This window comes from Numida meleagris, chromosome 25 (assembly GCF_002078875.1).
Source record: "Numida meleagris isolate 19003 breed g44 Domestic line chromosome 25, NumMel1.0, whole genome shotgun sequence".
Classification (NCBI taxonomy): Eukaryota; Metazoa; Chordata; class Aves; order Galliformes; family Numididae; genus Numida; species Numida meleagris.
Window position 1 is genome coordinate 4,864,024 of NC_034433.1, and position 67,635 is coordinate 4,931,658.

Consider the following 67,635-nt stretch of genomic DNA (forward strand, 5'->3'; position numbering starts at 1 on the left):
CAGGGGTCCCGTGTTCCCGTGGCTGCGCGCTTTGCATCCCCTGCATGGCTCCGTGCATGGGCTGGGGACCAGGCCTGTGAAATGCTTCTCCCAGAGGATGCTCCGTGCGTTTCCTGGAACAAGATCGTCCTAGCATGTCGAGGGGGGGGCACTGCTGAGCCCCATAACCAGGCCTGCTCACAGGGCCCAGGCTGTTTCTGCACCCCTCCCACCAGGCCATTCCCAGCATCTTCCTGGTGCCCAGGAATTCTCCTTTGGAGAAAAGCTGGGAGAAGTTGAGTGATGAGTATGTCATGGGGGCACTCAGGATGAGTGTCAGAGACCTTTAAGCAAAGGGGATGAGGGTAAAATGAGAAACAGTTGAGGCAAAGGTCTTTTTTTATGAGGGAAGCCTGCAGGAAGGCTGAATCTTTGCCTGCTATGTGCTTGTTAATAAAGATAAGATTCCTGTGCCATGTCAGAAGGGTTGCTAAATCCACAGCCTGGGTGCTAGCTGCGTCTTTTAACCCTTTGTGGCCTCCTACAAGAGTAAAAAGCCAGGGTGGAGATGAGTCTTTGAGCAGCTGCTGAGTTACACACTGCTGGTGGTGACCTGTAGCTCTCAGCCCTACAAAGCCTTCATTTTGGGCAGCCTTGCGTTGTCCTTGAGTATGTGGGTGTCGTATCCTCCTGTACGCCCCTTTTGGCATGGTATTCCTGTAACAAAAAGGGGAATGGGGCAAACCAAAGGGACGTTGGGACAGGATGCAGGAGGGATGAAGGCTGCGGTGCCTTTGGTACTGGAGGGGCTGAGCTCTGCCCGTAGCAGACAGGCAGCGAGCTGCCGTGGGCATTCACGTGCTTTGCAGGAGTGGGAGTTTTGGGGATGGGTTGCAGTGCGCACAGTGCGTGGAGATGCAGCTGCCGGTCCCGGATACGTGCAAAAGGGCCGCGGTGCAAAAGAGGAAAGTGCTGCAAGGACCTATCTTGAGAAGGAAACCGAAAATGAAAGTTCCTCTTAGGTGATGGCCCAGTTGCAGCTTGCCACACTGGCTTCCTAAGGGTTTGGCAGACAGCGAGAGCGAGGAATCACATGAGTCAGCTGCTCGCAGGCACTGGATGCCGGTGCTCACCAGACCTCCTGCAGGTTGAGCCGTCAGAGTCGCACCAGAAATTCCATGTTGGGGAATTCCATGCGTTGGCGCTGAGCTCTGGGCTGGGGGCAGTGGGCTGAGGTAAAACGGAGCCGGCTGCATCAACAGGCCGTGCTGCAGGAGCGCTGGAGCAGTTGGTCTCTGTGGCTGGATGTGTCCACAACCAGCACCGCGCTCCGTGCAGCCTCAGGCTGCGGCTGTGTGAGGCACAGAAGGAATTCATCCCGCTTTGGTTATTCACAGACTAACAGAGAACTGCTCCCAGGCTGCTCCTTGGAGCCTTCAGATGAAAGGTGAGCTGTGATTTTAGCCTCGCTGGGCACTGCATCTCCCGGAGCTGCCACAGTGTACCCGAGCAGGGAGCAGCAGGGGAGCGGTGGCCCCAGGACCCAGTGCTGCTCCCACCCCGCAGACCCCACTGCTGATCCTCAGCGTGCTCTCAGCTTTTCCTTGGATGGGGATGTTTGAGGCTGGGGAGGAAAAGGGAAATCCTGTCCCTGTAGCACGTAGGAAAAAACAGCCCCTCCATCTGTGTGTCACTGGGGCTCAGAGGCCCTGAACGCAGCGATGTGTGAGGGCTTGCTGAGCCAGTTTGCATTTCCAGGCCCCCATCCCCACCCTGGGTGCACTTCACACTCCGGTTTATGATCTCAATTCATTTTTTTTTTTTCTTCTGCGTAATCTTCAGCTGTGAGCTTGGGCTGGGTGTTGCACTTCTGACCTTGCCATAGGTGGTTGTTTTCCTGTAACCGGCACTTTCTTCTTCAATTAATTTTTGCTGGGGATGTGTTTTAAACCGAGCGTCGATGGGGCTTCGCGAGTTTCAAGCTGGTGCAAAGCAGAAAGCCCACCAGCTTGGCCCCGTCTGGGGTCAGGCCTCAGAACATGTACTGGCATGCTGAACAAAAGGCGAGCAGCCGCAGGGATCCAGCCCTGACTTAGGCAGGTGGCCTCACTTCCTTCCCTGCAGAAAGCAGGGCTGACGTCAGAGCGATGAGCGGGCGGCAGAGCAGCAGACGAGCGGTTTGCAGGGCCCTCAGCGCAGGTATGGATTTGGGATGTCTGGGGGCAGCTGGAGCCACGCACTCAATTTAATTTTCACATTCAGTGAGGAGCTCGGGAGACATAATGAAATGGGAGGTTAGAGCCTCTGGGGATAGGAAAAAAGAGGCCTCGCTTCTCGTAGGAGTTGTGGAAAGCCAGGCAGAGGTGTCTGCAAGGGGTGATTGCTGCGGCCGTGGGTCGGTTTGCTGGGAGCTGCTGGGGTGGCTGCACCAGGGCAGAGCTGCGCTCTGTGCGCCCTGCAGAGCTGCTGCCCTGCTCCAGGTGCCGTCCTGCAGCCCTCTGTGCTGGCCTGTGCCTTCATCCCAGCGCGATGCCGGGTCCTGCTGTGCCTGGCTCACGTCCTCTCTCTGCTGCCGCAGGTCCCGCCGAGTCCCCCAGCATCTCTGCGATGGAAGGGAACAACGGGGACCCACCCAGGGCCCACGGACGCCGGGGCAGCAATGGGCACAGGCTGTCACAAGAGATGGATTCAGGTAAAAAGGGTGACATGATATTCAGGGGGAGGGAGCTCTTTGAAACTCCTTTTGGCACGTGTTTCTTTGTAGAAGGCGGTGTTCCGTACCTCCGGGGATTTTTGTAGGGCTGGGGTAATCAATCAGCTTATAAAGCTCTGCGGAATGGAACACTGAGCTCACACGCTGGTAGGAGGTGCTGGGTGTCACGGACAAATGCAGTGGGCAGCCCAGGGGGATCACAGCGTGCGGAGCAAACAGCATGGGGAGCTGCTGGGAGCCAGGCTGTGCTGGGAGCTTGGTGCAGCCACACAGGATGGGCACAGTGCCCTGTGCTTGGGGCTCGCTGCCCCACAGGTGCCAGCTGTCATTAAACTTTCCCTTCCGTGAACACAAGTGAGGGAAAGGTGTCTGAGGGTTGGAACACGCAGGGGACGTGCGGTGCTGAGCAGCACCTCGAGCAGCTGCTTTCAGTCGTGTTGTGTTGGCTGCAGGGTGAGGGCGGTGTGCGCTGTGCCGTGAGCAGTGCTGGCAGTGGGCGGTGTAAGGCTGCTGCCCGCTAATGGGTGAAACTGGGAGCGGGGCCGAAAGGAACCGGGCACAAACCTCAGCTCCTGTTTCGTCCCCAGTGATAAAATGCCGCTGCACAGAGCGCTTTTAGACGTGGGTGACTTCTTAACCTGTTCTGCAGGTGGACCTGTAAATAAGCGTGAGTCACCGCAGCTCTGTCAATACCAGAGATTAGAAGCCCTCCCTGACTGTTTATGTACCCGAGCTCAGACCCGGCTCAGGGCTGCTTTATTGCCCCATGGGGCTGTTTGTACCCTGGCATGGCCCTCTCCATCGTTAGTTCTGGATCCCACATGAGCACAGTGCCGCAGAGAAAGCCGTCCTTCCCTTACCAAAGTCTACGAGGCATAAAAACAAATAAATGAGCAGAGCTGTTTACATATGCTGATTTCCTGTTTGAGGCCAATGAGATGCTGTTGTGAAAATCGGTGAGAGGATCGGGCCCTGAACTCTAACCACACTGCTCCGAGCTGCGCTTCCTGTACAGCCCACCGCCCCAAACGTGGCTGCCAGGACCTGCAGCAGGATCCTGCGCTCGGGCAGGAACCACATGGGCTGCTGTGCAGCAGGAACGTGCAGCTCCCACCAGCGCTGTGGGTTTTGGGGATCCTGGGTGCAAGAAGGCTTTTGTCACCTGAGTGATGCCTTAGGGCTCGCCTGCTTGCTTTGTTCTGTTTGCCTGTGGATGCACAGGGTTTATCTGCTCGAGGTGTGTGAGCGTTGAACCAAGCCCTTACTGTGCTGGGTGTTGCTGGCAGCAGGATGAGGTGCTGCTGTTTCCAGGCTGGGTGGCAGTCAGCACTTCTGGGGCTGTGGGTGCTGCAGGTGAAGGCAGGGTCTCCCTGCTCCCAGCAAGATGTGATGGAGAGGAGGAACTCAGCTCATGAGCAGCCCAGTCAAGGGAAGGGAACAGTGCAGAAGCCCTCAGTGCTGAGCTGAGCTGGGGAAGTGGGGTCCTGCTTCCGAGAAGCACTCGTTAACCTCACCCTGCTTCGTTTCCCAGCTGTATGCTGGGGCTGGCAGTGCTTCCTCATTGAGTGCAGCTCTGGGAATGCTTTGGATACCGGCGCTGAGGCTCAGACCGGTGGGACAGCCCATGGGCATGGCTACCACGCTGCTGGCAGCCATGCAATGCAGCGTGCCTCCCTGCAGGGAGGAGGAACGAGCCCATGTGCTCTCACTTAGCTCTGCATGGGCCGCCTCAGCCGGAATGGCACAGCACTTTGTTCAGAGAGGTGGATGTGTTGCCGTGTCTGCTTTTAGTGCTGGGGGATGGAGAGAGATGTGGTGCACGTCTCTGCGGGGCTGGCAGGGCTGTGCTTGGAAAGCCCATCCATCCAACGCCTGCAGCGCTCCGCTGGTGGCTGTTCTCTTCCTTGCGTTAACGTGGGCTGTCTCATTTGCCCGTGTCTGACGCTCACGTACATAGCTGGAGAGCTGCAGGGCTTGGTCCTTCGCTGTTTATCTTCGCTGTGGACTTGGCACTGCGTGTGAAGTAAGTCACCAGCTGGTAAATCGTTGCTCAGGGCTGTTAGTCACGCGTCTGTGAGTAATCCGTGTCTTCATCTCCAAAACCACCTGCAAACGGAGCGGGGGAAGAAAGGACCTGGCAGCTTCAGTTGGGGCTCTTGGATTCCGTAGAACGGCTGAAACCATCTGAACGTGCCTACCTGCAGTGCCTGTCTCCAGCACAAATAGATGAAGAGCTGTGCTCTCCCCTTGGAGGCAGCTGATGTTTCTGGGGGTTGGTCCCAGTCGCCGTGCAAACAGCTGCGCCTCTTGCTGCAGTCATTGCCTGTATCCCATGTAAGGTGTCCTTGCACCACTAGGAATAGTGCCTCAGGTAGTTAGAGCAGGGATTTTTGGGTACGTCTATTTCCTCTTTTGTTCCTGCAGGCTGTTTGCTCTGCCTCTCATGAAACTGTGACTCAGTCGGTTTCATTTTCTGCTCACTGCTCTGTGCTGTGCTCCTCCGTAAGGTGGGATTCGTTTATCGCCAAACAAACCCGCTCTGAAAACACAGCCACCAGCGCTCGTCATTTCCCTCCACCTTTATTTACACAGCCCGAACTTGTGCAACCCGAGGCTCTGCACAGCAGTCCTCTCCTGTCCCTGCACCCATCCAGGCTGAGGTCCATCCCCAGGGAGCTGTGCATGGGGCAGGGCGATGTCGCTCTGCAGTGACTGGCGTGGCATGGGCTGGATGCAGGGCTTGATGGGGCGGTGCTGCCAGGACACTGTGTCCCAGCGCTGGGATGTGGCTCAGGCAGCGGCATCGCTGCTCTGGAAGTGCAAGCGGACAGAGAATTGGGTGTGCAGCAGGGCAGGTGGCTGTACCGGGGTTCTAGGGCAGGGTTCCTGCTGGGTTTGCTGCTGGGCAGAGGTGCTGGTGCTGATCTGCTGCATGGTCCTGGAGAAAGAAGCTGGGAAAAGGGTGTTCATGCGACCTGAGAGCCGATTCCCCCAAACCCTGGGCTGCTGGCTGCAGGGGATGCGGTGCTGTGAGCCGCATTGCTTCTCAATCCAGAACACATCCCCTGGGCCAACCAAACCCAGGCTCCAATCGGAGCCATGCCGTGACACTGGGTACTTGCCCCAGGAGCTCTCGTTTGGACTTGGACACCCCTGGGGCTCCCAGCTCCTTCCCACCCCCATGGGGAGGGGGTGCTGCCCAGAGGGTGTGCCCCCCCACCATGCTGGCATCACCAGCTTAACTTTCTGTCACTGTGTCACTGCTGATGCCATGCAGGGGTACGGTGGTTGGTGGCATTTAGAAAGAAGCAGCCCCATGCTGTTTGCTGAGGGATGCTGCACAGAGCTCTGGCTCCCAGTTGGGGTTGGGTCTGGGTTTCCTGCACCGTGCTGAGCAGTTCCGCACCGCAGGGTGCTGACACATGGACAGAGCTCCAAGTGCAGCACGGAACGTTGGCTCTGTGTGGGGGCAGTCCTGTTGTCTTGCAAAAAACAGCATTCAGAATATGGGCACGTGCCCTCAAGAGTGGCTTCAAAATCAAAAAATTTTTGAGAATGAACATATGTTGGAATGCTTTTGTTTTACCCTCTGCTGTCCAAACATTTACAGCCGTGAACCCAAACCGTTCCCTGCAACTGCTGGGGGTAGAAGTAGAATTGAATCATGGAATGGTTGCAGTTGGGAGGGACCATTAAAGGCCATCTGGTCCCAATCCCTGCAGCAAACAGGGACACCCACAGCTCCATTGGGTGCTCAGAACCCCATACAGCCCTGACCATGGGTGTCTCTAGGGATGGGGCACCACCACATCTCATAGACTCATAGGATTGTAAAACATAGAGTTGTTTGAGTTGGAAGTACCAAGTGCACGTGGCTGCTCTTGTCACCTGTCCCGGGGCTTCTGAAGTGCCACTGGTGCGGGCTGAAGGGGAGGGCCTCCAAGGGTGCACACAAAGAGAGAGATTTAGGCATACCAGCACAAATTTAGGCTGGAAAAGCCTACGTGGTCTCTTTCCAACGTGGGGGAGGCAGCAGTCGAGCTGCCCCTTGACTTCTTTCCCCGGTGCCTCTCTCAGAGGACCAGGTGGTCCAGGAGACCGAGGAGGTGTTCCGGAGCTACGCCTTCTACCGCTACCAACAGGAGAGAGAGGAGAGAGGGGAGGAGGTGCCCATGGACCCGGAGATCGTGGAGATCCAGCAGGAGCTGGGCAGGTAAAATCTGCATCCCTGGCCCCGACCCGAGCCTGACTGCTCAGCGGTCCATGCCTGTGACACCTTGTCTTTCCTGCGGGCAGCACCAGCAGCATGGTGGGCAGGCGCCTGGCCATCATCGGGGACGACATCAACAAGCGGTACGACGCGGAGTTCCGCCATATGCTGAAGTCCTTGCAGCCCACGAAGGAGAATGCCTACGACTACTTCAAAACCATAGCCTCCAGGTAAGGCACTGGGCAGCACGTCTCCGGGAGGGAAGGTTGCACTGATGCCATGCAGCCCATTAAAACCTTAAACCCAGCCTGGAGCAGCTGCCCCCCACAACACGTAGGCTCCATCTGTTCCAACTTCATCCACGTCCCCGCCCTGAGCTGTGACTGAGCTCACCGTTACGGTTCCTGTGTTCTCTGCCTGTCTGCTCTTGTTCCTGTTGCGCTTTCTTCACACACCGTCCCCTTGTACGAGCTGTCTGGGGGCAGAAACTTTGGATTGGGAAGTGCGGCCAAGTGGATGTCCCAGCAACAGCGTGAAGACTGGAGGCAAACACCCGGACGACGTTTTGCCCCAATTGCACGAGGCACAGCCTCGGGCTGTGTCCTGGGCTGGTTTGCTCTGCAGCCCCTCTGCTCTGTCGAGGTGCCCGTGGAAGCTCCAGCTGCGCTTTGAGGGGCTCAGCCCTCGCCTCTCTCCCCACATTTTACCCATAGGACCACCAGGCTCACCTTGGGTCCTGCCAAAGACCCCTGGAGGGATCCCTGGGTCTGGCACAGCCCCGTCCCCGTGCCCCCTCCGCTCGGTGTGTGTTGTCTAACTGCCTCTCTTCTGTCCTTTTCCTGCTCCCCTCTCCCTGGGAAGCCATGCCGCGCTGTTTTCACCGCTTTGCCACCCTGAGGCGGTTAACGCACCGCAAACAGGTAAATTAACCTCTGTCCCTTGGTGCTCCCTGTGTCCTCGTGCTCCGTCCCAGGCTCCGACCTCCCTTTCCCTCTGCAAATGGTGCAGATGTGCAGGGACAGCCGTGACGACATCAGGTTACAGCACAGGGCTGGAGCCTCCTCTTACTTTTCTTCTTTTTTCCCTTTTATTTTTCCTTTCTTTTCCTTCTTGCTGACCTTTCTGGAAACCAGGAGCTAGGCCTCCCAAAGCAGGGTAGTGACATCAGTGCTAAAACTGCACACAGCGCTGCAGTTTGTGCACAGCAGCTGACTCTGGGAGCAGGGGCAAAAGGCACCGAGTGTATTTTGATCAGTTGGTCTTGGAGGGATTTGTCTATGCAGGAAAAGGGAAAGTCATGCTCTAACACACCTCTGCCCTAGATCTATTTAAACGTTCATGCCTCTGGGTACGGCTGCACAAGCAAGGGATGCTGTGAGCACATGGATTGCAATCTTGATCCCAGCTGCACGTGTAGCAGCGTTGTAGTGCACTGCAGCCTGCGGCCTGATGGCTTAAACTGGCACTGGCTGCAGCTCGCCGTGTGTAATGCCCTGGCTTGTGCAATCCTGGACAGCTCCACAGCTCTGCCCTGCGCTGGGATGCAGCCCTGCGGGAAGGGCAGGACAGGCATGCAGGGGGCAGGACCCCCACAGCCATCCCCAGGTTTCCACTCGAGCAGTTCGGAGACCTGGCCGAGCCAAGCAGCGCTGGCCCAGACCGTGGTGGCTGTGCTCCTAAAGCACGTGGCGTGATCGGTGCCCGCGCATTGCGTAGCCACAAAACCACCGCTTTCCCTGTGCTGTTGGGATGCTCCTCGAGCAGCACAGCACTCCCAGCTCTGTTCTGCAGCCCGCGCTGCTTGAGAGTCCTGGGCAGTGCAGGGATGGAGCGGCAGGGAGGCAGCCAGCCAAGCAGGGCGTCCTCTCCCAAGGAGCGATTGTAACCCAACCGTCGGCTTCGTTCCAGCTTGTTCGAGAGTGGCATTAACTGGGGCCGGGTGATCGCGCTGCTGGGCTTCGGTTACTGCATGGCCATCCACGTCTACCAGCACGGCATCACGGGCTTCCTGCGCCGCATCGCCCGCTACGTCACCGAGTTCATGATGTACAACCGCATCGCGCGGTGGATCGCCCAGCAGGGAGGATGGGTGAGCCGGGGCACGGCGCCTGGGGGGATGGGAGAAGGGGAGGTTGGGGGGACCCAGCAGGAGATGGGAGCAGAGCAGGAGTGTGGTCCCGGCAGGGCGCAGGCACTTCTAATGCGCTCTGCTCCCTCTGTTTCCCATCAGGTGGCTGCACTCGATCTGGACAATGTTTACATGAAGTACATGCTGGCGGTGGTGGCCCTGGTGATGGTGGGGCATTTAGTGGTACGACGCTTCTTCAGGCCCTGACCGCCGTGGGGTGGAGGCGGGGGTCCCGCCGAGCTCTCTCTCAAACCTCTGCTCCGCGGTGACACCTCCGAGGAGAGGGGGATTCAAGGGACCTCTGAGAGAGAGAGCAGCGTGGACCCGTGAGCCTCCCACTGCAGGACACGGGGCCTGTGCCGCCCAGGAGATGCCACCGGGAGCTGCAGAGAGAGGCAACGGGGAGGGAGGGGTTGGCTCTGCTGTCTGTCTTGTGCCTCGCTCGGCTGCTGAGGGCAGAGCAGCACTGGGACCTCGTGGCACGCAGCAGTGAGGCAGGAGAACAGGCTGCTCTGCAGGAACCAAGGCATTGCCGTGAGAACGCACCTACGCGTGCGTGTGTCGTGTCCGCTCTGTGCTGTTCTTCAGACGCTCCTAGGGTGGGTGCAGAGCTCCCCATGGCTGATGGCTCCAGCCCACACCTGCATTTGAAGAGGGATTCCAGCCTCGGTTGTGTTGTCTGTAAGTCGCTGGAGGGGGGAGCCAGCATTAGGAAGTGTGAGGTTTGCTTTCGTCTTCCCCCTGCTCCTGAGCCAGAGTACTTGAGCCTTCTCTTTCTTTATAACAAGCATCCCATACCTTTTTTAAGAACCATGCTGACTACCTGACAGACGATGGGAACACGCCTGGCACCAGCAAGCTGCCCGTGCCCAGCCCACACTGCAGCTCTCCGGGGCTGGTGCAGGTCCTGGGGTGCAGCTGTGTCTCATTGCCCACTCCCCAGGCCCTCAGTGAGCCCCAAAAGCTGTGTGCCAGCAGGCCTAGGGAGCACCGGTGCGTTTCCAAACACTAAAAACCTGTGGAACACTCATGGTGGGTGCAGGCAGCTCGCCCTCCTCCCATTCTGCTGGCTGCTTCTGTCCAGCATGCTTGCACGCTGCCCCACCGGGACCAGTGGGTCTCCCTTTCTGCCAGTGGGAGGCACTGGGGTTGCACCACCACGTCCCTGTTCTCACTGTAGGAGCTGGGCTGGAGGTGCAGAGAGCCCAGGGCACGTCTGAGCTGGGCATGGCACGCAGCCCTGTCGGCGCATGGCTTCTTTGGCAAGTGGCCCGACCTCGTTCCGTTCATGGCTGATGCTTGAAGATGAGCTTTAGGGGGGGAGGGCAGCCAGCACCGCTCACCCATCTCAGATCTTTCTGACTTTTTGCAAAACAGGGAGAGCGTCCCAGCACGGGCTGCCTGGCTTAGCTCTGTTGCTTTTACTCCAGGCGACTCTGTAAGGTTTGAAACTGTGATGGCCTTCTCTGAGCCAAACCCACCCTGTTCCAGCGTCACACGCTCCCAGAGCGGCTCAGCAGCTGGGGGCAGCCGGGGCCCTCGGGGCAGGGGATGAGCAGCGGGGCTGTGCTGGGGCTCCTCCTGCTGCAGCAGCACCGCGGCCCTGAGCAGCCTTCGTGGGAGCCAAGGGGTGAAGAGTGGGCAGCTCACCTCTCCCCCCTAACAGAGGCGTTTCCTAATGGACGCCTGTCTGTCCTCTTTGTAAAACCTCCCAGTGTCACCTCCTTGCATCGATTCCTGCCCTTGTCTTCAGGTTTGTCCTCAGTGTCTTGAGACTGCTCTGCTGCAGCACAGAGGACACCCGGCAGCCTTTCTCCTTGCAGGACCGGCCATAATTTTATACCACTGATGTTCCTCAGGTTCCTGTGTTTTAATGAAACTTTTTGGCCTCTCTGTATCAGGGTCTTCCCGCGCTCATCACTCCGACCCTATGTCTGCAGTATCCCTGCCCCTGGCGGAGTGCCCTGAACTGCACTCACTGAAAGGACATTAAAATATTTGCTCTCATGTTCCTCCTTATCCATCTGTCTTGGTGGCTTTCCTTGTAATCCTGAAGTGCTGAGTGTCCGCGGTGCGCTGTGCCCAGGCTTTGCAGCCATGCTGATGCTCCGTACTCCATTTGTCCCCTTGCGAGCGCACTTCCTTGCATTTAACCACGCAGCTTCATCTGCCATCGTGCCACCGCTCCACTGCCTGGAGCAGAGCTTTTGATTCTCCAACTGGTGGGAGCCTGGACAGCCCGCAGGTCCCCATCCCTGCCTTCTTTTCTGGGTGAGAATACCACCAGATGGAGCTTCTCTGCCACGGTGAATTACTAATTGCTGTTTTCCTTTTCTCTTAATCAACCCCGTTCTCGACGTGCCCTGGTCTTTGCTTTGGCTCCAGCAGGACTTTTTGCAGAAGACCTCGGGAAGAAAACAGTACGTCATCTGCTCATGACATTATTCACTACTTTACCAACACACTCTGAGAACTCTAAGGGGGTACTGTGCTCGTGCAAACAGCCCTAACTTATTCTCATCTTCCTGAGGTGCTTCGCCTTATGAACCAAATTCAGATGTAAGGCCAGGGGATGTTAAATAAAGGAGACTTTTCAGCTTTGTGGTAGATGATCGAGCCTTGACGCGGTCTGTGATACCAGAGCTGAGAAGGGAATTTTTAACCTCGGTGCTGAACAAAGGGAAGTTTCCATTCGCAGCCATTGTTTTTTCTCAGGGGATTTCAAGGGCGGACTGCCTCAGGATGTCAGCACGTTGCCTCTCCTCGCCTTCCTCAGCCCGGCACCCAGCACAGGAAGGTGTGGATTGGGAGCGCGGGTGGGTGCTGCTCTGTAGTGCTGTGTCCTATCGCTGGATGGCAACAGCGCGGCAGCAGCGCTGGGTGCTGAGCTGGGAGCTCTGCTTCCCGCACCCAGCGCTGCTTTGCAGCTCCCAGTGCAGGCGCCGCTGGGCTCCCGCTGCAGCTGGGGCCGGGGCTGCTCGCTGCCTGGGGCTGGCGCTGGCCCCAAAGCAGATGGAGGTGAGAGGATGCTCTGCAGGGCTGCTGGGCGGCCCTTCGCACCGTGCTGAAGGCTTTTGCTCAGCACCAGGGGCCCTCTTTACCAAAAACTGCAGCGCTGCTACAGAAGTAAGAGTGCTAGGAAAAAACAAGCAGGTTCTCAGGATAAGCCCAGGGGCTCCCCAAAGGGCTGGTCAGCAGGAATAGTGTTCTTAAGCAGCATAAGCTTTGTTTAACCAGGAAGCCGGCCACAGGTGGCACCTCGTGTCGCGGATAGCGGGCGCTCCTCTTGTCACCCTCCCGGCCACTGTGGTGCTGTGGGGGTACGGCTGCCCCTGCTTTGCCTTCCTCCCCTGGTGGGAGCCCCTCGGCTGGGAAATGAAAGCAGGAGGTGAGAAGGCTCCGCTGTGGCCTTTCACAAGGAGAGGGTTGTTCACGCGAGCGCAGCGGTTGGAAGGGAAGTCTTGAAGTGAAGGTGACTGAATCACTTTGGGGTTTGGTGGGCAGGGATGCCACTTCCCAGCAGCCCAGGCTGGGCCTGCATGTCAGGAAGGAGCAGCTCTCTGATGCCCAGCACTCAGCAGTGCCGGTGCCTGGTTTGCTTGCCCTGCACTGTGCAGGGGGGGAACTCGAGTGCTTCATCCCCTCTGCAGCCAGCCCCCGATCTGTGGGGTGGGAAGGCCACAGTCACTGCAGGAGAAGCTGCGCCCCAGGGCTTGCAGAGGGGGAGGCTGGGTCCCTGCATAGGGAGGATTTCAGGAAGGAAAAGAGGTTGTTCTGGTGAGGGGTTTGTTGTGTCTAGAAGAGGTGCCAGGGGAGCACAGCCCAGACAGAAAATGCTGGGTTCAAGCAGAAGCGTGTGTTCGGGGGTGGGATTTCATTCAGGTTATAATGGGTCTATAACAAGGGGGTGAGAGGCTGGAGAAAGAGCATCTCGCTGACCGAGTACCTGAAGGCATGGCAGGCTGCCCGCTGTGCTGGCTTTCCCTGTTGGATGGAGGAGGCTGCTTTCAGCTTTGCTGGTCAGCACCCCCTGCCCTGCAGACACCCTCACACTGAGCCACAACCCCCTCCCAGCGCGGGGTGCAGCGCTGCCCTTGGTGCTCGGGGCCGGTTCAGCCTCCTGCAGAGCATGCCAGATACTTGAAGTGCACGGTGCTCCCCGCAGTTTGCTCCCCAGCTCCTTTCCCCACCCCTGCAGGAAGCCCTGCTCTCTCCCAGCACAGCAGAGCATGCGATGGAGCAACAAAGCATGCCTTGCACTGGAGGCATCACGTCTGGCAGCAGGAGGGGAGGAAGGAGCAGGCTGGGTCTGCGGGAAGGTGGGGAAGGGGCTGCCTGCAGACAGAGGGTTTGACATGGTGGGTTGCTTTTACCACAAAATCCTTTCCTTCACAAATATTCTGTTTTAAAGCGATGTAATATATATATATATATTTGAAAATAAAATGGTACATGCAGTGCAAACTTCTTCAGACTGCCTTGGAGGTTTTCTTCCGGGAGGTGCCCTCCTTTGCAGGGTGCTCAAGATAACTGTGTGCGTTACAGGTTCCCTTGCAGATTTGTGTGAGCTGCTCAGCCTCTGGCTCAGCTTCCCCCCTGGTTTAGGGAGACCAAAGCTGCCTACTCGCAGCTTTTCCAGCATGAGGGAAGAGGAATCTGTTGCTGAACCCCACTTTGCCATCCCTGAGAGCTGGTGCTGCAGGGATGCAGAGTGCAGCAAGCTGTTGTCTGATCAGCAGCGCTTGTCCTGCCCCGAAATTCAAGACCTCAGGTGTCCACACCTCAGGAAACAAGGCAGGCTGGAAATCACGAAAGAAAGATCTGTCTGGGAGGTGCTACCCCTGCCCTGCACTGGGAGCACTGGCAGACAGCACTGCCTGCTGCTGGTGTGTGGAGAAACCACGCTGCTCGTGGAGATGGGATGTACTGCTGCTGTAGGTCTGCATGGGCACGGTTCTGCCGGGTCAGCAGGCAGAGCAGCACGGCTGTTGTCTTCCAGACAGCTTAGCAGTGAATCCAAGCAGCTCACCAGCTCCCATCCGCTGCTCTGCCCCATTGCACATGGCTGCAAATGAGTCTGTCCATCAGGCAGAGCAGTGACAGTTCCATGCCATTACCCATGGCACACCTGGCTTTGCAATCTGTGCCTCTGACTGGCAGCAAGTTACGCTGAGGGATGGGGACGGGGACAGGAGACCTGCCAAGAGGACTTGGGGCCAGAAGGGGCTGCAGGGCCTGAGCCCTGGCCATGCTCATTTCTGCAGAATTAATCCTGGGGAACGCATATGTGAGCATAGGGAAGAGATAAGGGCTCTGGTTATACGTTGCTGCAGAAAGAGTGGGGGCTCAGGCTTACCACACAGCCAGCCAGCAGCAGGTGAAGCATCGTGGTGTGAATAAATATTTGCCCTCCAGTTCCTGCTCTCTGTAAATAGCTGCATCACACGGTTGCTGGTTGGTGCTTTGCAGTGGGATTCAAGCAGAGCTGGGGTGTCCCCGGCCATGCAGCGGGACCTGGCTGTCCTGCAGGCAGTTTAAACTTTAACAAAGGATAAATGACCCCAATTAAAGAGCAAACTGCTCCTGTAATCCACTTTGTGTCCTGCCTCAAAACCAGATCAAGCTCCTAATTAAATTACCAGAAAAAAAATAATAAGGCCACAATATTATTGAGGTATTTGCCTTTGGCCATTCAAATAGAATTGACCTAAGCCAGAATCCAAGCGCTGGTGGCAATCTAAACCCAGATCTGGCATTTGAGGCAATCCTTACCTCTAAAATCAGGTCAGGCTCCGGGCGGCCCTGAGCTGTGTCACTGCACCGTCAGGGACGTGCTCCCTCCCTAGGGCTTGTCTGCACCCACTCGCCTCCTGCGCTGGTTCATCACCCATCTCCGGCACTGCACGCCGAGAGAAGGAAGCAGGCTTGGAGCTCCCAGCTGGAATGAGAACACACGACGCACTGAAACGCTGTGATTGACGAGAACTGGCACCGGCACCTCTGACAGCAGCGGTGCCGTTGTGACAGCGCCGCATGGAGAGCTCGCAGCAAACTGCTAAGCCAATATCTATTTTTTCATGCTCTCAATTGGCAGCTAGAGAGCTGGGTTCTTCTCCAGCTCACTCCTTGTTCCCAAATCCTCTCAACTTTCTCTGTGGGCTACCTGAAGCGAGGACAGCCCTAGAGCATGGCACCATGACAGCTGGGTGGAGGTGGGATCGCTGCAGCAGATGGGGCAGTTCTGACATGTATGAGCTCTGCTCTGCTGGCACTCACACAGGCTCAGAACTGGAGTTCTGGCAGAGTGAATTCACATCTGCACACAATATAGCGCTGAGACGTTCCCTTATCATCATGGGGATAATGCAGTAACTCAGTGCTCTGGGGCAGATATCTGCTGCAAAAGGAGAAACCTCTTCTGTTAAAGTTAAAACAACTAGTTCAGCACAAAGTGAGCAGCAATATCAGATTTTTGCTTATTCCAGTCATTGAAGGAGAGCAAACCACAGCACCGTGCTCATACAGGTCACTTTCCTAATTCAGAGCTCCCTCTACCCTACAGCACTTCCACATTTGCTCAAACCGTATCTCTGCACCAGCTTGGCTGCTCAGGTTGTCAGAGGAAGGACCCTGGCATGTAGTGTGTGCTGACTGCACTCATCTGGGGGGATTTACACCTGAGGAGTCGGTGGGCTCGCTTACCGCTGAAGGGGGACTGAAGTCAGAAAGCTGAGAGTGGACAGAGCCTGCTGGCTCAGATAACACTGATGATAACACCGCCTCTGAGCGGTGCAGCAATACACAAGTAGCACAAGTCACTGCTAAACCCCTCTTCCTTGCAATCTTCTTGCAAGAATTATACACCTGGGGAGGAACAGCCTCACGCATCAGTACAGGTATGGGGCTGAGCTGCTGGAAGGGAGCTCTGCGGGGAGGGAGCTGGGGGTCCCGGTGGCCAGCAGGGTGACCATGAGCCATCAGAGTGCCCTGGTGGTACCCTGGGGCGCACGGCACAGAGCGTGGCCAGCTGGGCGAGGGAATGCTCCTCCCCTCTGCTCTGCCCTGGGGAGGGCACAGCTGTAGCACTGCGCCCAGCGCTGGGCTCCCCAGCTTCAGGCAGACAGGGAACTGCTGGAGAGAGGCTGCAGAGACTATTGGGTCCTGATCTCCAGAGGTTCCTTCCTGCTCCTACAATTCTGTGGTTATGTGAAACACACCAAGTGTCACCCCCAGCCAAAGCACTGTGCTCCATCCCATCCGCAGCTGGCACCTCTGCTGCTGGCCGGGATAACCATGGCTGATGCTGCAGGCTAGAAGTGGCCATCACACCAAGGGGAACCCCAGAAGGAAATGCCCCAGCTGCTCAGGAAGCCACTGAAAAGCCACCAGAGAACGGACTCGGGAGAGGTTCTGCCTTTCTCCCACTCTCTCTGCTGTCCCTGCTGGGAGGTGCTGGGATGTGGAGCACCGCTCGCCTGCCCGAACGCTGCAGCACTCTGGTGAGCGTTCTGCACGAGCAATACCCGCTCTGCTCATACATCTCTGCATCTGAGAGAAACAAAAAGGGACAGGGCTGTAGTGACTCCCCACAGAACACAAATGATGGCCCAAAATGACAACGGTTCCAAGACAAGAGCAGTTTAACTCAGGAAAAGGATGCGCGCTTCAGAACAAATAAACGAAAAAAAAAAAATCCTATCTTCCAAATGTTTTGGTTTCTCTTTCTTTACCAAGCCTTCTCTTTCTTTACTTGCTGCAGAATCTGTATCGTTCTTTTCCCTTTGTTATGAGCTCCCTCGGGTCTCTGTGTTCTTTCACCTTTTCACTTTCTATTTCCGTGAAAGATTGAAGAAATAAAGACAGAGCAGTTGTTCTCCCAACGAAAGTCTTCTCAAAGCATTGTTTGGATGCATTTTGATGGGCTCATGATTCTCAGCCAAACCGTTTTGATCAAGAAGAAGCAGTCGCTGAAGTTTTCTGGCTGGAAATGGCACTTCTGTTGAAACAAGAGCTCCTTGGATGCAAACAGCTTGGCCAATTGGATCTTGGCCTTAAGTGAAAAAAAATAAAGCCAATAAACGCAGATTTAGAGGCAGCGCTTCTTCCCGGGTCATGTGGAAGCCTTGAATTAATAAATCAGGATGGAAAATGGCTTCAACTGAAAATCCCAGGCAGCTGTTGCCCTTCCTCCTCATGCATAATCCCTGGCAATAAAAACTCTGTGTGCTGATTTTTGCCCCCGAACAGCTCAACAAACATTGCCCCTGGGTTGGTGTTTCTGGAGCCCTGGGTGAGCCGGGCTGGCACCGCTCGGTGGGCACTGCCCTCCCCAGCAGGAGCTCAGTGCTGCGTTCCCAGCCCTCGGGAAGGTGAGCGCTGCTTTCCTCTGAAGGTCCCACGAGGAAACCTCCTCCCCACGCTTCTCAGGGCCGGGCAGCAATGTGGGGCACGGCAGCACATGGAAGTGAACCTGATTTAAGCGAGAGCATTGCTCCGAACTGCAATAGCTTTTCTCAGTTAACTCTGTGTGTAGGACAGACCTCGGCATGCACGTCAGACCGCAGTCCTGGGGCGTTACAAAACCCTCTGGCTGGACTTTAAACCTGATACCTGCGAGGGCTGAGATCATGACTTTGTGAGACAGAAGGAAGCAGCTGAGTTGTGGGAACTGCTAACCCAGTGCCACACAGCGCCTCGCAGTGACTTTGTGCCATTTCTGCAGAGGGGCTGGGGGCAGAGCTGTGGGTCTCAGTGCTCCACCAAGCAGGAATGGCAGCTCGTGGGAGCTGAAGGCAGAATGCTGTACGTCACATCGGCGCTGGGCTCGGTCTGCACGTGATTAATTAAAAAGGCTCAGCTAGAGAGCGATAATTTGTTAAGCTGCATAGCTTAATTGCTTGCAGTCCTCTGCCTGTACCCACGTTAAGCTCCTCATAAAACAAACGGGGGGGGCTGAGCTGTGTTTTCTCTTTTGACTGCCAGGTGCCACTTCTGCACGCAGATAAGGCAGAGCTGTTCCCCTGGGGGTTATCACCCAGGAGCAGCCCCATCCACCAGTTCACCACCGCCGCTGGTGACAGGCGAGCAGTGCTGAGCCCCCCACCAAGGAGAACTTACCCTGAAACTCGCTCCGGCCTGGCTCACAGAGAGCCCTTGGGGTTTTACACTGCTGCTCTCAGCACAGAGCAGCTCCCAGGATGGGCAGGCGCGAGGAGCAGTCAGTGCCCATGGGCACACATTGCATTATAGCACGCTGAAAACCGTGCTTTAATCCAAAGAAAGATCCGTTTTAACATTCCCTCCAGCGGAGGGCAAGGGGAATTCCCGCTGTCGGGCTCTGCTGGGAGAGCGACCCGCACCCGGCATCAGATGGCTGCAGGTGCTGAGCGGGCGGCCAAGGAGCGACCGAGCAGCTGAAAGCTCCTGAATCAGCTCGTATCATCTCAGATTGCTATTTTAACAGAACTGAAAAGCTTTTTTTTTTCTTTTTCCAGTAGAAAGAAAAGTAGTGGATCACCATTATTATCATTGCTATTTTTAACAAAATACTGTTTAAATGTACAAACCGACACAGAACCACAGAGTGGCTTGGGTTGGAAGGGACCTCGAGGATCATCGTGCTCCGAGCCCCATGTTTTACTCCGCGATGCCAAGGCTGGCAGGTCTGAGCTTTTCAGAGCACAGCAATTGTCACACGTGTCCCTCCCCGGCCGCCACGTCCCCGCAGCAGCGCTCCGTCTCAGCGCAGCAGACACAGCAGCCCGGCTTTATTGCCGGCGTAAATCAGAGGAGCTCTGCCGACTTGGTGGAGCGTTGCAGATTTATGCCAGGAGCTGACCCGGCATCTCTATTTTCAAAACTGGGGCAGATTGAAATATGCTGTTTTTTGATAATATATTCAGGTTAACGGGGCTTTTATATTTGAGCAATTAATCTTGCATAGAATGGAAACCTCTTGGGACAACGTGTGAAGGTTGCTAAGAAGAGGAAAACAAACATGGTTGTGTAACTCAGCTCTCCTATGTCTCTCCTCTCATGAAAACATATTGCAGTGATACAACGGTGATCTAAAATCCAATAATAATATTACTTTAATATACAGAAGCATAGCGAGATGTAATCTAGCAATGATTTTACTAAGAGGTAATTTTACAGTAATACAGGATGAGGTAATGTGACTCAAAGCAGAAATATCGGGACATCAATCTGTGTAACAAAGGAGAAACACTGCTGTGCCGAAGGAAGTTTGCCCAGTTCATGGCCAGGCTTGCCCCTCCTGCAGCGCTGTCCACACTTGTGACAGGGTCTGTGTGCGCCCAGGCTGCGTCTGAAACCATCAGCTTAATCATTAGATGCTGTCTAGAAGTGGGTATCCCCATCCTGTGCTGGAAGCAGGCGCCTGCCCAGGCCATGACATCTCTGCCATGAGCCAGTCTGCCGTGATCCACCACGGAAAATCTGCACAGTATTATCCCACATTCCCATTACCCCCTTCTTTGCTCTGAACTCAGGCAGGACTGATAGGACTTGCTATTTTTCCCCTCTTTGCATTTGCTCTTCCGCTGCCATGACCTATCAGCCCCAACCTCACAGACTTACCAAGATCTTTGTGATCTGACACCCAACTTTTAATTAATGCTTTCAGTGTTTTAGACTCCAAAACAGCTGGGGGATTCCACTGCCATGTGCCAAGCAGACAGGCAATGGAGTTCTGTGCTCCAGGCCAGGGAGGAGATGCTCCCAGCTACCAACTGCTGCAGTGTTTGCTGGGACCGTGCTGCCCATGGCCCCACGCTGGCACTGGGAGCACTGGGAGCACTGGGGCTGCTCGGTGCCGTGCTGTGCCTTGCAGCATGGCACAAGCTCCCACTTGCAAGTCGCAACAGCCTTGAAAGGATGTGCAGCGGACTGCTGCTTGATGAACGCATGTTGCATTCGTTATTTCAAAGTGGTAATTACACTGTACAAACACACTGCCTCAATAGCACCGTGTTGATTTATGCTGGCTGAAAATCTATCCCCTTACCATGTGGGTTGTTTTTTCTTTTTCCTTTTCTCCTCCCCTCCCCCCAAAAAAATTTTCTTCGGAGCCCAATAAAACAGAAGCTCTCACTGGTTCTGTTACAGCAGTAATACTGCATTCTGCCAGGAACAAGCAATCCTGCCCCCGGCCATGGAATTCAGGTAATGACCCATAACCGAAGTAAATTAGTGTTTAATTCCCCATCCCTCGCAGACAGCTTACTAATGGAAATTGATTTCTAGCTTTTTTCGTTTTAATTTAACATGCTCGTCTCATGTCTTTATTTCAGATCCAAGTGCTTCCCGGTGACTTTCAGCCCAAGGGTGACCAGCGAGCTGTGCAGCAGTGCCCAGCAATGCCCAGGGCAGAGGTTCCCCACAGGCACAGCAGCTCCTCCTGCTCATGCCCAGCCCATGCTCTGAGGCTGATCCCTGGGTGGAATACATTGCTGTAGCTCGTATCCCCGCAACACCCCCAAGCTTCTTGCTACCACGGACCTGATCCTCATCCCCATCTCTCACGCAACTCATTTGCATGACACGCTTTATGCTTTTGCATGGGCAGCGTGCTCCTGTGCCTAACCCTGCTTTGTCCCACACGTCACCCCGAGCATGCCCTCACCCCGAGCATCACTGCGGTGCCAGCCCCAGGGCCAGGCTGTGCACGCAGGGCCCCAGCTGCCTGACCTGGGCTCTGTAATCTGACCCAGCCAGCAGCGTGCACACACCCCTTTTCTCAGCTATTTGGGCAAAACTCAACGGACGTTTCCCTCCTTGTACAGGAGCACCAGCACTGCAGGCAGAAGCTGGCCTCGGATGTCTGACCCTTTGCACAGGAAGGACGGTAAGGTTCTATGGCTCAAACCCTACTGAAGCAAAGTGAGATATCCTAACAAGGCTGTGTTGCCTGTGACCCTTCTGCAGCGCATCAGGGCAGCCTGGCAGCTACAAAGGGGTTGGGAAGCAGTAAAAACCCACTTTTCCCAACATACTTTCTGCAGTACTGTGGAGGAAGTGAAGCTCAGCCAGTGCTGGTTTACACTTTAAAAGCAGGAGTAACAGCTTGCTTCTGCCTGGTTGATCTTCTCATTCCAGGGACATGTTAATTGCGCTATAAATTGTCTGGTGAAGGAATTGTTTGTGAGAGATGGCGTCGGGGGCATTTGTTCCTTACTGACGTACAAACTGGTACTGGTGTGTGCTTCTAAAGAGGAACGCTTTGTAGCGTGATGATGATAATAATAACAATTAGCACAGGCAATAGCAAAGCGTTAATTGTGAATTAGAATGCCGCACAGATGAGCGTGCAGATCGGTCCTCCCCTTGTGCTCCCTGCTTCTCCAACCTGTGCTCTGAGTGCGAGGGAAGTTTCTGGCTGAGGGAGGCTCCTCTGCCTCCTTCTCTCTCCTTGCATTGCTAAAAGCAAACTCTCCCAAGCGCATCTGCTCAGGTGCATTATGTGCTAACGCTGACAGCACTGAACTGCTGCGCTCCTGGAGAACCCCGTTATCCTCGACGAATGCTAATTCAGCTTTAATTCCTTAATGGAGCAAAAGGGAAGACAAACACAGAGGCAGATGGAGGAAGGGCACAAGACTGTCAGGTTCACAGCCCTCCAGAGGATAACGGCAGGGGAATGAAATACTGGATGCCATCCTTCCCAGAGCTGTTCTGTGCTGGAAGCATAAAGTCATTGTTAAATTTCTGTTCCTCTTTCACAACACGGTTATGGTGAGACTGCGAGCAAATTAAGAAACTACCCCTGTGCCTCAGCTTACCTGTTAGCAGAGGCAAGAATTCTGCTTCTGTCTGCTAGGACTGTAGGGAGGATTAAACAAGGTTCATTGAGAATTTAATTTACTGTAAGGACATTGTCTTGTTATAGACCTCAATTAAAATACAAATCCACGGCGAAAAATGAGATGAAGTCAGAATGGGCTGGGTTTTCTGGGCATGAGCTGTCTGGGTTTTCATATTCAGAATAGCATGCAGAGGAGAGATAACAGCTCTACCAAGATGTGTAGGCTCCGTGAGCACGCACAGAAGTTCGTGTGCTGTCTGACTTCAGCATTCAGAGGAGGAATGATAAAAGTAACTGAAGCCTTGTCTGCTAAGAATATAACCACCTTAGGTGAACTATGCTACGCAGAGACTGTAAGGGCCCAGAAAATAATGGGGGGAGCCACTTTACTTAGTAGATCAAGGGGAAAATGTAACCATGGCAGAAATAATTACCCCTACATCACAGACTGGGCAGAGGGAAGTCAGTAGCAAAGCTGAATACAAATTAAACACTTAGCCACTGAAGTGGAGTATAGGCAATTAGAGAAAAAGCTTGGAAGATCAAAGTAAGAAAAACAGTCCTTTCAAACTGATGATCAATTACTGTTTTTAAGCTGCAGCAGGCAAAAGACTACTTCACATCACCAAGGAAGGATGTGGGCTTACACCGTTGGTTTTACTGTCCTGCCTCACGTCGGGGGTTTCCTTGGCTGGTTCATCAATCGGAAAGAGACACCTGTTTGGTACGAGAAGCTGAAAAAACCCTCGTGGTGTCCACCCCGCAAAATGTTTCCTGTCGCTTGGACCGTCCTGTACACTGGCATGGGGTAAGTTCTGCACACCCCTCCCCATCTCATGCTGTTTCTGGTGCAATCATTTCAAACTCTTCGGTTTGTTTCTGAGGTATCCCTTTGCCCTGAGTCAGCAGGACATGTCAGGTATGCTGATTCTCTGCTATGAAACTGAGCCTCCTTCTGAGCTGCAGGTTGTGCTTGTGGCCGCACACAGCCCACCCTTAGCACTGTGAATGGATTCTAAAAACAGCCACTGCCCTGGGGAAATCATGTGAGCCATGCAGCTGTGGGAGAGATGAGGGGACTGAGAGCAGTGAGGGGCACGGATGCAGCAGCTGTGCAAATACAACAGTCGTGCAAACCTGTGCTGCAAGACAATCTTCCATGCAAGGAGTTTGTCTATATTATGGATTTACTCACTGTGGGACAGCAGAACACTAACGAGTTTCCCTCTTCACAGCTATGCCTCCTACCTGATATGGAACGACCTGGGTGGCTGCAGCAGCAAAGCTATCATCCCACTTGGCCTCTACGGGGCTCAGCTGGCCTTGAACTGGGCTTGGCCTCCCCTCTTCTTTGGTGCACGTAATCTGAAGATGGTAATGTATCTGGCCATCCATCCTTCTGCTGGAGTCCCTGCTGTGTGTCTTGGGCTTGTTTGGAGGGTTTCTACCTAGCATTATGCAACTGTAAAGAGAGCAAGACGAGTTTTTGCTCTGATATAATTAATGCTGCACCTGGTTCTAGACAATGGTATCAGTCCCTTCCACTTGTCACCCTGCTCCTGTCATTCTGATAGCCAGTCCTACCAGAGCGGGGCGGAAGATTCAAAAGTCAATAGCCCAGCTGTTGCATCTCCCCGTTAAGGACTCAGGGTTAGAGATAAGTCCTTCTGAGAGACACACCCTGCCCAAGCAAGCAGCAAAGCAGCATCCCTGGGGGGGCACAGTAGCTGCGCTTATCAAGCAGTACAACACAACACGATGCAATGTGCATAGCAGAGCCTGTTAGGAGGGTATGCATGAAGGTATGACAGTGTGGCAGAGCTGGACATGTGCTATATTCAAGGAGCATGTATCTGAAGATCAGAGGCACAGAGTGGGATGCGTGTTTCCACCTGAACTTTGTCACCCTGTTGGTGAAATGTACATGAAAGTTTAAGTGACAGCAGCCATTGGTACTGATGAGCACGTTTCTGATCTGTCTACATAGGCATTATCAGTAGAAGGGCCTTTAAAACTTGAAAACAAACAAACAAAACAAAGACATTGCTCTTCACGCCTGGTTTGATGCATCCAGGTCCCACTCCTTTGAGTCCAGAGCCAAGGTCCCAGTGCTCAGGATCAGCCTGGCGGACTCCTCAGTATGAAATCTCCCCAGTTCCTATTCCTTCTCACCACCTTCAGCAGGAGGGTTGTTAGTTTTGCTGTATGATATATCTTGCCAAGAGCAAGAACAAAAGTAATTTTCTTCTCTCTGTTCTCCAGGCGCTGATTGACATCCTGTGCTTAGACAGCCTGGCCATAGGCACCGTGTGCTCCTGGTACCCCATCAACAAGGTGGCAGCGCTGCTGATGGTGCCCTACCTGGGCTGGCTGGCCATGGCCACCTGTCTCACCATTCACATCTGGAAGGACAACCCTGAGCAAAAAACAGGAAAGAATGAATAAGAGCAGGACAGAAATGAAGGCATTTTGTGAAACCAAACTATGCTGATGCGAATCAAGATCTAATAATTTGGGGGATTTACTTTTGAGTAGGCAGAACGCACCTCCTCCTCCGACCTTCATCATGGTTGTATAAAAGAGGTTTCCACCAGACACCTGTTTGTTTCTATAGAGCAATCAGGCATCTTTGGGAACTTTCTTTCCAACACTGCTGAGGTTTTGGGGCAGCTGCATGGTGCTATCAGATCAGACTGCACTAGCCAAATTAGGATCTCATGAAACCAGCAAAATTCAGATTAGCAGCCCTGGGCCTCCTCCTAACCTGCTACCATTCCTTTAGAACAGAAATTGTTCACATGTGGTAAATCCCATCTCTTCTGGACCAAATAAAAATGCCCTTCACTGACGCACACCCATTTTTAAGAACTTGTATTTTTGCTATTCTTGCTGTTGCTTCATTTCATGTATCACCTGGTTTGTGCTTTATACCATTAACTTTTTGTATGTCAGTTCTTGAGCAGGCAGTAATCTGTCTTGTTCTGCTACAGAAGGAAACTGGGCACTTTGACTTCTATTTGTGGAGCATTGCACTTGCTGAGTGTGTTGCTCCAAGATAAAGCAGCAATGATTAGAATGCAAGTGCTTGTCCCAAGAGAAAATATCTCTATTCCACCTTTGCATGCTATTCCTTACCAGAAGGCTGACATCAATGCCTTGGGTGGGTGAGAGGACATAAAAACAGACAAAAAGCCCTTAAAACGTTTGGTTTTTTTTAAGTAAAGAATCACAAGACCATTTTTTAAAATGTAAAAGCTTGCTCCCACTGCCCTGAAAGTTGTAATTATATGACTAGCAAAAAATCATGCCCAGTCTGTCAGAGGCCGTACAGGTATCTCATCCCACAGTATTTCCATTCCCTGAACATTATTCCTCAGGAAAAGCTAAAATACAAGCATCCCTAGAGGAAAAGGATCAAGCCATGACACAGAATCAGGCGTGAAAGGTGAATGGACAAGCCCCTGACCATCCTTTATTCTGGCTTTTGTATTTGATAGATCTGAACCTTAAAAATGTTGCTATCTACAGAAAATATTTACTATTACTTTTTTAATCAATAGAAGTAATTTACGGGAAGAAAAGCGGTAAGGGAATCTTCTTTCTGGCAGCTGACTGTAGATTAAGGTGCGTGGGTTTCTTTGCAAAGGTTTGAGGGTAGAGAGGCTTAGCTGGGAATGTAAAATAAACTGTATTTGCTTGCAATAAAACGGAGTCACTTTTGTTTGGGAAAATAAATAAATGCAAGTGATTCTTGTTTCGCTGGTTTGGCATTAGGTTTGCAAAAGGGATCTGAAAAACTCAAAGGATCCTGTCTGGAGTCCATAGGCTGTGCTTAGGCGCTGGAAAGAAGGGGATCAGCAGCAGAGCTCCTGGGCCAGACTCATTCCTGAGCATGTTTTAAGGGCAAATGGGCTGAATGATCTTGTGTCCAACAACTGCAAATGGATGAGCTGGGTGCTCAGCATGACGGAAAGCTAAGCCCATGAGAAACAGCAGTAGCTGAGCACAGATACAATTCGTGGTACTTTTTAAAAATCTGGCCATATATCTTGTTCTGTCATTTTGATCCCTTCCATTTTTTCCCTTGTAGCTGAAGGACACCTTTATTCAGGACTGCTGCTGCAAGCATTTCGCTGTAATCTCTTGAGTAAATCTGCATAAGAGCAGGCCATTGAGCAGATGTGACTGTAAGCAAAAGTAGGACTATAAAGCACTGAACACTGCAAGCAGCAGTAGAAAGATCATAAGCCAATTAAAAAAAACCCACACAACTATGTATTATATATGTCAGGGCTTTATATAACTGTATGTTACCACTCATCTTATTTACAGCAATGTGTTCTCCAGAAAGCCACATGCCAAAGGACAGGAAGACATAAATTATTTCTCCCTAAAAAGAAAGTAATAACTGGGCTGGAGATTCAATTCAGTAGAGTTAGGAATGATTTAGGGCATCTGAACACCATTCTGCCTATCCTCTCCTTGTTAGCACAGGACAGCCATGAGGAACAGAGAAGAGCAGAGCCATCTAGTGAAGCCAAGAGGAATAAGGCAAGTCTTCACAGAGCTCTGAGCTTTTGAAAAGGGGAAGAATATTATTTAAATTACCTGTAAGTTGCTAAGTGACTCTTGATTTGGTACAGATCTGCAGTGTTAACATATCCAAATTAAATACCTGGACACCTCTTTGAACATTCCTCAGAATTACTCCTCTTTTCCCACCTTCCTATTTTTTTTCTGTTAAGGTAAAGTAATATCTTGAATTAAATATAATAGACTTTTATGAACTTTTCATATTTGCCTTCCCCATTTCCACAGCTGGTGTGACTAGCTGACTTCTTGTCTTTATTTCAGTTCTCCATTCCAGTCCACCTATACATGCATCAGCAGCTTCTTTGCAGTTTCTTGCAGGCAGCAAAAATAGCAAGTGCTGCTATGTGTAATATATATAATTGCTAGAAATCAATCGACAAACTTAAATTCAGGAAAGCACCCTCTTGCATTAATATTTAAAGCATTATTTAGTGTATTTACCATTTAAACAACTATACTGAAACCCTTTGCATAAGAATAACGTTAATGATGTTTCAAAGTCAGCCATCTAGAAAATCTCTTATGTTGTGCAGCACACACCAAAACCAGCCTGGCCTTGTGGTCTGGTTTTCTATTAGTGCTACCTAATGGAACTTATGCTCCTGACCATACAATGGCTAGAAGAAGCATGTGGCCACACAGCATCCCCCTGCAGACCTTGCCTGGATCCAGCCCTGGGTTCCAGTCAAATCAAAGGGAAGAAGAAATAGAACCCAGAAAGAAGCAAGAAATCCAATCCGCGGTTAGGAACCTGGCTTGCCAAAACTCGTGAAATTTTGCCTAAGAGGGAATTTCACTTGAGGTCTCATGTGGGTGAGCTCAGGGTCCTCTTCCCTGCCATGCACTGTCCTCCTGAGGGGCTCTTTTTCCCCAGGCCATCCGTAAGGAGCATGGAGAAATTTCACTCAAGCCAAAACAAACAAAAGTGGCCGGCAGGCTGGATCCATATCGCCTTAGCGGGTATGCAAGGTGCTTGTCCAGCCCCCTTAAATTAGCCTATGGAATGGATACCATATCCCACCCCAGTGTCAGGGAACATTCATAACCCACGGCAGGACACGTCGTGGTCTACATGGTTCAAGCAGTGACTCAGACAAAGGCCATGCATTCGTGACACTTTTCATAGGGTCGTGGCATTTAGAGAAGAGCCACCTCTCAGATCACCATGTCTAGGGATGATCCCTCTCTTCAGGCTTCAGCCAGCCTTTCCAGAAAGACGTATTCAATACTAAACTGATTGTACACTTGATCTTAGCCCAAAGGGCACATCCTCTGCCTGCTGAATACACAATATTTGTGCATAAACAAAACCTTTCTGCGCCTTTCAGTCTAGCCCCTTTCCTTAATCCTTGTCTCATTCAATAATTTACTAGCTGTTCCAGAAAACACTCTGGCTTCAGCAGTAAGGAACTTAAATTGACTTGCTGGTATCTGGAACTACGTTAAAATAGAGAGTGAAATGCTGGAGAGAATTTGCTGCTGTGTGTAAACTTCAGTGAGCTGATGACAAGCCAGCAGATCTCCCACAGCCCCCTCGTTAGCACGGGGTGCTGCAGAGCATCAGCTCCCGGGGCTCTGAGCGTGGCTGGGGCTGCTCCCAGTAAAACCGCACCCAACAGCAAGGAGGTTGTGCTGCTTGGAGTTGGCATTAACTTCCAGTTGGACTTTGAATTGATTGGACAGCCAGCAGCGCCTGCCAAAAGAACACTCCTTCCAGCTCTACAGGAGCGCAGTAATGGGTGTGCAAGCGTTGGAGATCGTGGGCCAGGGACGTTCAGGGTTCAGCTGTGAAGATAAGGAAGGCAAGGAGGTGAGAGCATCTCTTATCTCTGCTTGCACCATGGCTCATTTCAGCCACGGTACAGCACTTTTCACAGCTAACTAACGTCCTGCCCAGAGGGGATGTGGGCACTGCTCTGGTTGAACCTTGCAGGATTCTGCAGCAGCTGACGTCTGTGTTTTCCTACCCCTTCTCTAAAAACTTGGCAGCGTAGTCCTGCAGTGCAATGAAAGGGACAGGTGAGGGCCTCCAGGGGCTGAAGGAAGGAAAGCTGCCTCCGCACATCACTGTCAGTGAGTGTTTATTTATTTATCACGTAACGGTAGTTACAGCCGGAAAAAGCAGGAGGGGGATGGCTGCCAGACAATGTATCTAGGGAGATGTTTTGTTACTGCCACCAGCTGTCCCTTTGGAATAGAGAGCACATCTCAGCCATGACTCACACAGCCAGTGTCTTATTTCACTCTCACATCTATCCAAAAATGTTCCTCCAGCCCAAGAATGCAATAAAAGCCTCCTTTTCCTGGCAAGGACTTCCACTGCCAGGTTTCTTCCACTGCCCCTTTGTGATCAGCAGAGAGCAGCCATTTTAACTGCGGTAAAGCAGCTGGGGCTGCAATTAAAGGACAAGCAGATAACCTGCCGGGGAGATAGGTCAAGGTATTACAATGCTCTCTTTGTCAGATACTCGTTTAAGATGAAAAAAAAAAAATCACTGGATCGTTCCCACATGTCTCTAAAATCAGGGGAAAAACTGCTCTGCACATGGAGGGACACACAATCACATCTTAATACTTGAGACATGAGCAAAGCCAGAGTGCGGTCTCCCAGAACAGGAGACCTCAGCCTTCTCTTGCTAGCAGTCCCCTGCTGGCAGCTTTCCCACTGCAGACCGCTCTTCAAGTCCTGCTGCAGGGTCGGTGTCTTTGAGGTCTACTCCTCTCCATTATTCATGAATCTGATCAGGCATTCTGGCCTTGATGCCCCAACACAGTGAAGCCAAACCTTTTAAATGTTGCAGATGTCGCAGGACACATCTGTCACAGGATGGAGAATGGGCTTAGGCAAGAAACCACAGCTTGGGTTTGTGCCACCGAGAGGGAAGCAGCAGAAGGGCCCATCTAGTTCTGCGGTGCAGGGTTGTGTCCCTCCATGGGAGGTTTCCCCACAAGTGAAGCACAGCTGCTGAAGATTTACAAAGAGGGAATAGTCCTCACCTACCGGCTGCATGCAGCAGGGAGAGGCCACAGGGTTCTGCTGGAGGTGAGCAGCATTTAGCCTCTGCTGCAAGGGCTGACTCGCAGTCTTGCTATGTGAGCCCTGACGTGCGTGCAGATCTCCGTGCTTCTGTAGCCAAACAGCCATTTCACTGCGCAGGGCTCTCAGAGCAGCACGAACTTCACAGGCAACTAAATAAAGCATGAAATCAGTGAGGAGAGGGGAAGGGTGAAGGAAGCCTCAGTAACAATGCCTGCTGGGAAGTGCAATGATTTTAGCTAACCTAAGTGCTGCTGCGAGCTCCTCGCGTGAGGCCGGCTGCATCCTGGACCCCTCAGCACCGTGCCCTCGCTCCTACTCTGAACTAGCTGATGGGGAAAGAATTCCATTACTGGCTCCAGTCATTAGGCCCATGCATGGATGCTCCTGCACGCACGCACACATTTCAGGGGAACTAGGGTCATTTAAAAACAACTGAATGCAACCGATCAAAGCTTTCATTCCTAAGGCTCTAATGCAAAATGTCAGCTCGACAGCAACTTGGTGGTGTCCCTTTATATTTTTGGCATAGGCAGACACTGCAGGGGGGTGGATCATGACTATTTAGTGCACTGCCCTAGATGGAGCTGCGAAGCAGCTGGGGAAGGGCTGGATAGAGGTAGAGTCTCAGTGCCACATTCCAGAGATAAGATAGGAGCTCAGCCCTGAACTCTGCAGAGGGGCCAGGCCAGTGAAAGCTAAGGCTGCAGGAAAGATGGGACCTTAACAGTCAAGATCCAAAAATAAAAAAGAAAAGTGGGTCAGAGTGAAGAAGGGTGCTTTTTTAACATATAGGGGGAAGACAGAGACAAGCTGTCACTCAGTAAGAGAGGATCCCCATCCCCAAAAACACTGCCCAAAATGTCAAAGGTGAGAGTAACTGGACAGGGGAGTTGGAATTTGAGCATAGTTACAAGGCAAGAGGAAAAACACTACACCTGCTCTCCAGGAAAGTATTTTCAGCTTAAAAATAAATAAAATTTTGCACCAGGAAAATATAAGATATATGTTCCAGGGATAGGATGTCTTGGAACTTCTCAAATCCTTTGCTGCACTGTTGTCACAATACTCTCCATGCCAGCTATGCCAGTCATCACATAAACAACTTCCTCATCACCAGCAAACAGAGAAGGAGTGAAAGGTTGGGTGGTGTGCCCTGTCCCCAGAATACATTTCTGTGATGTGATTAATGAAGAGCTACAAAAGGTATTGTGATTCTCACAGAAGTGCAGAAAGCCAAGCTAGCAAGGGGCTTGAAAAAGCAGCCAGAAGACAAATTATCTGCCTAACAGCATAAGTTTATTTCACTTTGTGATAGTGCAGAACCCTCTAAAGCTGTAGGAGAGCTGGCTACAGGGGTACCATGAGTTTGGCCTGAAAGCAGGTACTGACACATCTCTGATTTCTACAAAGAACAGCCCATCCTCCTCAAACTAACAGCAGGTTTCCCACTAAGTACAGACTGAATGCTCAATCAAATACAGCATAACATTTCATATTTATCTAAATCTTGACAGTGGGGTCTGAACTAGGCACAGAACCCAGGAGGTTTGATTTCCAATATGCTTTGGCTTAAACTTGAGTTCTGTACCACTACACACTTTCTGTTCACTTTCACCCTCATGTCACAGCAAGGTTAGTCCCTGCAGAAAGTCATGCTCAGGTTTTCATCAGGCTTGGCTCACACAGGATTTATACAAACTTTAAGTGATTAAACCGTGAGAAGAATTTCACATCATTCTGCATTTTTGAAGAGACAGTGCTCCCTAACCGAACATACAAACCCCTTTTTAGAGCTTGTGTGAAGCCCAGAATAACCCTGAGTATCCTTCCAGGCTAACGCAGCCTCTTCAAGAGATCTGGTTGATATACTGCTGAGCAAAGCAAACATCCCAAGCCTGTGTCAATAAAATCGTTATAGTCCTTCTCATCTCTTTGTATGAAGGACAGATTCCACACCCACGATAATACAGTGCTATCACAATAAGTACTTTACCAGAATGCCTCCAAGTACTCTGTCCTTGGCACACAGTTCACACCAACCCCAGTAAGTACTGCCTCACCTCCAGGTCTACAAACACACACTCTTTCTCATCACAACTCCCCAGACACTCGTCTGTCTGATTCTTTGGCTCCTGTGCAATCACTCATCCAACATCTGCATCCCCTGCAGAAGCAAAGGGGAAAGAAACAAAGGAACGCTGCAAGAATCTCTAAGCCAATGTATTTTCAAAATCCTTACTCTTACCTAGCAATGTTATCACTCCTGGAGTACTAAGCATTTTCAAAATATTCAGTCAAAGAAGAGAAAAAATAGAGAACAAGGTGCTCAGCACATGCAATTGGAATTGTTCTGCACCTGAAATACTGTCCCACTGTGAATTATCAGCCTGACTTCAAAACATTTGGGATAAAGTTCTGGCTTGAATTTCCACCGATGCCATCTGTAACACTAACTTCTACAAGCTCGAACTCAGGATTTCATCCTGTTCAGCTGGTTTTCCATGTCCCCCGCCCCTGGAAGAGCAGGGGGGAAGGAAAGACAATCTCCAGCTCTGGGCACTGCAGCTGGGACACTCCAGGTGGCCCACAAGGCCAAATTCACAGCAATGGGGATTTTCCAGCAAACCAAATGGGGACTGCCCCTTTCCCCTCTGGACTGAGCCAAAACAGTGGTCCTTCAAGGTCAGCAAAATAATAAACTGGCAAATGGAAGGTAAATGGAGAACCTGCCAGCTCTGCATCTTGCCAGCTATCTGTCATAGTCATGGATAAGTAGATACTTATGCTTCCAGGATTTTCCATCCATTGCTTAACCCGCCCACCACGAAGTCGTCACTTAATTTTAAATTAAAAAGGGAGCGCGGGGGATTGTTAAAAAGACGAAGCGAAAGCTGGGGAAGGAGGCGACATCTGAGAGCCTGGGACACCCTACCCCATCCAGCCTCTATCACTGCTTTGTTCCATATTTAGCCCCCGACAACTGTCTCTAGTGCAGGAACTCCCAGCTCTGTTTTTTTCCCTCCCTCCTCCGCTGCCTGCACTCCCCGAGAGCTTTTCGAAATTGCTCTTTTTCCCAGTGGCTCTAACTGACTGCCCCTATACCCAAGAAGATGGCAGAAAAGCAGGAGGAGCCCAGCAACACCCAGAACGGCGAACCCGACAACGCAGAGGAGGGAGAGGGAAAAAAGAAGAAGAAGGTGAAGCGGGAAGACCTGCCACCCTTCGAAATCGTGACAGGGTAAGGGGTTTAGCTATACAGTGGGTGCAGGAGGCTGAAATGGGGATCTTCAGAGGTTTCTGCCTCAGCTCTGGTGTTGGGTAATTAAAGGCAGTACCTTAAGTCAGTGCACTTCTCAGTATTCTTAAAGGGTTTAAGTATGGCTTTCATAACTGCAGGATTTTGTTAAGTTTCAACGTGTTTTGGAGTAGACAGATTCACCCCGGGCAGGCAGGCAGCCAAATCCATTTGTTTTTATACAAGCAGGGCTGTTTCCATAGAATTCAGTGATCCCTTTGCACAGCGTGGAGTCCCGCTGAGTGCACCGGGATCGCTGCCCGATGGAAGGCACGGGCCCTTGACGAACACTGAGTATCGATTTCTTGGCGTAATCAATGGCTCTTGCCTGAAAGTTTCTCTATCCTTGTATTAGGAAAAATACCCCTGCTATGGCTGATTTGCTTTGTGTACCTAAGAGACAGACCTTTCAAGAGAGAGAAAAGTCCACATTTTCAAGGGCTCCACACTCACATCTGGAACCAAGCACTCAGAGAAGCCCTGTTCACGGAAGGGCACCAAAGCAATAGGTGGTTTTCAAGACTGCAAAGCAGCTCCTTTGTTGCAGGGAGCCTGGCCCTTGAAAGAGGAGATACAACAGGTCTGCTAGGAAGCTGAGCTTGTCAGACATCACTGACAACCACTAAAAAAAGTGTAATCTGCTCTACGTGTTTAAAAACGCTCGCTGCTCTAGTATAAAGATGCCCTATGTAGCTTTTCCCTCTGGTCTCTCCTGGAAGTCACCAAGGCAGTGTTCCCTGTGCATAAACCAAACCCGTGATTTCTTCCAGCTGCTAGAATGCAAACCTCAGGCCAGGCTGTAGAACCCCACTTGGAAGCTTGCTGCCTGGGATATGGTCACCAGTAAGAAAGATGCTGCAAACGGTATTTGGTTGGCACTTCTCAAAGCCATACACGAGGCTTCATCTCACACAGTTGGGTTACGTCCCTGCAAAGGGGTGAAAAAAAACAATTTTCTTCTTAAAAAGCGTATATTCTGAAAATCATTTATTGGATTACCTCAGGTAAAGCTTTTGTAGGAATGAGTTAAAGTCTGTGGTGTGCTATCCGTGTACAGGAAGCTGGTAGCAGCCCATTTTCTTTCTGTACGCTGAGACCAAGCAAGACAAGAGTTGAAGTTTCTGAAGTGAAAGTACTCAGATATTTGGTGAGGGACCATAGAGCTGTCAGTATAAATATTTATACTGTGCTTATTATGATACTATTTGGAAACTGTTTATAGCTATCTGGAGAATTCCTGCATCGCTCATGACCTAGTATCCCTTGATTATTAGTTTATGACTGATATGCTGGCTATTAAAGGTGAGAATGAGGAAATGAAGCAGAAATCCCAGAGGACCCTGAAAGATGTACAGAAAAATCCAGCAATCTTTACTCTCATTTTGAAAAGGACTCTTGTCACTATGGGCTGTGCCTCAACCTGGTATGATCACTGTTTAGATTTTCTAATTATTTAGAATTTTTCAGCCAATAAAGCCAGCTATGCGAATTATGAGAAAACAACTGCCACTGCGCTAGCACTTAAATTCAATTACACTGCCTACTATTCAAGCATTTCAGTTTTAGCCATTGGATTAGGGGCATCTTATGACACACAGCCAAGTTTTCAAGCTGAGGCTTATAGCTGAGCCTAGCATACACAAAACATGTTGGGAAACTAATCACTCTGTTTAAGAATATTAACTTCCCCCCACCTCACTTTTTGTCAGCATTTGGCTCAATACAGCCGTGGATAAACGTAAGCTCCTGCTGTGTATTTTTCATGACACTTAAGTGGATGTACTTATTTACACATTACCTAGAGCGTAAATGAGGTTTCTTCTAGCAGGAGGTGATAAACCCTTGGTTCCTGTTACAGCTGATCATTACAGACTTTCTATCATCAGTGAGCCCAGCACAAGTGTTTATTTGTGAATAGTTGTCAAAAAGCAGCAATAGGACGCTGTTCTGTACGCCCAAAAACTTAAGACCTCAAAACCCCTCCAGCTGCACCCCTGCCATGGGCTGGGTGGAACCTTCCATACACATAAAGCTCACATGCAAGATCTAGACTTTATGCCTTTATTGGAGAGGGAAATGGCGAGACAGTGGCTTCTCTATTTGCAAAAGAAAAAAAAAAAAAAAGCAAGCAAGCAGAAAAGCTATCAGCCTAGTCACTGAAATAGCTGGTATTTGTGTATTTTAGTAAATTGTACAGTTACATGCAAGACAACACAAGTTTTGTATTTAGCACCTACAGCAGTACAGGGTCTGGTATAAGAAATATGAGAATGGAACTCACATCTCCTTGGTACATTTTGTTAGCATTCCACTTTCCTAACATTAGAAAAACAAAAAGGATAAAATAGGGATAATATTAACATTTGTACGTCACCTGCCATTCAATCATGGGAAAACAGACCTGCAAGAATTAGTAATTTACTGAGGAACAGACATAAAGCTAGACCTCGGTGTCCAAAGATACAGGCTCTGTTTTCATAGCGGATGACAAAGCTTTCTCAGGGATGTATTTTGATTAAATACTTCACAAGCAATTGATAGTCTACCCAAATGAACAACACAATTACGATACCTTGCTTCATCTTGGGTCATCTGCCAAGCATGCTGTAACTCAAAGGAGAGAGAAAGCAGCAGACAGCATCCAAGCACGCGTGCAATCCTACGGCACACGTGGCTGCTCTTCCCTGTTCTTTCACCGCTGCACCTCTTGCTGTAGGACTTCCCAGTTACTCGGGGAACCACAGACACCTTGCCCAAGTCCCGGCTGCTGGGAAGAGTCACAGCAAGGACACAGCTGAGCCTCCTCAGAACTGGTGTTTACAATTCACACTTGTGCTGAAGTGTCCTCCCTCCTCTAGTTGACATGGGATTAAGGAGATTCTTGCTAACTAGCAAACACAGTCTACTGGTTGCCTCCGTATCCACGATCAGCAAATTTTCCAAGCTCTCAGCCAATTACTTAGGCTTGGAAAAAGCCCTTAGCTTTGTTTACATTCTTTATTGGAAACCTATTCTTTAAGCCGATGCATATTCCATGCTGCTAGAAGGACAGATTGGGGTGAACATCCCAGATAATCTCAGATGGATGCCAGGATGATAAGCACAAAGATCTGTCTAGAAGGTCTGTTTAAACACGCGGTGATTCAACGCATCCTGGAACAGATCACTGCTGTTTAAACTGGTCATCAAAACATACACGCTTAATTTTCATCTCTGATGTCACCACTTTGCAGCCAAGAGAGTTAAATCAGGAATTAACTAACACCTTGTGACTCTGAAGGGACACATTCAAATACGTGATGTTAACTTAAAACAACTTCTTGTACCCACAGAAACCTGTCTTTGAAATAAGGCAACCAGTGGCTTGTTGCACTCAGCACAGCTGGACTTTCAAAGAAATCCTTAATTAAAGAATCATTAAATCATTATCTGAAGAGTCGTTCTATTGTTAGGATAGAAAGCAGGAAAAGTGCCGTTCTCAGAAGGATGTAAACTTTTCTTAGCTCAAAGAACAAGACAAATGGAGTTTGGGGAATAAGAGATACTCTGCTGAAATAGCCTGATAATGCTGTTCAATGACATCAGAGGAGGTCTTGCAACACAAAGAAAATGAGACTAGCTCTGACAGGTAACGTTAACTTCTATTTCTTAGCATTTTCCCTCTGTTCCCTTAATTTAGGGGATTTACAGTAGTTTTTCTGGGTAGTTTAGAACTTGTGCACACCGGTGCAAGCTCTCAGCACAAACCAAAGAACCACAGACCAAATCACACCAGAGCAGCATGATTTGTTTGCTCAGTAACCAAAACAAAACCCTGTATCCACACTACTGCTGATCATCCCTCATGAACACACCGCCAGCAAATGCAATGCCAGTGTAGAAGGCCCCCAGACAGGCTTTTCTATTAAGTCCCAGCTTGCGTAGATCTCACCTAAACAGGAGTGAATAACATAAGCATTTAATAATATAGTTTAGAAAGCAGCTGAAAATCTGCTCCTAGTAAAATGTCTGAAGCCAGACTTGTACTCTAAACCTGCATTGTTATAAATCAAGGATATGTGAAAAGAATTAGGGTATTTTTTTTGACTGACAGCAACAGCAGACATTCCCAGTGTAGCTGCTGTCCTATGCACATTGTTTCGACTCGTGCATCTTGTTGCATTTTTGAAGAATAACGATCTTCCTCTCTCGGCACAAAGCACAACCGTGCCAATCTAACCGTATCAACTCTTGCACTATTTGGCTCGTGCAGCACATTGCTATTCCAAGAGAAGTCATTCATCTGTAAAATCATGCTGTTGGGAAACCTAAAGCAGAAGTGTGAGCTGTAACTCCAGGCCTTTTACCGCAAATGTGCATTGCAGGCCCAAGCAGACCCTACATACCGCTGTAGTATCATCAAACATTCAGCAGAGAGAGTACGTTTTTTTATGTTTCCACTTTCTCAAAAGCCAAAAATGACACAGGACTTTGGCAGCAAGGAAACCTCTGGCTGTGTGAAGACAAGTGTGGAATATGGGCATACCAATGAGAAGTTTCTGGAATTTTCTAAGTGGAATTAAACACTGATGGAAAAATGTATTTAAACATTTAGGGTAACGTGGCTAATTCTTGATTACTGCTATAGTTTACTCTGAGTTTGTATTTAGACAGCACACCATTTCCCATCCTGTTCTGTGCAGAAGTCCATCTGCCTACAGCCCATAGTGCAGTGCTTGCAGTCAGGTATTACTGGCAGACTCCCTGTTTGCTACACTGCTCTTTCTGCTGAGACTTTCCCATTCCAATCCGATAAGCAGAGTATCATGCTATTTTGGGCATTTCATGCAGTCCTACCCTCACTCTTTAGGAGTGCAGCCTTTTCCACTACAGTCTATAGGAAGACACCTGCTGATTATATATATAACAAATTCAAGCCCTTCATGGAACAGTCCTTATTCCTGGCTTGCAACCACCCCACATTCTCAGCGTGCCCCAAGCCAGGATTTCCCACTAGTAACCTGACAGTGCATTCACCCTCTACATTACCAAGTGAGCACAGCATATTGATTTTGAGCCCATTCACTCTTTTCCATGACATTCACTTCTACCGTCTCTGGAGACATCTTGTGCCATGTTGCATCACAAATTCTTTCCTCTCAGCAGAACAACACTTTGTCACCTGCTCCTGCAGCCTCATTGCTCTCCCCATTTAATATTTCTAGGAGTTTGAGAAGCTGTCCTGACCTTTGCTCATTGTACCCCCTGGAGAGGTCTGACATTATAACGTAACTGTAGACAAGACAGAGATGAATAAGACACTTACTGTTTTACAAAGATTAATTATAGCTTCAGAGGGAATAGCAAGGTTATAGGTCCACCTGAAGCTCAGATGAGAGGAGTACGACGTGCTGGAAGATTGCTAGCATCTAAGAAACAAAACGTTGTGCTGCTTTTCATTATTTCGCTTTGGCTGCTCTGTGCGGTCATCACTCCCATCCTTCGTAGTACTTAGCAGGTCACAGGGCATGCTGTCAGCAGTATCTTTCACATTTCCAACATTCTTCAACTACTAGTTCTTGTACTAACACATTCCAGTTAGATGCTACAGGGAGCAACCAGGAAAACCTGGTACTCCCATATATCAAAATTAAGTGAAAAAGATTAAGTGTTGAAAATGAGTCTGGAAGCCTCACCATGCAGTAATTGATCATCCAATAATGTTTAATGCATTTTTATCCTTTCTTGGCAAGAATCTCCTTTTAATACATGGCAAAAGAGGATCATGGTAGACGTGCAACTGGTCCAAGATCACACAGGAACTAAGCCAATGCTATAGCCCTTTATTATCTGCTTTCTGAGATGCTTCTTTCCTCTCTGCTTTCCACAGGGAACGCCTTCCAGCCATATTTTTCAAGTTCCAGTTCAGGAACGTGGAATACAGCTCAGGCAGGAACAAAACCTTCCTGTGTTACGTTGTAGAGACCCAAGGCAAAGAGTCGACAACTTCCCGGGGTTACCTGGAAGATGAGCACGCAGCCTCCCATGCAGAAATTGGTTTCTTTAACACAATTTTGCCAAAGTGTGAATCAAGCCTCCGCTACAACATCACCTGGTACGTTTCCTCCAGTCCCTGTGTGACCTGCGCCGATCGGATAAGCGAGACCCTAAGGAAGAACAAGAACCTGCGCCTGACAATCATGGTAGGACGCCTCTTCATGTGGGAAGAGCCAGAAATGCAGGCTGCCCTGAAAAAAATGAAGTCTGCTGGCTGCAAGCTGAGGATTATGAAGCCTCAAGACTTTGAGTACGTCTGGCAGAACTTTGTGGAACAGGAAGAAGGAGAGGAAGCAAAGGCTTTCGTGCCATGGGAGGACATTCAAGAGAACTTCCGGTACTACGAGGAAAAGTTGGCTGAGATTCTGCAGTGAAGCTCACGTGAGTGAGGACTTCTATTTTGCTCACCTGGCTCCCTGCATTAGTATTAGACTTCTCTTTTTCTTCAGGTTGTTAAAGGCATTACATGCAATCATTTTCATTTACTGCTACTCCCTACGTACCCAGCTGCACCTGCCAGTACCTGAATATTATCCTAGACAGTAACTTCCCCCTTCAAAGGTAGTAATGATACAGTTGGCTCCTTCACAGCAGATCCTGAAGGGATTTAGAGATATTTCTTTCCTCACAGTGAACACCTCCCAGGAAAAAAAAAGAATTAAAAGGTAGGGTCACAAGATGCAACAAGAATACCTCATTGTTCCCTGCATGTATGATACAACACATGTGAAGGAACCAAAGAACATACTGAAAATGGGATTTCCCTACCACTCCCAAAACAAAAAACAAAACACCACCACACTGATTTCTAAGAGAACTCAGTTATGTCTGCATGACTCCACTTTAAGGGGTACTGAAGAGTCACCCACTTAAGCAGCAAAACACAAAAGCATTTCAAGCTTCTAACACATTCCTCTCCCTTCCCTCCAGGCCCATCTCAGGAAAGATCTGTGAAGAGACCCGACAGACTTGGACATGTGGGACACGCCTGCTTTCCAAAGCTTTGAATCCAGCAGATGCTGTGCCAGCTCCCGGAAGATTAGGCCCTGACAGACTACAAATATGTGTACAACAGATCTTTAGTGTTTGGGATTTTATGGTATATTTTTTTTGTTGTTCTTCTCCACTCACCCCACTCCCCCTGAAACAAACCTATGTTGCCACTGCTGACAGGAAAAGGCAACATGCTGTGTGGTTAAAGCCTTGAATGAAATGGATTGCGGTGGAGCTACAGGAAAGAGCGTAGGCCTCACATACCAGGATTACTTTGAGATAAAAGACTGCAAACAAAGCTGCTGTTTGATAAACTTATTTATCAAAGTATGCTTCATACATATTAAAAAGAAGATAAAGTTCTATTCCTTTGTCCTCCTCAATAATAGCAATTGCAATTTAAATTACAGTTAACTTTTTAATTCTACAGTTATGATGGAGCCCTAAATACTTGATTTGAAATGCATCAGATACCTTTTTCCCCTTGTTCAGTATGTCTGTGATATAAATCTGGGCTAAGCAAATAAAATAAAATTGAAGCCCACTGAAAAAGAGTAAAGTAGTGTTCTCTCTTCTCTATTTCAAAGAGGTCCTAAAATTAATCTGACAGGTGAGACATCCTGGGAGAGCCAAGCATGAAATATTTCATATATGGAACACAGCATGACCAGAAGGGAGAGTGACCAGATAACAGAGAGTTTCAAGAGAATGCACAATTACAGACATGCACAGAGAGAGAAAATATGGGATTATATTTCCTATGTAAAACAAGGCACAGAACAGAAGTTACAGAGAAGCTCACCAACTAAGAAACCGAGTCAGAAAGGGTTCCTTCTTCCAACTACTTCTGGATGTTGATTGCTACATTGTCACAAGCTTGAAAGGTGCTAAACATGCACACACATGCAAAAAAATCTGGAATTAACTTCCAAAGCTAAAAAAAAATAAAACCCCAAGCTGCAATAAGAACACCTTTGAGGAGACACTGTGGCTTCTGTGGCTTTCATTTCTTTGCCACTAGATTTAAAAAACAAATATAAGCCCAAGGGCTAAATCAACGAATGGTCCTGATGTTCACTCTCGATTAGCTCAATACTCCAAATTCCTTTGTCTCACTCAAGTTTATTTTTCACAGCTGTGTATTTAGCTACAGCAATTATCCACCAAAACCAAGAAGCATAGGATAGTCAAACAGGGGAAGAAAAAAATATGAAGTTCTTAAAGACAAACAGAATTTGTAGATCTCCATCAGCAAAGAAAACATACAATACAGATTCACCCATAAAGCTCAGGACAGGAAAGGTTCCACACATTTAATAAGTAGTGAAGAATAAGCAGAAACCGTATTTTACACTAACAACTTCTCAACTGTCCCACCTACTAGGTTTATTCAACACTTCTGGCATTTCAGTGGGCATTCAGTGTGATAGAAGTAAAAAGATCTGGTATTACAGGACAGTGGGTAAAATCAAACATAAATGAAATACTCTAAGTATATGTTGGTTATTCAGAACTGGAACCAACCTTCCCAAAATCAAGCATTTAGCAATGGCCTAATAAACTGTCACTGATTTTTACATTTGGTGATATCAAACAACATATCAGCTGAACTACAAATGCAGTAAAACAAAACAATAAACACACAAAAAAATCTTAGCTTCCATAGTATTTTTTACAGCACATCAGTCAGTCATATGTGAGGATTCTCAGAAAACTGAGGACTGCATATTATATCAATCACATCATACTAAACACACCCACTAGGTGTCTTTACAAGTCTCCAGCATTCCCTTTCAAAACTCTGCTTTCCTCCTATTGTCTACAGCCACAATACAGACAGACATCAGTATGCTGTTTGCAAGGACTGTGCTCTGATCTGACAGTAGAGTACTGAAGAACTACTTACTGCATGCTGACAGCACAACTCTTCTTGCGTGCAATTTCATTTTAAAAAAGTGCTTGTGTCCAAAAGATACAAAAAAAATAATTTTTAATCCTGCACAGAATGAGTATGCTATATATGAACATCGCAAATCCTGAAAAATAAAAATAGGGAGAGCTCCACAGGTCATAATTATGAACCAGAACAACAAATATGTAAGCATCAGACAGTTCCAATTTCACTGCACAGGAACTGCCAGCTTTAGGAAGCTCCAGTGCAGGTAGGTGCTCTGTGGAGGACCAGTGACATCTGGTGGCTTCCTGGGACAGACTGGGAACTCCCTGAGAGATACAAAATCCCTGCTTTCAACACAGGTTCCCTGAACACTACATCCCAAATCAGCTACTCTGAGACTTTTGCTCTTTTTATTTTCTTTTAAAGCCACGGCCACCACCAACACACGAGTGAGCTATGCTCAGAAGAATGTGCTCAGCATGCAGTTTTCTCCCTCATCAGTTAAGAAGTTGCCACTGCTGAAAGCTAGGGAAACAGGACTCTTTTGCTCAGAGAGTATAAACAGTGATCTTTATATCTGTGTCTTCAAACACTTCCCCAAGTATAGCTGAAACTTTATCCCAATCCAGGCGGTCAAGTCCACACCCAATTCTGGAAAATAAAACATCAAAATAACTATAATGAGCTCTTTTGGAGCATGTTATGAACAACTAGCCCTTCAGGTGGCTACAGTTTAACATGGCACTAACTCAACTCACTGTAAGTCAATATAATACAGTTAAAATATGGAAATAACCAAACCTGAATAAACTTCTATCACTTAAACCCACAGGGAAATACAAGCTTCCTTTACACAATGGATCAGAAGAGTTATAGTCAAGATGATATTGAACTCTCAGAGTAGGAGATCACCTCTCAAAAACATCCTCCTACCCAAGAAACAATGAATTATTTACACAGAGCTAACTAATTTTCTTACTTGGGCATGGAAATGTCAGTAACTCCATTGTTTAGACAGTGAGTTTTCATGGCTTCTAAACTCTTTCGCATGTCCTCATACGTTGGTTTGTGAGAAACTTTCTTCTTCGTAATCTAAGTAAAAAATCAGTTGTATCCTTGTCATTACCACTGCAAACTCCAACCCCCCCCCCCCCCCCAACACACTCCACTACACCCAGAGTCTGTACACAAAGACTCGCTACGGCAAAAAGACTTGGAAAAAGAACTGTGTGTCATTGCTTGAAATAGTATAATTTGGCAGCTAGTTCTGTGAACTTAGAAATATAAATAAACACACACGAGAGCTTGGCTTCTCCTCAATAGGAATACTTGAGTAATACATCTCACTTGCTTAGAAGAAAGTACTCAACATCTCACAATTATTAAAGCTGTCATCGTAATATCTAATACAACTTTGTTACAGGGGAGCACTTGAGTCATTCTCCGCTCTTACCAGGTAGTAAATATATCGGTCATCTCTTTGGAGAACTGCCACCTCCCCAGTCTTCTTTTCTAAATGGAAGAAGGTGATATTTTAGGAACAGTTACAGTCTACTATGCAATTGTCCCTGAACACCTAGTAGCAACCTTGAAGGTGGAAATGTATGCTAGTCCTCAAATTCCCACGATCATACAAAATTACTCACGTTGATCTAAGAGCTCTTGGACGCCTCCAAACTTTTTCTTAAAAAGAACAGCTATGCCTGCACCCATGCGGCAGTCCTCACTGATGCAATGAGCCAATGCGTCCGTTGGGGGGCATGAGAAAAGATCTCCCTTAACACACTTGATCTAGAAAGCAAGCACAAGTGTGAAAGCTAAAAGTGCAGGCCATGATAACAGAACACCCACAATTAAACAAGCCTGCACAATAGAAACTATAAGGTAGCGTGTTTAAGATGTAGTTTATAAACTCAATATACCAATAACATATTTTCTACATGATCAGATATGAGAATCACACGCCAGCTCACCAGTTCATTTTACACAATCAAAACTGAAAAAGGAAAAATACATAACACAGAGTACCACTGGACCAGTGCACACCTACAAGTACACTGTATGCCAGTACTCCACATTCCCAGACACTTAAACACCTAAACTCCGTGTTTAATGTGCAAAATATCTGCATCACTGATATAAGCACAAAAGTGCAAGGAAAGTATCAAGAACTAGCTTTATTATCAGTCACTTTTGCCCCAAAAGCTACGTGGTACAATCAGCTGCCACGTTATCAGGCAAGAGTGTCTCTGTACATACAGCTCAGCAGTAACCCACATAACCCGTTTTCTACGCACTCGCTCCCCCTGCTCCTGGACGTGGGTGGCCATGGTAACGTGGGCTATGGTGAAGGCTTCTGTGGCTGGAAAGATGATAGAAAGAAAAACAGAGTTAATAGGAACCTCAGATTGGGAACGAGGCAGTGTGGCTGCGGGTGCAAGGCTGAGCCTTTCTCAAGGGGACGCTTCTAGGTGAAAAAAAACATCCCGTATGGAGTAAAGAACAATGAAGGAAACCAGTGCCCTTGAGCAGCGTGGGGATGTCCCACAGCAGCCCCAAAGGTCCAGCCCACGAGGCAGGCCCCAGCCCAAGGTGAGCACACAGCCAGAACCCACAGGCCTCGCGTTCTCCTCCAGGCCACCCCTGCCCGTTCCAGGACACCCCTCAACAGAGCCCACCGGCGGGCACGACGTGCAGAACGGACTGCCGGGCCTGGGCCGGGACCGCGGCGAGCCTTGCGAGTCTGCCCAGCACAGCCCACATCGGTCTGCCCACTCCGTCACCTCTACTACAGCACGCTGAGCGTCACGCAAAAATGGCCGCCGCCACCACCCACTCGCTAGCCAGCCCCTCTAGGAAGCCTGGAGGAATGCCGTCTCTATGGCACCCGCCCAGAACATTCCGAACGCCAACCTACCGCCACGAAAGCGCATGCGTGAGACTCTCAGAGGCGGGGCCTAGATAACATACGACAAGATGAGGGTGGAACGGCAGCGGCGCGTGCGCATTGCCGGACCCACGCGGCGCGCGCACTCCTTAGGGCGCAGGCGCAGTCGTCGCCGCTGGGCAGGCCGCGGGTGGGCGGTGCCTGGTGCCGAGGGCCGCGAAGAGGTAGGAGGGGACATCCGGAGCGAGCGCCGCCGTGCACATGCGCCGCCTGCGCCCGCCCCCTCTCCTGTCTTTGTTCGGGGTTGGGCGCCATTTTGCGCGGCGGCTGAGTGGAGGCGCTGATTGGGTTTCGGGGGCCGGTAGCGGAGCCAATCAGCGCGGGACCCGAACCGGGGGAGCGAGGCACGGTGAGTGCGAGCAGCCAATATGGAGCCCCCGAGCGCCGGCCCCAGCGCCGGGATTGGCGGGGCCGAGTGACCAGTCAGGAGGCCGCTCGCAGGGCCGGGGCCGGCCGGCCGGGCGCTGGGGGAGCCGAGGGGACGGGGCCCGGCCGCGCCGGCGGTGGGGGTGGTGGTCCCGAGCGGAGAGGGCCCAGGGGCAAGCGGGCCCTGGGAGGAGAGGACCTTCGCCGGGGCGCACCGAGGGGCGCGGAGCCGAGGGCGGCAGCGATGGAAGGGAAGGCGCGGCCGCTGAGGGGAAGCTGAGCGGGCCCGTCTTCGGTGGGGACAGAGTCGTCCCGGTGTGGAGTCGCGGGGACGGCGGCCGGCAGCGCCCCGCCCTCGAGCGGGGGGAGCGGGGCGGGCGAGCGAACCTCCTGCCGCCTCCGTGCCGCCCCGCTGACAGATGGGCCGCGGGCAGCGCTGCCCCTCCTCCTCCTCCCCCCTCCTCCGCCGCCGCCCCCCCCCGCCCGGCCCGGGCAGCGGGGCCCCAGCGCACCTGGACGCCAAATGGCGGCGGCCTCGTGCCGCGGCCCCGGGGCTCAGGCTGCTGCGGGAGCGCCGTCCCTGGGTGAGCTCCTGAGCGATGCGGAGCTCGGAGCGGACGCGTGGCCGCTGCAGGGAGCTGAGGCAGCGGCCGGGCTGTGCCGCTGTCACTTGCATCCTGCCTGGGGCTCCCGGGGTGGCTGTGCTCTGCCCGTGCCCCTGAGGCCTTCCAGCAGGCAGGGGCTGCCCCCGGGAGCTGCCAGCTCAGGGATTTAACCTTAGGGTGCAGCACACTTTAAAACGGCGCTTTGGTGCTAAGTGGTTCTTGGCGGAGGTAATTGGCTGAGAGTGCTGTTGCTTGTAGGTTCAATACCCTCATATATGTATGCACACACGCATACATGAGTATATGTTAACACAGAGCTCTTAAATCATTTTCGGTGCTGACAGTTGCTGAGGAGGAGCTGACAAGTGAGATCAGCTGTGGGAGGAGCACCTACTGAAGGCGAACCCTGAGATTAAAAATTCAGCTTTGATATAGTAACACTGGTACCGTTCTGTTTCAATGAAGGAAATGAAGTAAGCCCTTGGAGGACTGTGATCCTGCACATGTGAAACCTTCAGTTCCTAGCCTGTGCGCCTGAATTTGGACTACAGTGCTATCTTATGTTACAGAGACAGGCTTGACACGAGGGATCTGAGAGAAAATATTTTCAAATATAAGTATCCTTTAATTTTTGGATGGTGTTAAGAAAACCACAGATCTTGTTGCAAATAGAGCAAATAGGTGTCCTGTGCTTGAGCAACTTCCCCGCAGAATGAGTTGCTTTCTGGTAGGCCCGCGGGCAGTGAGGGCAGAAGTTACATATACTGTGCAGAATTGAAATGGAGACTTTAATAGGCAACATCATCTGCAGGAAAATAAAATTTTTAAAAAGCATCTCCTTCTCTTCTGGTAGGCAGTGAAAAGCAATTGCTAAATGAGCCGAAGATGGAGTTGATATCGCATCAGAGTGTAGGGCCTTCCTTTGCTGTGATTCAGGTTATCATTGTGATCTCCAGGGTTAGTATCGTTGCATCAAAATTTTGAACCAAAGTTCTGATTCTTACATTATTATGGCTGAGTATCATGTCTCTCGTAATAAGACTTGCCTCTGGTCCATCTTGGTGCATAGCGGTGTTAACTCTAAAAGAAATCAGTGATAAATAAGATAATTGTGTGTTTTCTAAGGTTACAGGAATAAGGTGATGAAAAAATTGTAGAGCCGTTGAGATAAAGGACACTGAAGCACAAAGCATGTTGTAAAGCCAAAGGACAGGAAGTGTGAGTGGTGTTACAGCCATCACCACAGCAACTCTTCCAGTTAGTGGAAATTGGGACGTTTTGTGTACATTTTTTTCTTGAAAACTTGCTTTTCTTTTTGTTGCTGTTTTAGACTTGGAAGATGAAACCTATACGCTGCCTTTTCAGCAGCCTAACAGTCATGGGATAAATCAGATATCTCATTAAAAATAAGAGTAGGAATTCCTTTGTTGATGAACTGAGAAGAAATGTGAGGGAGAAGGAGGTAATGGAACTAAGTATTTTGTTTCAACAGCGTGTTCATCATATGTCTAGGCAAGGGTCCAAGACATGAGATCTACTGTCTTTTCAAAACATATATAAGGAATGAGGAGAAGGGAGAGAGATAAGGAGGGTCTGTTGCGTAGTTAGGGAGGGAGAGACTGTTTCACTTGGTTTTGTTTAGGTCTCAATGTCTGGTTCAGTTTTACACCTAAACCTTGATTTCTGTTCTATTATAATTTTTTTAAGTGATAACACCCTCTTCCACCACTTGTTTTTTACAGTTGTAAGCAACTGTCTGTAGCCTAGAGTACACAGAGTAAAACAGACAAAGGTTTATATATTTGAACATAATTACAGTATTTAGATTGAAGTACTTTTTGCTTCTCCATCAGGTTATGTGTTCTTGAAATAAAAATTCCAGCTTTGTTACTAAATGAAAGTAAGGTGACATTGTTAAAGAGGAAGGTCTGCAATTAAACTGTGGCTGTTTCTCTTGAGTGTGCGCTAGGCACCACCTCCATGTTAGCAGGTGGTTTGCTTTTCAGCTGCTGTAGGATGTAGCAACCTTCAAACTTTGGGACAATAACCACATGTTTTTTCTCTCATCTTGCCAGATACACAGGCTGCGCTGTGCCTTGGTCAGCGTTGGAACTGAAGCACTATGGAGCAGTACACAGCCAACAGTAACAGTTCCACAGAGCAGATCGTTGTGCAGGCGGGACAGATTCAGCAGCAGGTATGGGGAGTTGCAGTGGATGAGCTGGGGTTGGTGAGTTACAGACCTTCAGAGTTCCACAGAACCAGCGAGATGCTTTGTGATCCCCTCTGGATATGTGTTTACCTGACTTCTGTCACTACAGCTGTGGTCTTGCCTTGTTGAAATCACACTAAATAGGTTTGTAAGAAATAGGTTTATTAATTGAATACCAATTTTATTTTCAGTGGGATAGGGAGTTTGCAGTCTGGTGGTGATGTGAGGAAACTAACAAATCCTCTGGAAATGGAGGAAACAATACAAAAGAAGTATGTATTGTAATCCTTTAGCTTAGTAGTTCAGATGCATCAAAATGAGCACAAGAATCGCAAAAAAAAAACAACCAGCAACCATGTAACCTTGGATGAGTTCATCCATTCCAGAAAGAAGTTTCTAGTTTGTTATAATGTGTAGGCTGTTCAGCTGGTTTTGTTTTGGTTTTAAGGCTTATAGGTTTTCAGTGTTAAGTTTCATCCACTCTAACACACTTACAGACGAGTGTGCTACTGCTGAACTACTTTTGTTGCATCTTTGTTCAAAACAAGAAGTTTTTCTTAGTTTGTCTTGTATATGAATGAGACATGCTTTGCTTTGTCATCAGCCTGAGTGCTTGATAGATGGGACCAGCTTCTTCCACTGAATTTAGTTGAATTTGCCTTTTTCAGTGTGAAAAAAAAATTGTAATTGAGGTTAGAAGATGACAAATTTAGAATTATCGAAAATACCTGATTACAACAGGTAACCAAAGATATATTTGATTTTTATTAGTATCTTGTATGTAGTAGAGGTAAAAACACTCATTGACCTGTTTCGTTTTTAGTACAAGCTCTCAAAGAGAGTGATTTGCTGTGGGTGAAATGTTTTTCTAAGTGATTTCTTTTTGAAGAAGAAGCCAGTTGTACAGCTTTTAGGGGAGAGATCGTCCTTCATCTCTCAAAATGCTAACACGGTTAACATTGATTATTTTGGGACTCTTACTAAGGAGGCTAAAGATAGACTAGGCTTTTAGATTTAACTGCTCTTGCAACATCTCAAGATCATTCTTCAAGGTCAGTGGTGGGAAGACACTGATGCAGGGGTGACACAGATGAAGTCTTAGTCTCCTGGGCTGCTCTTCTGTGCAGAAAGGAATGTATGGCCTTTATTGTAGCTTACAAGCCACAACTTGGAAGCCTTTCACAAGAATTTTGAGTTGTGAAAGGGAACATTAAGCAGGTAGGCAGCAGTCTAAGGCAACAAAGCAGAGATTTTAATTTCTGCAAAATGACCTCTCATGTTCTTTGTAACTGACTTTTGTTTGGAATGTTAAAACTTGTCAGTATGATATGCAGGTTTGCCAGTATTCCATTCTTAGATTTGTTAAATCACATTCCATATGTTCCAAGAGCAGCATATATGAATTTTAAAATTCATCCTCTTCCAGCAAAGTGTGGTTGTCTCTTGTGTGAGCTGTGCATTTCTGTGTTTCAAGCTATTCCTATTCCTGTTCCCAGCAGCAGGGTGGTGTCACTGCTGTCCAGTTGCAGACTGAGGCCCAGGTGGCATCCGCCTCAGGCCAGCAAGTCCAGACCCTCCAGGTAGTGGTGACCTCTCTAATTGTGTTTGTGAGCACTGCATGACTCTCCCATCACCACATATCTAATGCTGTGTTTTCTACAGGGTTTGAAATAGGGACGGCAAAATTGTTGGCCGATACTGTGTGCTTTATGTGAGGCTTCCCATGAAGAGAGTGAGGTTATAGCTTTTCATTGGATCACAGATGTATTCGTGAATTCCAGCTGTTGTAATTCAGAAAGCAAATAGCGGATGAAATGGGAGTCAAAAGAGAAGAAACCCACCAAGATAATGAAGTCAAGAGATGTGACTTAAAAGAGATACAACGTAAAGATTTCCTGTACTTCCAAGATTAGATTCCTGATACTCACTGTGATTAGTTCTATAGGTTTTTCTTCTACATGAAAGAAAGACAGAGAGGTAGGGGGTGACCCACCAGTGTGAAGAATGAAACTTTTTTATCTGTAATTGTAAAAGCTACCTGGGAACACTATTAGCTCCTGCAGGACTGAGATAGTTGATTTCTTGCTTATATATATATACATTGCAGGGAAACTCAGACATGTGTTTCCTGGCAGCAGAAACATCAGAAACTGGAAAGAAATGGAGGGTCACGTCAAACCATGATTTACATCACTGTGAAGCACTCTGTGCCATTCAGACACATTTGTCATCTCATGAGCTCATGTAGGAAATTTGTAAAGGAATTGATAAGCCCTGGTCAGTTGCAGCAGCTTAGCAGTGCATTGTTCACTCAGTATTTTGGTTTTGCTTGAGGTTAGAATGGTCTTGTCAGGTGTCAAGTTGAACACAGCATTTTTTATGTTTGGAGTTCAAGTATGAAAAGCTGGCTGACTTTAGTTGCTTGGATCACTGTGGCTTCCTACTTCTCCCCACCTCCCCGCTTTTCTTTTTCTTTTTTTTTTTTTTTTTCCTTTGCTCACCTGAATGCATTAACAAGAATCCTGGAATGTACATTTTACTTTCTGCCTATTGGATATAGTACTGTGCTTCTCTCTGGCTGACATGAGCATGCTTTTATCTGTCACAATTCAAAACACATCCTGCCCATTTTGTCAGTGCCTTCTATGCGATAGCTACAAGGTTGAGGAATCAATGGAGCAATGTGGCAAGGGGATCGGGTGACCTTTAAAGCCACAGTGTTATATTTAAGGTGCTGATCCTTGGAATACGACTGTGGTTGAGTCTGTTCGTGTGTTAACACATAGTTCACTAGGGTATTTGAACTGTGCAAAGTGGAGTTGTTGGGTTTCTTAAGTGAAATGTGATGAAAATCTGTGCTGGTACTTAGTCTGGTGTTCTGTAGTGAAAATGCTTGAGGAGTGAACGTTTGGTATTGCATGTTCTTGAATTTTACAGCTGGAAAACCCAAGAATTCTGACTTTTTGTCAGGTTGTTCTGGTTTGTAAACAACTTGGAGTGTGGTTAAGAGTAATCACCTAGTTCAAAAGACTCATCTCCCATTCTAGCTGTGGAAGTATGGCTTTCTGTAGTCTTCTCAAAGATACATTTGGAAGAGTTTAGGGACTTACAAGGTAGTGAAGTTTAAATGGAGAGTTTTTCTCCTTGCCTTTCTTTTCATTAGGCTTTTTCCTAGTGACCAATTGCAGTGATCTTTATGTGGAATTTGGAAATCTATAACTTTTGGTCCAAGAAATGGCAGTGGCTCATTTTCTGTCACTCATCCTCACTGAGCTGCATTTTGTGCTGTGACATTAATAATTTCACTTAATAGCCGTGAGAAAATTCTCTAAGAATATCACATGCTGTATATTGGTTAGGAAATGGAAATGTTGTAAGCATGTAATTGGAGAGAGTGAAGCTGCTGCAGAATCTCTCTGCCAAAATGGCTTACTTTGAGTTTTTTCTCATTAGGAGCCTCAGTAAAAGATTAGTAGTGATGTAGTTAATGAAGTTTCTTTGCTCTTGGGCTGTGCATGAGCATAGTTATTGTCTGGAAAACTTAGCCATGCTTTTATGCTTTGTTGGTTAGAGCGCAGCAGGAAAAGATAATTTTCAAAATCCAGCAGTGCAGCATGGAGAGAGTTGTAGAAACTGAAGGTATTTGGTGCTGATTATGAGCCCAGTGTAGCGAGTGTTGCTCAGTTCTCTGGCTGGTCACTGCAGTACAGTAGGTAAGCAGTTAGCCTCGTGTGGTATCCACTTCAGTTTCTGGTTTCATGTCACCAGTCTATTTCATTGTTCTGTTTGTTTTCTCTCCTGTTCCCTAGGTCCAGGGGCAACCGTTAATGGTGCAAGTGAGCGGAGGGCAGCTGATCACATCGACTGGCCAGCCCATCATGGTGCAGGCTGTGCCTGGGGGCCAGGGCCAGACAATCATGCAAGTGCCGGTTTCTGGAACGCAAGGGCTGCAGCAGGTGAGATAACGCTAATTTCATTAAAGATAAATTGCAGAGAACAAACTGTGATTTCTTGCCTTGTCAGATAGAGCGTGTTTGCCTCAGTGCTGTTAAAATGGCCTGGGTGACGATGGCTATGGATCTGCCACAGTAATTGCATATTTAAGAGTGGATCTAAAATACATTTTGTATTTGGCTTTTGTATTTTAAGGGATAGCGCAAACTTTCCAAGTCCATTACAATACACCTGAATTCTTTAAAAAAAAAAAAAAAAAAAAAACCTTGAAAATAATTCTTGTGCAGAGTTCATCTAACGCGTGATGGCTGAAGGTGGATTTAAACATTTCCATTGCAAATAAAGTAATATTGTGGAAGGATATATGATGATTTTTTAGAAGCAATTGCTCGGAAGTATTTAAAAGGCAGTTTTTAAATTTCAGCAGGTGCTGAAAGCGTGTTCCTCAGAAATAAGGGAAGAACTGTTAACAGCAGCATGTTGAAAGTGTTGTAGTGATTAGCAAATGAGATTTGGGAATGAAGTTCTGCACAGTCCAGGAAGGCATGTGGTGGTGGTGGTCTCTTGAGAGGTTTACTTAGTTATTGAATTCAAACTCCTTGGTTGACAGACAAAATTTTTTTGTGTCAGGTTCTTTATGCTGTGGTTGTTGAGGAAGGTCTGAAACTGGGTTTTTAAGCAGAAGCTGCAAACCATATCCCAGTTTCTCTTTTTTTATCTCAAAAAATGTTCTGCATTGGTGGAAAGACTTCACAAAGCTGAAGACGTTTTTATGTGTGTCCTGAGTACTTCTATATGCTGGATAATTAACACTGCAGATATCTTAAATCTTACTCCTCTTGTTTCTTTGACCTGAGTAGTATTCCTGGTTTTGTGTGAATTTATTTCTTTTGACTGTTTTACTGTGTAAACAGTGGAGAGTTGCTAGAACGTAACGACATTGGCATGTTGAATTTCCTCTATTCTGTACGTTCCTGACTGCTGTTGCATCAGTGACTGCTGTGTTATGGGGAGGAGTATTTTAAAACTCTTCATTTTAAAATAGAAAAAGAGAAGTATCAGTGTTTTTTTTTTTCTTTTTTCTTTGCAACAGTACTCATCCTCAGATGATCTGGTAATGCTGAGGCCAAGGAGGGAGAAATAAGAGGCATAGTTAATGTTCCTTTCTGACTCTTTCTTCCACAGATTCAGTTGGTCCAGCCAGGTCAGATTCAGATTCAAGGTGGGCAGGCTGTGCAGGTACAGGGGCAGCAGGGCCAGACCCAGCAGATCATTATACAGCAGCCACAGACTGCAGTTACTGCTGGCCAGACACAGGTAACTGCACCAGCATGAAAGGGTTTTCTTGAGAGGAACAGGAAGAGAAACTTGGCAAATGACGTAAGATATGATGAAGTAAAAAGGGAAAAAAAAAAATTAATGTGGAGGAGAACTTGAGAATAAAATTAATATTTTTGTAGTGCTTCATTTGTAACCCTGGGACAGAATAAATACACTGCATGTTCTTATCCATCGTGTTTCTGTATACTGGTTCATGGCTGTTTTTGTCTATTTGTTGCAGTTTGAAAACATAAGTATTGCTAATTTCATACTTGCGCCATTTTGTGCAATAGTCCAGTCATACCTGGGTTTTCTGCTGTTTCTTTTGTTTAGGACCAGAATTAAATTTCTGAGCAGACTAGTTCTTAACGTACTGATAATGAGATAGGAAACCTGGAACTTGTTTCTCTGAATATACAATACTACAGTATTAGAAAAAGTTTATTATACGTGCTTCAGGTATTTTACTTTCAGTTCAATTGGTTTGTACTCCATCCTATTTCTTTATGCTAGTAATAAAGCAAAAGAAATACATGCCTGAAACGCAGTAAGCACTATGTATTAATTCAGGAACTGTGAAGTTTGAGGAAGAAGCAATTTCTAAAGTTCCTGTGTTCTTTGTTTTGTTTAGACTCAGCAACAAATAGCAGTTCAAGGACAACAGGTAGCACAAACGGCTGAAGGCCAGACCATAGTCTATCAGCCCGTTAACGCTGATGGAACCATTCTCCAGCAAGGTATGAACTTTGGTGCAAAAAGTCGGGACTTCAAGGTCTGTTTTGTAGGTTTTTACTGCCTTGTAATGACTGTCAGTGCAAACAGTGAGTTGCAGTCCTAGTTGGTAGTGCTGTGACTGTTGTGATGTGAAGTGATGGCATAGTGAATGGAAGAACAGATGTTTGTGTTGTGACACAGGAATTTGGCAGGTAGATTTTTCCAAAAAAAAATAGAAAAACCCTTTTTTTTTTTTTTTTTTTTTTTTTGGCAAGAGCTGTTAAAATAGGAAGGAATGCTCATTTGCTTCTGCACTTTCAAGTACTTGCACTCTTACCTGAGGCTGGGATTGCTGTGCAGATACAAATATAAAAAATACGAAGTAGAGTTCAGCTGGTAGCTTGTAATGCATTTCTAAATCTTATGGAAGGGTGAATGAGTGAAAAACAGAAGTGGGACTAATGGTGTTCCCTTCTTTCTGTGTGCGTGTTTTTTGTTTGTTTTCTTTTCTTTTCTTTTGTGTTTTATTTTCTTAAAGTTACAGTCCCTGTTACAGGCATGATCACCATTCCAGCAGCCAGTTTGGCTGGAGCACAAATTGTACAAGCAGGAGCCAACACCAATACTACCAGCAGTGGACAAGGGACTGTTACAGTGACACTGCCAGTTGCTGGAAATGTTGTCAATTCAGGTGGAATGGTTATGGTATGTATTTAACTCTCTATTTAGCTTTAAAGTAGAGCTTTAAGGTGTCAGTGCGTAAGCTGTTGTCTGAGACCCATGTCAACTTAATGTGGTCAGTCTTCTCAGTAGCTAACAGTAGTTAAAAGTTTAAGGGTTAAAAGTTCTCTGTTTTTATGGCCGATGTCCTGTTGTGATCTGTGTGTTCTGTACTTGCTTTCTACTACAAGAGATTGAATTGAGAAATCTAGAAACTGAAGTTCAAAACAAGCTGTTAACTGATAAGCAATGTTTAAAAAGATTGCACTGACTACTGCATTTCTTGAGGATTCCTTAGTATTTGTTTTTCTGATTCTTAAGATTTTTTTCTGCCAGTTCTTAATGTCTTTGTAGTTTGATGGCTTTCAACTTGAACTTTATTGTTCATCCCCACTAGATGTCAGCAGCTCTATGAGTAATAATAGAAATGCTTAAGAAATGCTCTGAAATTATCATATAAATTAAGTAAGTCATAGCCTAAAAGAAAGGGAAGTGATGGGCACGTCCTGCATGCAAATTAGACAAAATGCAATAACATAGTCGTAGAATTGTGTATTGTGTTGAAATTTTACCATTATCAGGAAGAAAAGGAAGTACAAATGATGTGTCATTGATTTATTTAAATTTGTCCTGAAGTTTGAGAACGACTTTGTTACCTCTTTCAATTTAAATTGATGTGTTATCTGAAGAAAAAAACAAGCTCATTCCATTGTAAACACTTTAAAAAGTACATTTTTGCATTCCCTTTTCATTCTAAACTAAAAGTTCTGAAACCATTCTTCTCTGTGCAGATGGTACCTGGAGCTGGATCAGTACCAGCTATCCAGCGAATACCTTTGCCTGGAGCAGAAATGCTTGAAGAAGAGCCCCTCTATGTAAATGCCAAGCAGTATCATCGAATCCTTAAGAGGAGGCAGGCACGTGCAAAGCTTGAAGCAGAGGGAAAAATTCCCAAAGAGAGAAGGGTGAGAAAATAACACGGATCTAATACGGGGTTGCTGTAAGAGAAGGGCACAGAAAATCGTCTCTGCCAGAAAAATGAGGATTGGGATCTGAGTATTTTTTCCTTTTTTTTCTTGTTCATAATCTACATCTGAGTAATCTCTTTTAAGTCCCTTGGTGGCAGTAGTGCTTCCTTTTCATATGTTTAATAGCTCATCTAATGTAACTGTATTGCAAACAGGTCTTTACTGTAAACATTTTATTTCAGGGTTGGGGGGGAAGAATGGAGTCTGCATCGGGTTTTTCTGCCATGTTGTCATTTACTGGAAGTATTGAGCTAAGGAGTAGGCTGCTCTCATTGCTCTTCTCTCCCATATTGTGACAGAAATACTTGCATGAATCTCGGCATCGTCATGCCATGGCCAGGAAGCGAGGAGAAGGTGGACGTTTCTTCTCACCAAAGGAAAAAGACAGTCCTCATATGCAGGTAAGTAGAATTTTGTCTGTTCTTTGGGCAGCTCATGCTTTGAGGTCTTCAGGTAACACTTTAGAGGAGCATCTCTACTTTTTTCTTTTTTTTTTTTTGGGCGGGGGGGGTTAGGCTGCTGACCTTTGTCCCTCCTTGCCTTTAGGTTTTTGTTTCAAGCTTTGTAAAGAAATCCTCTCTCTCACTTTGTTTAGAGAGCAAGCTCCTATTTACCTTGAGTAATTAATTCATAGTACTGTTGATAGAAACATATTCACTTTGTTTTACAAACAGAGAATGCTTGTATTTGTTGTTCTAAGAAATATAATCTGTGCAGCTGTTGCAATTGCATACCAGAAGTTTCTTTTTTAGGACATGTATTAAGGGTAGAGATGCTTTCTCTTACACTTGTTGGAAAATTCAAAAATGTTTGTCTGATTCTTAGTTGCCTACTTAGATGTATAAATAAAATGCAAGAAAGGTTTTCAAAGGAGGGAATATCGTAGGGTAGAAGTAGCAAATTCTATTGTTGACTAGTGCTTTAAAGTTGTCCTGTGACTTCAGTGGAAGAATATTTCTTACTTTAAAGTGGAATCCTTTCCAAATACCAGAACTAGACCTAGACCTTGCATTAATAGGTCTTCCCAAATACCAGAAACAATATGTTGTTAGGAATTATTAATATCACAGTTGTCTTACAGTGGCTTGTAAAACCCAGTAGAAATGTGACGTGTTTGAAGATCGTGGGGAGAGGGGTGTACAGGAGTATCTTTTTGTGATAAAGGCAGTTGTGTGTGACTCTGATGTTTTGGAAAATTTTTGAAATTACAACATGACATTTGTTTTGTATCTGTAGGATCCATCTCAGGCCAATGAAGAAGCAATGACACAGATGATCAGAGTCTCCTAATCACTGTTAACATAAAAATGTAACTGAATTCCTGTCCCTTCTGCAAGTCTGTCCTACCTTACCAGTGTATCAAGCAAGTCTTTCAATGGGACAATCACCACATCTCAGCCTATCCTTTTCTACAGAACAAACACCACTTTTTCAGTGTGTGGTAAAGATTTTAACTGCAGTTAACTCAACTAATAGAAACTTAATGATTTTCCTGGTATACTCTTCTGATTCAGCGCAGGGATTTCAGTCTGACAGCTCATGCCTTTTTTTTTTTCCTTATAACATCTCTTGCATTAAGATTGGCCATGGTGAGTGTACCACTGACTGACCAGCAATAACTGGCATGCTGAAGGAGGGTCAGCAAAGACTTCTTGGAGTTATGACCCTTCTGCACAGCGACATAATCCAGTTTATAGCAACCAGCACTGATGTGGCTACACCACGGTACTTTGTTTTCCCAGTAGAGAATTGTTATTTACATCCACTTCTTACGTCGCTGGATTTACTGTCTACTGAACTGTTCACTGCTGTTTCATCTGCACATGCAAAACTGACAGAAACTGAAGGGGGTTCTCTTAAGCTCCGCTCTGTAAAATATGTAAACAACAAGCTCTTCTCTGGGAAAAGTTCAGCCATCAAGTCAAAGTGATCAAAACAGTTCAAGATTATTACAGGATTTGATTTATTGTGTATCTGTTCCAAGAAGTAAGAGTGGAGAGGGTTACTGACGTGAGGGTAAGGATTTAGTTAGTAAATACGATTTATTGGTGTTTTTTGGTATGTTTAATGCCAGCAGGTAATGCTTTGGAAGAAGAGTGGATGCTAGTATTAAAGTATTGAAACTTCCAAGTGAGTCTTCCAAAGGATTTTTTAAGTCTTTATTTCTAACCTAACCAGTCTGGTGCATGGTTCTCCGAAAGAAATACAGTCTGCAATCTCAGAGTGATAACACTTGACCATCTTTTTGACAGTATTTCATGATATCTGTTGTAAATCAGTTCTACAGTTCTCATTCTACATAGAGTGAGAGACTGTTTCATGATGGCAGAAGCACAGGGACACTCAACCAGGTGCACACTGATGTTTTTGAAGGACTGTTAAATGAAGACATGTATTGGTTAACTGTTCAGGCTTCTTACAGACTATCCACTTAAAAAAAAAAAAAAAAGATTTTTAAAATGTGGCATTCAAGAAGTAGTTGCATTTAAAAAAAATAATATATAATGGATTTTTCATTGCTTACAACTGGTTTCTGGCTGCATACCTTAACAACACAACTTTTAGTTGTTCATTACAGATTTTTAAGCTTGCCCCATTCTTACTGATGTGAAATGTGATGGAATCTGTAATTCATAAACAAGCAACCTGCAAAGCAGTGTGCCTGCCGAGGTACTAAGACAAGTGTTTAGGTTAGCTACCTGTGTATAGCCAGTATAAGTACAAAGAGGAGGAGCAGATTTGGCATTTACAGTAAGGCAGCTGGATTTTCTAAATGGAGTTCAGTTTATTCTCTTCTGAGCTTCTAGCTCTGTATTCTTACTCTTACACAGCTGACATGATGAGCTGAAGCAAAGCTGAGAAGGAAACAGTTCTGCAAGGTAGGCCTGCAGCCACAGAAAGAGATGGAAGCCTAGTTCCAAATAGATCTTTGGATTTCAGTTGTCTACCTATTCAAAAGGCATTGATGGCATTTTTGGTGCCTTTGGTTGCTTCTGCCTTAAAATACTTGGCCAGTTAGAGCGTGGTGGTGCTTTTTTTCTTTTTTTTTTCAGTTGGTAACTAAAATCCTCACCTGGCATTTCTTGTGAGGTCACCCATTTCAGGAAATCCATAGCTCTTGTTTAGTGAAGGAATAAGAAAACCTTTTCCTTAGTTGAATTTGCCGCACTATTGTAAATACTTTTTTAAGCATCTGTACATTTTGTCAATAGGATATTCATGTGCTGGAGAAATATTTCTGTGCTGGAGTAAGGCGGCCTCCATAACATTTCTGCTCTTCAACTGACAGCTAATCTCTGTCCTGGAGAACCCCCTCAGACAGTTGGAAGTTATGGAAGCAGAGATTGTTGCTCTGACATTGGTTTTTGTTTATTTCTTTTAAACTAGTAGTTCTTGTTTTTCTTAAAGAAGTTGTAAACTTCTTCAAAACAGCTAAAACTTTCTTTTTCCCCAGTGAGCCCTTCATATATAGGTTCTCTGATCTATTGTTGTAGAATGTGTACTAAGGCCTATGGATTCGTGTTACTTAGGAAGCTTTATTATTGATACTTCAAATAAGGATGTGAAAGCCTGAGTGCAACTGTCAATGTTTTTCATTTGCATTGGGTTATTTGTATTCACCTCCAAAAGCGGTGTGTGCTTGGTGAGATTGGAGGTACCAGTCAACACCATGCTCCTGAAAGAGCCTGCTTTCTTGTCCTGGGTAAACTTGTTGAACTGGAGACATCCCCGAGTTCAAACCTCTCTAGGAATTAAAGGAGAATTCTTTGGGTTGGCTGCACTTGAGCAAAAACTGCACATTGGGAGCATGCAGAAGGGTGGGTGACGATAAAAGAACAGGCCCGTGGGGAGCGTGCCACGTGGCTGCTACACCCAGGAGCTCTGGAGCAGTGAATTATCCAACAGTTGTACACGAGCTGAGAGGGTGACACGTGCAGAACGGTCCTCGAGTGATGCTGGAGCGCTTCAGGGCTTTGCATGTTAAAAAAGGGGAGGGAAGAAAAAAAAAATTACCTGTGACTGGATGGGGGGGGGGTACTGAAATCTGCATCATGAAAGGCAAAGTTTGTATATAGTTAAAAAGTTTATAGTTTTTTTTATATAATGCATTTTTTCAAGTGTATTTTGGTCTTTAATAGATGCAATTGTAAGTACTGTGTACACTATCCAGCTAATAAAAATTTATAAACCAAGCAGCAGCTTTGGCTCTGCTTTTGAGTCCTTTCAGTCAAAGGGAGCGGTGCGGGCACAGTCAGGAGATGCTCTGCCCCGTCCGCCATTACTCCGCCTGAGGGAACTGCTCGGTGCAGGCCTGGTGCCTGCGAGCGCTAGAAGCCGATTGGCTGAGGGAAGTTGCGGTGTCCCGCCACGCATGCTTATTGGTGGGTGCTGCTCTGAGACGCCTCTGATTGGCTGATGGTGAGCGCCTCCATCTTGCCCTGCTGGTTTCTCGCCAGGTGGAGGCAGTCTCAAGATGGTGGCTGAGGGGCTGTTGGCGGGGTGGGAGGGGAGGTTGTACCTCAGCTCTGAGGTCAAGGAAGATCCAGTCTCCCTCCTGGAGTTGAGGAATGGACTCCCTCAGCTGGGGGAGGGAAGGAAGGCTGCTGTCACCTGGTTAGTGTTCCTTCTGTGTGTCGTTTGAGTGTGGAGAAGATGTTGAGTGAGTCTCGGGTGTGAGTAAAGAAGATGTGTGGTAATTAGTGTGGTAGTTTTTTGTTTCAGGCAATAATTATTTTGGGAAATATGCCCAGAAGTCATGCTTTCTCTTTTCCCTTGTGTCACAGCGTTATCTATGGATCTGTGTCCGTGACAGGGAGACAGCAGGCCCACAGGCCCGGAAAAGAGAGAAAGGAGGAAAAAAAAAAAAAAAAGGTGTCGGTGGTTTAAGGGCCGGCTCGGACTGGCCCCGTGGCTGATGGGGCAGGGGACCCGCAAACCCACGGCCTGGGGAAAAGAAAGGGAAAAGGGGAAGGGTAGGAAAACCATAGACGGGTCTAAAACAAAACAGCAGCACCAATCTGAGGAGGAACGTTAATTTACTAAATATTATATTGAAATTGAGGCCAATAAATCAAACAGAGTTTCAAGCTGAGATTCTTACTCCGTAAGCTGCAGGGGCACCACGTGTTTCCCTGCCGGGTACGAAAAGAGAGAGCTCGGTCTGCCAGGCGGCTTCACCACCCCCTCCGGACGCAAGGACCCCTGGGGAGTGCAGCTCCTCCTCCTCTTGAGAACCAAGCCCCCAAAAAAGGCAGTCCCCAGAAACCAGGACATTAACACTTTAACTGCCAGTGCTTTACATGATGTTATGATGTGGAATACCGACGCCAAAAATAAATCACAAAACAATGACACCTTGCTGTCCAGTTGGCATAATGCTCCACACATGTGTGGGCCCTGCTGCAGGAGTCATTGCACACCTTGGATAATTACCCATGAAAAGCCTTCCAGAAGAGTCAGATGATGAAACAGAAGCAGCCCTGGAGCTCAGGGAGTGCCCTATGTGTGCAGCACTGGAATCTGTGCAGGGCTGCAAAAGTGTAGAAGAGGACACTCTACCTACACGTTACCCAAATGCTATTCTTCCCAAGACATTTACTCTGTTATACCGCTGGTTATTTTCCAGGAGGGTGGTTTATTCTTGTCCGCAAACTCCCTAGTATCATGCCATTATCTTTATTTGCTCAAATATGACTGAAAGGAGACTGTTAGAGCTTATTTTTTGTTTTGGTACAAAAGGAAGTTTTCCTCTTAAGAGGATTGGGCAGGCTTTGAAAGGTTTAAGAAATGCTCAGCTTCCATGTCTGCCTGCTAATCCCTCTCAGGCGTGCTGTTCCTTCCACGCACGCTGCTCAGGATCCCTCAGCAGTATTGTAACTTTAGTAATGATAACGTAAATACTTTTATCAGGGCTGAGGCCCTGCACTGTTAGGCAGCCTTTTTGTGTGGTATCTAGTAGTTGTATGCTGTTGTGTTGCTGAAACAGTTCTTGTGTATGTTTATTGTTTGCAAAGCTCTTTGGGATAATAGCAGCCGTACAAAAAAAATGTTACGTTAAGCCTATTCATTTGTTTTAGCATTCTTGGGATGTGCTCTGTTTTAGAAGGGATATACTAGACTTCACAGGTACTTGTGGCCATACACTATGTTCTTGAAATAACTGCAATCACTGCTGCAGTTCTTGGGGCTTGGTTCTGCCCTTGCTGGTGCAAAAGCAGCTCTTTGCTAGCAGAGGTCTTGAGGTTGCGTGAGTATCACCTGCTGACAACGAGCAGAACAAAAAGGGCAGCTTTACTCCAAGCGCGGTTGTGTTTCTTTCTCCTGCACAGGATGCCTTAGCAGTGCTTTCCACGTGAATCGACTGTGGGTGACATTTTTATACTGTCTGTAGAACAGCTTGGAAATACCAGCTGAGTTTGTGACTCTGAAGTGGTTCCAGAGCTCCAAGTGAAAACCGGTATGTTCTTTGAACTCCAGTTCTGATAGGGCATAGTCATACGGCCTGTGTTCAGTGCCCAAATTAGGGGGATGATGTTCCCATAGGTGAGGTAGGATAGAAGTGCCTCCAGCAGGCAGTTCTGAGTGTCCAGTTAGGTCCTGCTGTTAGGGGTTATCTTCTGAAAAAGATATTTTTCTCTCTGCTAAATAAACAGCATCTGGCTTCCAAGCTCGGACACTGGTACGCACTGGAGTCCCACAGGCAGGCAGCGTGGGTCCTGACGAACACCGGCCTGCTTTTCTGACACGGCATTGTTGGCAGCTCTGTGATCGTGATGAAATGCAGAAATACTGCAAGTGTGATTGTGGGCAAACAGAGCAGAATAAATCCTCAAGGACATCACAGCTGAAGATTCATGAATGCAGAAGAGCATGAAGGGCAGTGGCCCAAGGGAATAAGCAGGCATCATAGGCCTGGAGGGAATGCCCACAGCACATAATAGGTTATCTGATTACAAAGCCACTCAGGTATTGATTTTTACAGCTTTTTGCTTTATTCTTAATTTGAAATTCTTTTCAGTTCCCTAACAAGAGCAGGACCAGACTAATTTAAAGCAACCCTTCGCTTTGGAGAGAAGTTCCTGTATCTGTTAATCTTGGGCTAGTCACGGTTGCCAGGATCGTGTCCTTTATTGCTTAGCTTTCTGTTCTGGTAATCAATACTCTGAGTTGCTGGAGATGGGGGAGAAATAAGGCAGGAAGTTGAGGACAATTGAACAGGTATTCCAAAGTGAACAGAATGAATAAAATTTTGTACTGCTAATGTGAAGTGGACACGGTTGGTAACTGTTGGGTTTTCTCTGTTGCTTGGCTCCTCATGCAATAACACATTGCTGATTCTTTGTATTTCAAGGAGCTAGAGACAAACATTTGTTCCAAAAATGTTCTCATGCTCCAATAATTTCCAGAGGAAAAGGGAAGGTATGGATGAGCCAACTGTATTTCATCCAGCAGGAGACTCCTTGGTCTCTGTAGTATAGCTCCCAAGCATTATAATCCAAAATTCAGTTTACTTTCCCATTTTATTTTATTTTGTGGGTCTTTCAATGCAGCACTGGATGGTTTACATAGTACCTAATAAAGCATTATCCTTTTCATCTCTGTCTTTTGATGAAATCTCAATGGCTTCTTTTGCATGCCCCATTTGCAAAGCTACTGCTGGAAGTCTCCAAGATGGCATAGCGCTATGATGATCGTAGTAGAATCTCTAGAGTATAATTCACAGTTTATTATGTGATTCTTCTGTTCTTATAGTCCACTTAGGGCCAGAGTGCTTGGCAGTGAGCAGATGAGGCTGCCGAACCATTAGTCATTTGGATATACTTTTACTGCCTGTTAGAGATGCAAGCAGCCCTCGGGGTGTTTACTGCTGGTGAAGTGAGACAAAGAAACAAATATGTTGACATAGGCTGCAGAAGATGTTTAGATTTGGAGTGAGTTTTAACTAGACATCCTGGAAGAAGACAGAGGAGATGTGTGGAGGCACTGGAATGGAGAGCGTTGACTGATAGCCTCTTAGAAGCTCCTGTCCTCCTTCTTGTGTCAGCTCTGCCTTCCCACCTGATATGCCCAGCTCCCAGAATGCTGCGCATTTGTTTCCTGCTACTCTCAGATGCAAAATAAGCTGGGAGGATATGTGAGACACTAGCCACATACAAGTCTGCATCGCCATCCAACAGCTCGTGCAGAACAAGGTCACTGGCTCAATGTCTGTCAGGCTCATCCGGAGACATGGCCAGGTGTGTAATGCTCATATGTCAGTTAGGGCGATCCTGGATGCAGATCCGTGTCTGACTGTAGCCAAATGAGATGAATATGCTGTTCATGCTACTTCACCACCAAACCTGCCAACCCGAGTTTGTTGTTAAGACAGTTCTGCCTCTGTTGTAGGCAGCTCAAGTTACCACCAAGTCTTCTTCATTTGCACAGAAAGGAAATACTTGGAAGATGTTTCAAATTTAAAAAGATTCAAGAATGTTTCTCGTGTCTTTGCTTTAAGACTGGCAGTTACTTATCTACATTTTGTGACAGAGGACTGATGCGGTCTAAGAGATAAACTGGCCCTACAAACACCCTCAGCTTCATCATGTGATGATAGATCATCTTCGGCCTTGTTGAGAAAAGGAAGTACGTACCAGAAAGTCTTTCTATCATGACTTAGTTATTTCTATTCTCTTATTTTTAAGATCGGAGGCCATTAGAGCTTTTAGTCTGTGTGCCACCGCAGCTTGATGAGGAATTTGGACGTGCAAAGTTTAGTTGCTTTCAGAGAATCAAACCAGTTAAATAAGAAGTAGAATTTGTGTATTGATGCCTGTTATGTTAATTGTTCATCTTTCCTGGTGTGCGTAATTTCAGGCCTTAATGGCATGGTCGTACACAAACACTTTTGTTGTCTCAAAAATGACACGAGTCATTAATCCTTTCCAGCGTGAGCCAGTGCAGCTCTTTAGGAGGCAAAAAAACCCACATATGTATATATATAGTTAGCTATTATTTTAATGTTTTTACTGGCTTTATTTTCAGAGAATTTGCAATAAAGAGACAAAAATCATCTCAGGTATAATAGCAAAGAGCCTGATGTCCTGTAGCCCAATCAGACCAGGCAAGAGCACTTCCTTCTCCTTTCCCCTCTCTTCTCCCCACATCTCCTCAGAAATGGAAAAGAACCCGCTGGCAAAGTGGAGTTTCTGTGCAGGTTGGATGATTCATTGACAACTATGTCCTTTCATGTTCCTTTTCTTCCAATTGTAGTACAGAAAAAAATGAAAGCCACTTTTGTACCATGTTCAGCAGCCTTGGGTCCAGCTCACAGAACTAGGATGAGAATTTTAGGTTTATTTTAGGAGTTATCCATAATTCCTAGGGGATGTTTGTGCCTATCACCACAATAACAGGATTCAGCAGTTTGATCAAAGTGAGTGTAATTTATAGCAGAGCCAAGGCAGATTTATACTGTAGCATGCAAACAAGCAAGGAAGGCAAGGAGATCCAAAGTTTTATGTACAGTCTAAGTTCTGCACCTGTACGTTCAGACTGAAGACATTTTGTAGTGTGGACAAATATTATTCAACGAAGCCCTGGTTTGGTGAAACACATTGAGAGCACTTGTCTCTCTGAAGCACATGAAACAACAACTGTGCTAAAATTCAGCAGGTGCTTTACCACTTTACTGTTTTAGACCTAATCAGTGGGCAGTAATTAACATTTTATATGCAGATATTTAAGTGAGCTGTAGAGGTCGGAACTCTAAACGGAAGTGCTGCACTCCTGTATCTCGCAGCCCGTTGCTGACTGTGGCACTGGATCTGCTGCTATCAGGGACAGCCTGTTTCCTGAATTTGGGCTTATAGTTGCTCATTGCTTAAAAATAGAGCCATGTACAGCAAGCGAGTATGCCACAGCCTTTCACAACGTTTGTTTAATGATAGCTGAATTGTGCTGCTGTACTGTTAGAAAAGTTTGGTTGTTTGTTCAGGGAAGGTTTGTGCATCCATGTGTCTCATGCTTTGAGCAATCCCGTGTGTATCCATCTCCAACAACTGGTTACAAGCGGGCTGTTTCTAAGCTCAGTTCAGCAACATTCTATCAATAAGCTGAAGGCTTTGTGCTGCTTTCTTTCAGTGGACCTGCTTTTCTCTCTTCAATTTCAGGTTGTGGAGTTGTGGCCTTGAAGATAACAGTAGCGTATTCTACAGGCCCCGAGGGAAGTGAGCTCCCTGATGGTTCCCAAAGGAAGAAAACTTTCGGTGAAGGCTGTATGTTGACATACATATCATCTGGTTTTGGTTGAGGTTGGTGTCTTATTGCAGCATATATCGTACTCTCACTGTGGTCCCCATCCAGCATTCTACTTGCTTTTTTTCTTCCTTCCTTTAAAAAAGAGAGAGAACAAGAAGTTAAAAAGAGATCAGCATTTTTTTGCTTCTGAATATTAGTCTCAGTTCAATTACAATTACAAACACTTTCTCCTCATATTATGAAACTGGGGAGGAGGAGAGGGGATGCAGGGAAAAAGGGAAAGTGTGCTTAGAGAAGTTTGGGAAAACTCTTGTAAACATAACTCTCTAATCCTAAATCTTGGGTAGAAAGGCTCAGCAATAATTAACACACTCAGTATTTAGAGGGATCGCAAATGAAGTTTTCCTTTGATGAGAAGCTTTGGTGATATTACTAAGGGTCCAAGGCCAGTGAACTTTCAACACTACCTACTTGTTACTGAATTTATTTTCTGAGTACTGTAAACAAAAACAGAGGGATTATGACTTGCTCAGATTATTGAGGTTGTGTCTGCTTTGCACCCAAATGTGGACAGTCACAAACACAGACAGCTTTAGTCTGCTGGCTTGACTGGATGCAACACACGATCACGGTAGGACGTGTGGTACTGTGTGCTTTGTGATCCCCTTGAGTGGTGAGCGTGGAGCCAGCATTGCTGCATAGCAGAGATCAAACAGAGCACCAAGAATGAGGGATTTCAGATGATCTCTTACCTGCAGCACTCCCTTTCTGAAAGCAGGCTGTCTGTCAAAGTCCATCTCTTTTCCTGCCACAAAGAACAGAATCTCTCTTGAATGTGAAACCACACCCCTATTTTTTCATTTAAAAAATGACTTCTTCCACTCTCCCTTCCCTGAAGTTTAGTGCACATGTTGTGTATCACTCTCGACTCAGTCACATTCCCGTCCTGGACGGCGATACCTCTGAATAAACCATCCTTATTTTCAGGGTGCTGGGAAACCAGGCTCCAGGGGTAGGAAAAGGACAAGAGGATTAGAGAGCTTTACCTGCCCTTTTCTTCCTGATGTAGCTGGTGATGAGCGTAACAGTAGCAATCAGGGCAGCTGTAGCCAGGAAGAAAATCAAGGCCATGACAGCGTAGACAGTCCTGCAAAGGAAAACATGGTGCCTCCATCACAATTTACAGCATCAGAGGTGACTAGGCTAGTTTGGGAGGGGGTTTTGTGTGTCTGAAATGGATTATGATTCCAGAATAAAAATTCAGCATGCAACTATTACCCCTGTTGTCTCTCAATAGGTGTGATTCTGTGAGGTCAGTACTGATGTACAGCCACAGAGGATCCATCCCAGCTGTATTTTCTTTGGTGCTTTACCAGCCTGGGGCATAGTCAGGAGCTTGAAATCTCTTCCTGCACTCAATTACAGTGCTGCTAGAGTTCAAAGGCATCCCTTATCGGGATGCAGGAGCCCTTTTCATGGTCTGTCTTTGATCAGGATCATTATGGGCTGGTCTTAGGCTGGTGCACTTGTACAAGAGCAGAGTCACTGTAGCATTGCACGGGTTGTATAGTTGTCCCTTTTTAGCAGGTAGAAAGGAATAATGCAGTCAAACTGAGCATCTTTAGTAGAGTCCTTACCTAGTGCTCCTGAAACCAGTAGGAAACTTGTACAGCTTTCACAGGGCTTGAGCAGGTTGGCCCAGACTCCATAGGGAGGAGCCTGTGTGTATGTGAGTGTGTGTGCATTTCAGCTGTTTGTCACAGCACCCTTCAAATCCTGCAGTGCATCCAGAATGCTGTGATTAGAGTCTTAGTGTCTTTGTT

At 47.5% G+C, this 67,635-nt stretch overlaps 6 protein-coding genes and 1 long non-coding RNA gene across 27 annotated transcripts in view; 4 read left to right on the forward strand and 3 right to left on the reverse strand.

Moving 5' to 3' along the window:
* BAK1 (BCL2 antagonist/killer 1) overlaps positions 1-11,637 on the forward strand; it is a 12,877-nt gene extending 1,240 nt beyond the window's left edge. For 2 of the 3 annotated variants that reach the window (XM_021377246.1, XM_021377245.1), the window contains exons 2-6: positions 2,558-2,671; positions 6,770-6,905; positions 6,989-7,132; positions 8,811-8,991; positions 9,133-11,637. In XM_021377246.1, coding sequence (XP_021232921.1) covers positions 2,587-2,671; positions 6,770-6,905; positions 6,989-7,132; positions 8,811-8,991; positions 9,133-9,237 — 651 coding nt within the window. In that variant the 5' untranslated portion in view covers positions 2,558-2,586 and the 3' untranslated portion in view covers positions 9,238-11,637. Of the gene's footprint in view, positions 2,179-2,557; positions 2,672-6,769; positions 6,906-6,988; positions 7,133-8,810; positions 8,992-9,132 lie in introns of all 3 variants that reach the window. The other variant, XM_021377244.1, reaches the window with a different exon arrangement.
* Positions 19,174-25,560, forward strand: TSPO2 (translocator protein 2). 2 transcript variants are annotated; one of them, XM_021377494.1, is made up of 5 exons: positions 19,176-20,214; positions 20,343-20,896; positions 22,449-22,661; positions 23,089-23,227; positions 24,116-25,560. In XM_021377494.1, the coding sequence occupies exons 3-5, from the start codon at positions 22,489-22,491 to the stop codon at positions 24,296-24,298; spliced, it is 495 nt and encodes a 164-aa protein (XP_021233169.1). In that variant the 5' UTR covers positions 19,176-20,214; positions 20,343-20,896; positions 22,449-22,488; the 3' UTR covers positions 24,299-25,560. The 2 variants fall into 2 exon arrangements, with proteins under 2 accessions (XP_021233170.1, XP_021233169.1); XM_021377495.1 differs by having other exon boundaries at positions 19,174-20,896; positions 22,455-22,661.
* LOC110388334 lies at positions 24,135-38,653 on the reverse strand. 2 transcript variants are annotated; one of them, XR_002432853.1, is made up of 3 exons: positions 33,568-38,653; positions 29,444-29,635; positions 24,135-24,269 (listed from the first exon to the last, which is right to left on the reverse strand). It is a non-coding gene; the product is annotated as an uncharacterized LOC110388334 (long non-coding RNA). The 2 variants fall into 2 exon arrangements; XR_002432854.1 differs by having other exon boundaries at positions 24,147-24,269; positions 29,448-29,635.
* On the forward strand, positions 25,759-39,970 carry APOBEC2 (apolipoprotein B mRNA editing enzyme catalytic subunit 2). Of its 3 annotated transcripts, none has more exons than XM_021377487.1 (3): positions 25,759-28,256; positions 32,564-32,724; positions 38,651-39,970. In XM_021377487.1, exons 2-3 carry the CDS (start codon positions 32,597-32,599, stop codon positions 39,189-39,191), a joined length of 669 nt encoding a protein of 222 aa, XP_021233162.1. In that variant the 5' UTR covers positions 25,759-28,256; positions 32,564-32,596; the 3' UTR covers positions 39,192-39,970. The 3 variants fall into 3 exon arrangements, with proteins under 3 accessions (XP_021233162.1, XP_021233163.1, XP_021233161.1); XM_021377488.1 differs by lacking the exon at positions 25,759-28,256 and having other exon boundaries at positions 29,499-32,724; positions 38,651-39,198; positions 39,748-39,970; XM_021377486.1 differs by lacking the exon at positions 25,759-28,256 and having other exon boundaries at positions 29,500-32,724.
* OARD1 (O-acyl-ADP-ribose deacylase 1) lies at positions 40,913-44,572 on the reverse strand. Its single transcript, XM_021377493.1, has 6 exons — positions 44,386-44,572; positions 44,005-44,069; positions 43,354-43,498; positions 43,161-43,219; positions 42,687-42,799; positions 40,913-42,358 (listed from the first exon to the last, which is right to left on the reverse strand). Exons 1-6 carry the CDS (start codon positions 44,468-44,470, stop codon positions 42,256-42,258), a joined length of 570 nt encoding a protein of 189 aa, XP_021233168.1. The 5' UTR covers positions 44,471-44,572; the 3' UTR covers positions 40,913-42,255.
* NFYA (nuclear transcription factor Y subunit alpha) lies at positions 44,808-59,766 on the forward strand. 15 transcript variants are annotated; one of them, XM_021377479.1, is made up of 10 exons: positions 44,808-45,003; positions 47,701-47,822; positions 49,334-49,420; positions 51,647-51,793; positions 52,977-53,108; positions 53,743-53,848; positions 54,382-54,530; positions 55,337-55,510; positions 55,873-55,974; positions 56,810-59,766. In XM_021377479.1, exons 2-10 carry the CDS (start codon positions 47,748-47,750, stop codon positions 56,861-56,863), a joined length of 1,026 nt encoding a protein of 341 aa, XP_021233154.1. In that variant the 5' UTR covers positions 44,808-45,003; positions 47,701-47,747; the 3' UTR covers positions 56,864-59,766. The 15 variants fall into 15 exon arrangements, with proteins under 15 accessions (XP_021233154.1, XP_021233149.1, XP_021233153.1 ...); XM_021377474.1 differs by having other exon boundaries at positions 44,812-45,003; positions 49,334-49,417; positions 54,364-54,530; XM_021377478.1 differs by having other exon boundaries at positions 44,812-45,003; positions 49,337-49,417; positions 54,364-54,530.
* LOC110388326 (polymeric immunoglobulin receptor-like) overlaps positions 64,979-67,635 on the reverse strand; it is a 6,664-nt gene continuing 4,007 nt past the window's right edge. The window contains exons 5-7 of the mRNA XM_021377469.1: positions 66,859-66,959; positions 66,565-66,617; positions 64,979-65,944 (exon numbers count right to left, since the gene is read on the reverse strand). Coding sequence (XP_021233144.1) covers positions 65,660-65,944; positions 66,565-66,617; positions 66,859-66,959 — 439 coding nt within the window. The 3' untranslated portion in view covers positions 64,979-65,659. The remainder of the gene's footprint in view (positions 65,945-66,564; positions 66,618-66,858; positions 66,960-67,635) is intronic.

Coding starts and splice junctions, on each gene's coding strand:
- TSPO2 (XM_021377495.1), top strand. CDS start 22,489: ATGTGGGCTTACACCGTTGGTTTTACTGTCCTGCCTCACGTCGGGGGT. Junction 22,662..23,088: donor GTCCTGTACACTGGCATGGG/GTAAGTTCTGCA, acceptor CCCTCTTCACAG/CTATGCCTCCTACCTGATAT. Junction 23,228..24,115: donor GTGCACGTAATCTGAAGATG/GTAATGTATCTG, acceptor TCTGTTCTCCAG/GCGCTGATTGACATCCTGTG.
- APOBEC2 (XM_021377487.1), top strand. CDS start 32,597: ATGGCAGAAAAGCAGGAGGAGCCCAGCAACACCCAGAACGGCGAACCC. Junction 32,725..38,650: donor CCCTTCGAAATCGTGACAGG/GTAAGGGGTTTA, acceptor TGCTTTCCACAG/GGAACGCCTTCCAGCCATAT.
- OARD1 (XM_021377493.1), bottom strand. CDS start 44,470: ATGTGGGCTGTGCTGGGCAGACTCGCAAGGCTCGCCGCGGTCCCGGCC. Junction 44,070..44,385: donor TCTGCACGTCGTGCCCGCCG/GTGGGCTCTGTT, acceptor TCATCTTTCCAG/CCACAGAAGCCTTCACCATA. Junction 43,220..43,353: donor CCAAGAGCTCTTAGATCAAC/GTGAGTAATTTT, acceptor TCTTCCATTTAG/AAAAGAAGACTGGGGAGGTG.
- NFYA (XM_021377470.1), top strand. CDS start 47,748: ATGGAGCAGTACACAGCCAACAGTAACAGTTCCACAGAGCAGATCGTT. Junction 54,531..55,336: donor ATTCAGGTGGAATGGTTATG/GTATGTATTTAA, acceptor TTCTCTGTGCAG/ATGGTACCTGGAGCTGGATC. Junction 55,975..56,809: donor AAGACAGTCCTCATATGCAG/GTAAGTAGAATT, acceptor TTGTATCTGTAG/GATCCATCTCAGGCCAATGA.